Below are 58126 nucleotides of genomic sequence, written 5' to 3'. Positions count from 1 at the left end.
TCAACTCTTCGCATGAGGTGGCCAGAGTATTGGAGTTTCAGCTTCAACATCAGTCCTTCCAAAGAACACCCAGGGCTGATCTCCTTTAGAATGGACTGGTTGGATCTCCTTGCAGTCCAAGGGACTCTCAAGAGTCTTCTCCAACACCACAGTTCAAAAGCATCAATTCTTCAGCCCTCAGCTTTCTTCACAGTCCAACTCTCACATCCATATATGACCACTGGAAAAACCATAGCCTTGAGTAGATGGACCTTTGTTGGCAAAGTAATGCCTCTGCTTTTTAATATGCCATCTAGGTTGGTCATAACTTTCCTTCCAAGGAGTAAGTGTCTTTTAATTTCATGGCTGCAGTCACCATCTGCAGTGATTTTGGAGCCCAAAAAAATAAAGTCTGACACTGTTTCCACTGTTTCCTCATCTATTTCCCATGAAGTGATGGGACTAGATGCCATGATCTTCGTTTTCTGAATGTTGAACTTTAAGCCAACTTTTTCACTCTCCATTTTCACTTTCATCAACAGGCTTTTTAGTTCCTCTTCACTTTCTGCCATAAGGGTGGTGTCATCTGCACATCTGTCCATAAAACCCCCTAATGTCGAAGCAGATGATGTTTTCTGTCCATAAAGAGTCAGAAGATAAGGCTTGTGCCTGGTAAGAGGAGAGTTGATATTAAGAATCCTGTTCAGAGCTGGGTGTTCAAAAGTTTGTACACAGAGGGAAAGGGGCCAGAAAAACTCTCCCCATGGCCCCAGTGACAGGGCAGGGAGGCTTGTCTGTTCCCAAGTTCTGGGTGAGACGGGGATAAAGTCTGCAGTAAGAAACAGACCTTGGGGAAAGTTGACCAGCAGATAAACAGAGCTGTAGAGACAAAGAGTAAGTGGGAAGGTTGATCCCTGGAAATCAGCCGGATGCAGAAAAGGAGAAGGATCCATGCAGATGTAACAGGAGATTGTGAGGCATGGAAGCTACAGAGCAAAGGTTCTGAGTTTCAGTGTGAGGATAAAGAAAATGCATAGCAGGGATATTCAAAGAGACGGTAGCTGAGAACTTTCAAGACATAATCAAAGGCTTAAATTCTCATAAGTCCCAAGAGGGATATATAAGAGTAAACTTTGGTGACTTCCCTGGTGGTCTAGTGGTTAAGAATCTGCCTTCCAGTGCAGGGGACACAGGTTTGACCTCTGGTCAGGGAAGATTCCACATTCCACGGGGCAACAGCCTGTGGGCCACAAATACCGAAGCCACGTGCTGCAACGACCGAAGCCCACGAGCCTGGAGCCTGTGCTCCACGGGAAAAGTCATGAGGAGTCCGAGCGCCACAGCTGGAAAGAAGCCCCCTGCTCTCCACGACTAGAGAAAGCCCTTGGAGCAATGAAGGCCCAGTTAGTAAAAGATATATGTATATATTAAAAAAAAATTAAAGTCAACATATTCAAACTATTGAAAGAATTGTCAGCCAACAGTTTTGTACCCAGATAAACTACCCTTTGAGAGTGAGAGAGAAAGAAATGATTTTTGACAATAAAGCTTGAAGATTTACCATTCTTAGAGCCACAATGAAAGAATTATTTAAGGATAATTTTAGGAAGAAAAAACTGAGTTCAGAAGGAAGACGTGGCATACAAGAAAAAATTGTAAATAAATTGACAAACATGCAGTAAATCTAAGTAATTGTTGAGAGCTAAAAAATTACAGTGACTGTGAAGGATTACCCTCAAAAAGATGAAATTGAAATACTAGAGAATAAGTAAAATGGAATCCTCGCAGAAATAGTTGGGAGAAAAAAATCCCAGTCTCATTTTCTTGTTCAAGAAGCTGGAGGGATCAATGAATTCTAGATTTTGAAGTCAAGTACTGTGTGAAATATTTAAGGTAGCCACAAGAAGGATAGGGGGCTTCCCAGGTGGTGCTAGTGGTAAAAAACCTGCCTGCCAATGCAGGAGATGCGAGAGATGCAGGTATGATCTCTGGGTCAGGAAGATGCCCTGGAGGAGGGCATGGCAACCCACTCCAGTATTCTTGCCTGGAGAATCTCATGGACAGAGGAGCCTGGCCGGCTAAGTCCATGGGGTTGCAAAGAGTCAGACACGACTGAGGCGACTTAGCATGCACAGAAGGATGGAACGATAGGGAGTTTTTCTTTCAGCTACTTGGTGGATTAAGAAAGTGGAAGCCAAGATGTTGGATCAATGACAACGAAAATACGTTTAAATGTTTTGCCGAACACCACGGAATGTACTCAGCTGGAGTTGGCCCAAGGTTTGATGACCTCTGGCCAAGGCCCTGGCCCACCCAAGTGGGGTGGGGGTGCACAAAGCTGGGCCCTCTGTAGGGGCTACATGCTCTGTGTCAGGCTACAAAGGCAGACATCCACCTGTCTCAAAGTTGAAGAAACCTGTCTGTCTGCCCCAGCTTTGGATGGAAAAAAAAAAGAAACCTCAAACTCTCTTGTGCAAAGGGAGTCAGACAGAAAGTCTCAGGGCCCGCCTGGAATATATGGACGATGGTGGAAACTGGGACAAACACACACGAGGATGACACGGCACCCCGTCCTGCAGGCACCCACAGGCCTGCGGAGAGGCGCACTCAGGCCAGCACTGCTGGGCTGGTGTGCTAGACAACGGGGTCTAACAGCCGGGGAGGGTGTCAGCCACGCCTTGCTGTCTGTGAGCTGACACTTTATCATCCCCCGGAGGGCCTGTCAGCCATCTCTGAGCAAAGGAAGACACCTGTGGGTGCCGGGGACCCTCACACGGCTTCACAGCACACACTCATCTCTCTCCCATGAACCCGCTTCTGGGGCTGGGCCCTTGCAGACACGACTGGCCTGAACCTGCCAGCTCTACCTCACCCCTCCTTCCTGCAGAAGCCGCAATCACGGCTCTTCCTCACAGTTCACTCCCTGCCCGTGACTGGCTGGGTACCTCCTGTGTGCCCTCTGGGCCATGCCTTCCTCACCCCCAGGGAGCTGGGGGCATAGGTGTGAACTGCTAGGTATAAAACGAGTAAGTTATGAGGCTGCCTGGTGGTGCAGTAGTGAAGACTTCCTTCAGATAGGCCCTCCCAGTGCAGGGAGCCCAGGCTGAGTCCCTGGTCAGAGATCTAGATCCTACATGCTGCAATGAAAAGCTCACATGCCACAGCTAAGACCCAGCACAGCCAAAAATACATATTTTTAATAGAAATATAATAAAATGAATAAGTTATAGGGATGTTATATACAGCACAGAGAATTAGGTTACATTGTAATAACTTTATATGGAGTGTAATCTATAAACTTATTGAATCACTATGTCATACACCAAAATCACTGCAGATGGTGACTGCAGCCATGAAATTAAAAGATGCTTACTCCTTGGAAGGAAAGTTATGACCAACCTAGACAGCATGTTCAAAAGCAGAGACGTTACTTTGCCAAGAAAGGTCCGTCTAGTCAAGGCTATGGTTTTTCCAGTGGTCATGTATGGATGTGAGAGTTGGACTGTGAAGAAGGCTGAGCGCTGAAGAATTGATGCTTTTGAACTGTGGTGTTGGAGAAGACTCTTGAGAGTCCCTTGGACTGCAAGGAGATCCAACCAGTCCATCCTAAAGGAAATCAACCCTGAATATTCATTGGAAGGACTGATGCTGAAACTGAAGCCTCTAATACTTTGGCCATCTGATGCGAAGAGCTGACTCATTGGAAAAGACACTAATGCTGGGAAAGATTGAAGACAGGAGGAGAAAGGGACGACAGAGGATGAGATGGTTGGAGGGCATCACCGACTCAATGGACACGAGTTTGAGCAAGCTCCGGGAGATGGTGAAGCCTGGAGCGCTGTCACACGTGAGGGTGCGAAGAGTCAGACTGGGTGACTGAGTGACTGAACAACAGCAACAAAAGTGGGGGAGACAATAAAAGAAAAAAAGACGAACTTGTAACGTTACGTATGAGTTGGGAATAGTCAGTAGGACCTTCCTTACAGAAGACTGGCAGGGATAATGTGGAAGAATAATAAAATCAGAAGACCTAAGGGCCTGAAGCCATTTGACACAAGTTGAAGCATGGGAAATTGCGGGGCACCCGGGTGTTCACCCTTAGGTTGCTCCCCAAGTGCCAGGAAGGAGATCCAGCTTGATAACCACCAGGCTTTGTGTCACTGCCCGCGTGGGAGCCGGACCCCAAGGGGACCGGGAGCCCGGAGGCATGCATCACGCAGCACTGCCTGCTGGCATCGACCCCGAGCCCGGAGGCATGCATCACGCAGCAGCGCCTGCTGGCGTCCTCCCGGGGCTCCGTCCGCCTGGGACTGAAAGCAGTGGATGAGAAGTGACTGCGGGGATAGGACACTCCTGCAGCTGACGAGCAGGAGGGCGAGAAGCGCCGTGCCCGAGCACTGACGGGGCTGCAGTTTTATAATCAAAGGAGGAGTGGGGAGGGGAGAAGACCGGCTTTGTCTTTTTTGAGTAGACGTCACGCTTCCATTATCAGCTCTGCCTCCAGGTTGAGCTGGGGAGTTTCCTGTCCCTACGTGGTCAAGCTAGGTCCACAGATTACCGCTTTTCGTGGGTGCAGAGAGCACGTCCGAGGGCTCATTAACCTACTGAGCTCCCGGGCAGGATGCGGGCCTCATGCACCTTGTTGAGGGCCTGTCCCGGGCTCTGCTGGATGGTTTTGTCGCTAAGCCAGCCTGCTTGGTTCCGTGGTTAGGCAACCCTGCTTTCTCAGTTATCATTAACTTACAGGGGTCTCTCAAGTTTCCTATGTACACTTCCCCAGTGGAAGTAACTATGTAATCACCCATGTTGCCCCTTCATTCTGTCCCTGTCATAACCAGGTTTTACAGCTCACTTCTCAGTCCAGGAGCCCCGGCAAGAGGAACAGACACTCCACGAGCGGAAGGGGAGGCGCTGGAAAGGTTGTCTCGGGGGTGAGCGTGAGGAAGTGATTTAAGAGACGTAAAAACCAAACTCAATGTGGGAACCTCAGTTGGATGCAATAACAAATCAGCTATAAGTGACAACCTGGTGACAATTAGTGAAAGTTGGTGAAAGTTTTAGCATCGCTGTAGACTGATGTCTACTGTCCCCCCAGATTCCTATCTTTAAAACTGAACCCCCAATGTGACGCTATTAGGAAGTGGGGCCTTGGGGCGGTGATTAGGTCATGAGGCTGGAGCCCCCGGGAATGGGATTAGTGCCCTCACAAAGAAACCCCAGGGAGCTCCCTGGCCCCTCCCACCAGGAAGGAGGAAGACAGTGAGAAGGTCCAGCCACGCAGCACGAAGTAGCCAGAACCAGACACCAAATGGGCCGGTGTCTTGATGCTGGGCTTTCAGCCCCCAGACCTGTATAAGCCCCTCAGTCTGTTACAGCAGCTAGGATGGATGAAGACAAGAATGAACCACTAAACTGATAAAGTTAAGGAATCGTTGATTTCGTTAGGAGTCATCCTGTAGGAAATTTGTTTATTTGGAAAGGCACACTGAAGTATTCGGAAGTGAAATGTTCCCCATGTCCTCTGTTCATTTATTTTATTTATTTTTATTGAAGTATAGTTGATTTATAACACAATATTATATAAGTTGTGGGCTTCCCTGATGGCTCAGCTGGTAAAGAATCTGCCTGCAACGCGGGAGACCTGGGTTTGATCCCTGGGTTGGGAAGATACCCTGGAGAAGGGAAAGGCTCCCCACTCCAGCATTCTGGCCTGGAGAATTCCGTGGACTGTACAGTCCATGAGGTCGCAAAGAGTCAGACTCAACTGAGTGACTTTCACTTCATTATATAAGTTGCAGGTGAACAACAGAGTGATTCACAACATTTAGTGGTTATACTCCATTTGTTGTTTTTATAAAAATTTGGCCATAGTCCCTGTGTTGTATAATTCCTCTTTAATTTAAAATTCCTTTCTGGGGGCTTCCTTGGTGGCTCAGTGGTAAAGAAACTGCCTGCCAATGCAGGAGACATGGGTTTGATCCATGGGAGGATCCCACATGCCATGGAGCAACTCACCCGTGTGCCACAACTCCTGAGACTGTGCTCCAGAGCCTGGAGCTGCAACTGCCGAAGCCGCGCACCTTAGAGCCCCTGGTCCAGAAGAAGACAGGCCACCGTGAGGAGGAGCCATGCGCTGCAATGCGAGGGGCCCACTTGCAGCAGCTGGAGAAAGACCCTGCACAGCCTCAAGTAAAAAATAAAACAAATAAGTAAATAAAACGAAGACTCCTTCTTGAAGCAGAAGTGGTGCGTGTCGGCAGTTGTGGAGCCTAAGCTGCATGTAACGGCTGCTCGTCACGCTCTCCCATCCAGTCAGCGTGTCTGAGACTTTCTGCAGAGAACAAGTCTAATGGAGCAGCAGAGTAAGAGAAGATGCTGCTACACTCATAAAACTGATGACTTGGAAAATACAGCAAGCCCTTCAAACCTATGAGAAAAAAATCAGCAAATCTTCACTAAAAACAGCAAAAATACAAACAGGGCTTCACAGAGGAGGAGACCCCGTGACGGGCAAGCACGCTCCGTCGTCAGGGGCCTGCAAGCTGCAGCCACGCTTGACGCTGCTCTGTGTCTCCAGATGCAAAACCCATGGAGCACACTGGGAAACTCTTCTGAAAATGCCCAGCACCGTCTTGGAAAGTGAAGATGTTAATGAAGGAAAACGGGCTAGTAGACTCAGGTGTCCAGTGACTCTACCCAGGAGCAGAGGCCACCTCGGCTGTGGTCTGGAGAGGAGGGCAGACCCCCAGGCTGAACTGACAGGGTGTCTAGAAGAAAGCACAGGGGTCTGGGGGTAGCCAGTGGCATCTTCCCCTTTTACCTCTCAGCACACTCACGCCGGCCCCAGGACTCTGCCTGGGAACCAATACCCTGTCCATGGTCACCCAAAGGTCAGCACCCTGGACAGGGCCCCTGCAGCCCTGTCCTGCTGGGGTCTCGCAGGCAGGGCCTGGGCACACACCCAGACCTCATCCAAAGAGGACTTTGAATGAAGGAATGGGAAAGGGTCCTGTCCTCAGAGAGTCCCAGGCAGATGGGAGAAGGGGTGGGGCTAGGGAGGCAGAGGCCTGCGCTGGGAACCCGGGCTGAGCAAACTATAGCCAGCCTGACTTTCAGACAGCCCAGGGAGCGGCCAGCCTGCATTCTCCAGGATGGAGGTCCCAGCTGCCTCCATTTCCCAGACTCCCTTGCAGCTACATGCAGCCATGTGACTAAGTTCTGAATCATGAGACGTGAGTGGAAGTGCCCTGTGAGATTTTCAGGACGTCTTCCCGGATGTCTGCCCTTATATCCTGCTCTGCTAGGAACAGGAGGCAGTGACTGAGCTCCAGCAGTCATTATGTGGCCATGAGGCTGCCAGGTAAGCCTAGGGATTGGGAACTGAGAGTTGGAGGGGCCTGGTTCCCAATGGCTGCAGAGCCAATACCATCCCTAGGCTGCCAGTATTATGGGGAAATAAACAATGTTGCTCAAGACCTGGTTCTTTGAGTCTCGATGCACGCGTGCATACTAAGTCACTTCAGTCATGCCCAAATCTGTGCAACGCATGGGCTGTAGCCTGCCAGACTCCTCTGTCCATGGCATTCTCCAGGCAAGAATACTGGCGTGAGCTGCCATTCCTTTCTCCAGGAGATCTTCCCGACCCAGGGATCAAACCCACGTCTCTTAAGTCTCCGGCATTAGCAGGCGAAACACTAGCACCACAAGGTCTGCACCAAACCTAGCTCGGATGCACAGGCCTGTGACTTGGGGGTAGGGGTTGGGGAGGGATCTTCTCTGGCTGTGAAAGTTCTCAGCCCCACCCTCCAGCTGGCTCACCCGGCTCCAGATGTCTGTCAAGGGCGCAGAGGGAGGTACGGAGGATGAAGAGGAAGTGGCCAGAAGGGGAAGCAGCAGGCTGCAGAGAGGAGGCAGGTGGGAGGTGATCGCGGTAACGGCCTGCAAGCTGACGGCCTGCGTCTGTGGCGAAGCCAAGATGAACGCCAAGGCGGGACCCTTGGAGGTAAGAGCCAGCGAGGTCAGATGGGAGGGCCGGACCGACGGCCCTGAGAAGGGGGCTTTAGTCCACCTCTCCCCTGCTGCCAGCAGCCCTGGGCCCAGAGGGTCACGAAGCTCCAGTGCGGCCTGCGGGTCATCATCCATCCCTCCAGTGGTGTGTGCAGCCAGGACCACAGGGCCTGGGCTCTCCCAGCGAGCTCAGCCTGGGGTGGGCAGCTGCACCCCAGGCCCTGCAGGGTGGCAAGTCCCACCCTTTCAGCTGGGATCTGCCCAGCACAGGGCGGGGGTAGCACGGAGCTGCCCCCCGGTGGTCTCCCAGCCCAACACAGCCTTGAGATGCCAGTGCTGGTGGGTCACCCTCTCCCAACAGCCAGTCCCACCCCTGGACACATGGGGTCCTCAGGGTCGAGCTGCCCAGAGCCCCCTGGACGGCAGGCCTCCCCAGGCCCTTGTAGTTCACAAGGGGGTAGGTGGCCTGGCAGTCATCTCCGCTGGGTGGCCCCTGGGTGGGGCTGCGGGGGCAGGGCACTCCCACCTTCTTGTGAGCCTGGCCCGGGAACCCGCACAGGGCTGCACCCTGATCGCCTCTCCTGAGCATCAGTGAAGGGTCTGGGAAGCCCCCCTGGGGCAGGGAGGGGAGTGGCAGACCCCCGAGCTCCCTTCTTCAGGGTGTAGGGGCTCCTGGTGGGGAGGGGTGCCAGGCCTCGGGCTCTGAGCCCCTTCTCTAATTCCAGGGCCCCCCGCCCCCAGGCCCAGCTCCCATGGCTGCCCCTCCCCCATGGAGGCTGGCTGGGGGCCCTGCAGGAGGACATCCCCAGAACCCGGGGCCTGTGCGACAGCCTGGCTCCCTGGGCCCCAGTGCCCAGCTGAGCTGTGCTCACAGGCGGGCAGCGTGACCCCAGCCCCAGGCCCCAGGTGGCACTGGCCACTCGCCATCAAGGCCAGGAGGGAGGGCTGCACCTGCCCCTCACAGAAGCCTCAGAAGTTGGTTGGTGGTGGGCGCCGGGGAGTGGGGTTGGGGGGACCACATCTCTGTGCATGGACCCCGCCCCGCACTCGAGGGAGGGCAGCCTCAGCTCAGAGCTGGGGAGCATCCCGCTTGGGGTGGCATTTGAGACTGCTCTGGGGAGGGGGACAACTCCAACTGGATCCAGGCTGCCTGGCTTCCAGCTCCTTGTGAGAGGGACCACTCTGAGGGGATAAGACCTCCGTCCCCAGCTGGCTGCAGAGTTCTGGGGCAGAGAGAGACCCCCGCCAGCATCAAGGGGTCCTGACTCAGCCCCCAGCCCCCAGCCCCCAGAAGAACAACCCTCTCTCTGTGCCAGGCCCCCAGCCAGGACCAGGGTCACTGCCCGGCTCCCAGGAGGGGCCAGCACAGGGCCAGGATGGGGGGCCCAGCCCAGGAAGCGAAGCAGCTATTTATGAACCAGCATCGAGAGGACCCAGCCTGAAAGCAGAAATGGCGGCAGACTTGCTGCGGTTGAAACGAGGAACTGAGATTCAGACGCCCACACCGCACTGGGGGGCGCCGAGAGGGAAACCAGCAGGCCATACATGCCCTGGGCACACACAGGACGCACGGGCACACAGACACGCACGGGCACACAGACACGCACACGCACACACAGACACACACACGGATGCACATGCACACAGGATGCACACGCACACGCACACACGCGCCAGTGCTGGGTGATGGACTCAATCCCTTCAGGCCAGGCCAGGGTGAGGGTCACCTGGGCCAGGAACAGGGTCTGCAGGGTCCCCACGAGGTGGCCTCCCCGCTGCCCAGCTGCCCGGGAGTGTGGGGTCACCACGCCCAGGCCCAGAGCTGCGGGTGATGCCGGTCACCCCGCCCAGGGGCTGAGACCTCTGCTGAGCACACGGGTGGCCCCGGCGTGGCCCAGCTCCACACTGCCCTGCGGCCCGCGGAAGAGGGCAGTCAGCACTGCGAGAGTGGGGGCCCGCAGGAGGGGCTGAGCTGCCACACAGGACCCCCGGGACAGAGCGGCAGGGGCAGAAGGAGCCACGAGGGGCCAGGACTCCCCGCCCAGGGGCTGCTGGCACCTGTCTGGAGGACCTGGGAACACGTCCAGCCCCCAGGCCGTGGCCTCAGGCCTGCCCTGGCCAGCCCCTCCTGGCGGCAGGGGTGGTCTGTCTCAGGAGAGTGCGGCCCCCGGGACCCGGGTGGTGTCTTCCTCCAGCTGCAGGTGCGGGGGACGCTCGTGCTGCTGTGCCTGGGCGCCGTGACCCTCACCTGCCTCCTGGGGCTGAGGTCCTCCCCTTCCACCTGGAGCCAGGGCTGCCCTGAGGAAGGGCCCGCCAGGCCTGGGGGCCTTGGCTCCCGTGTGGACTGGGATCCTCGAGGACGGGAGGCCCGGCGGCGGCATCAGCAAAAGGACTCCTGCCGGTGAGCAAGCCGTGGGCTCCGCGGGGCAGCGGCGGGCGGGCAAGCCCGGGAGGCTCTGCCCCAGACGCCCCTGCCTTCCCAGCCTGGGTCTCCCCAGAGGGACAAGCACTGTCCTTCTTCCCCTCCTCTGGGAAGAGGCAGGTTCCGGGAGGGTGGGCTGGAGGCAGGGGGTCGTCAGGGCGGGATGAGGAGTGCTCTTGGCAGGACACACAGGCTGTCACCCGGGACTGGGTGGCCGTCGCATCCCTCCCGCCTGGGGTAGGGCCACAGGCCCCACCCCTCCCGGCCGTCCCAGGGTCCTGGAACCTCAGAACCACACAGCACACCCCCTGACCGAGCCCTTCTGGGTCAGTGTTGGTGACTCCAAGGGCCTCCACACCCACAGGAGCCCAGACCCAACAGCTCTGAGGGGAGCACGCTGGGCTTGGGTGGGGGTGGGGACTGGCACCAACCCCTGACTCGGGCAGGCCCCCCCGGGCACTCCTGGTGTCAGGCCTGCCCTGCCCCATCCGGCCTGGGCTCTGCCTCCCGCTTGCTGACTGGGATGGAGCAGGTGATGCGAGGCTGGCCGGCTGCTCTTATGCTCACACCCGGCACCCCCTGTGCAGGCTCGTCCTCGTGGAGAGCATCCCCCAGGACCTGCGATCTGTAGCAGGCAGCCCGGCCGCCCAGCCCCTGGCCCAGGCCTGGATGCAGCTGCTGGACGCCGCCCGAGAGAGCGTCCACGTGGCCTCCTTCTACTGGTCCCTCACGGGGCCCGACATCGGGGTCAACGACTCGTCTTCCCAGCTGGTGTGTGGCCCTCGCCCCTGACTCGGAGCCCGCGGGCTGTGCCAGGGCCAGGCACACAGCAAGGCCAGCAGGCTGCCCGTCTGTCTGACCGAGCTGTGGGCAGTTGGGGCCGCCTCGGGGGAGATCTGGGCCCCTCCTTGTGGGATAGGGTGGTCTCTCTCTCACCCTGGCCTGCTCTAACAGGGCGAGGCCCTCCTGCAAAAGCTGCAGCAGCTGCTGGACAGAAACGTGTCCCTGGCCGTGGCCACCAGCACCCCAACTCCGGCCAAGAACTCCACTGACCTGCAGGTCCTGGAAAGCCGAGGTGGGAGCCTGCCATCCTGGGCCCGGGGGCCAGCGAGAGCTCTGGGGCTGCCTGGGGAGGGGCTGGGAGCCTGGGGGAACCCCGGGCCGACCAACGCCTCCTTCTCCCACCTGTAAAGTGGGGGTGAGGACACCGTCCATGAGGAGGAAGGAACTGGGCTCAGCACGACGCGGGCTCACCCACCGCTCTGCCCCCTTGTCAGGCGCCCAGGTGAGACACGTGCCCATGGGAAAGCTCACTGGCGGCGTTTTGCACTCCAAGTTCTGGGTGGTGGATGGGCGGCACATCTACGTGGGCAGTGCCAACATGGACTGGAGGTCCCTGACACAGGTGAGTCCCCGAGCCCCAGGAGGGGAGGCCCCCTGGAGCTCGTCCGCCCTGGCACCCCTGACGTCCCCGTGTGGGCAGTCATCCCGGGGGATGGAGGCAGGTCTGTAACGCCCCTGTGGTAGAAACACCCGGAGGCTGGTTGCTGCTGCTAAGTCGCTTCAGTCCTGTCCGACTCTGTGCGACCCCATAGACGGAAGCCCACCAGGCTCCCCCGTCCCTGGGATTCTCCAGGCAAGAACACTGGAGTGGGTTGCCATTTCCTTCTCCAATGCATGAAAGTGAAAAGTGAAAGTGAAGTCGCTCAGTTGTATCCGACCCTCAGAGACCCCATGGATTGCAGCCCACCAGGCTCCTCCATCCATGGGGTTTTCCAGGCAAGAGTACTGGAGGGTTACAGGACTCTAAAGGCACTGCTGTAGAAGGTCGCTTACCCGCCTGGAAACACGGTCAGGTCACCTTGTCCAAGGGGCCACGCAGACAAAGCAGGAACCCTTTCAGGAGAAGCAGCGCTTTAGCCGTCAGCCATCAGCAGCGGTTGTCGATTAGCAGTGAAGAACGAGCTGTCTCTCTTTGGGCGCTGATGCTTTCTATTGTTTTCTGGCAATGAACACGTATTGGCCTTGGATCATAATGTGTAAGAAGAGCAAGGACCCACTGGGCTCCCTACCTGTAGCTCCCCTGTACACGTGGATTCCATGATGCTGCTGCAGACTGGCTGCCCAGTGGGGGTGTGCGCCTGCCGGGCAGCCTTGGCCCGGCTGGGGGGGTCCACCCAGCCCCACACAGGGCCCCCCGCCCCTGCAGCACTGCCGGATGCCCACAGGTGAAGGAGCTCGGTGCCGTCATCTACAACTGCAGCCGCCTGGCCCAGGACCTGGAGAAGACCTTCCAGACCTACTGGGTGCTGGGGACACCCAGGGCTGTCCTCCCCAAGCCCTGGCCTCAGAACTTCTCCTCTCACATCAACCGCTTCCAGCCGCTCCGGGATCACTTTGACGGGGTGCCCACCACTGTCTACTTCTCGGTAAGAGTGGACAGGCCCTGAGGCCCTTCTGAGCCCCTGCTCTCTGCCCGGCCACACCCACCAGAAGTCTCGCCCACCCGGGCCTGCCCTGCAGACCACGGCACCTGCGAGGTCCGCGGCTGTGGTCCCCAGGGTGACCCCGGCAGAGGACCCTGCCGTCATCATCCACAGGAGACAGGCGGCCTGGGTGGTGGGGGACGCTCTGTGGCCCTGGGAACCTCCACGCACATCGCTGGGTGGGGTCTGACTCAGGGAGCAGGAAGGGTAGCGGGGGCGGGTAGGACCAGAGCACCAGTGATGGTGTCCCTCCACTGCAGAGGGGAGGGAACTGGGGGGCAGGCGGCCACAGCTACCAGCCAGGAACCTCCCTGGGGTACGGGCAGCTACCCCAGTGCTCGGTTGCAGTGGAGACCTGGCCTCAGAGGAGGGACACGTGTCCCGATGTGGGAGTCCGGCTGAGCCCCCCAGGGAGCTTCCTCGAGGGTCAGGCCAGCCCAGGGCCCCACCCCTGCGGGCTGCGCCTCCTGCCTTATTCCCAGTTCCCGGGGCTGGAGGGTGGGTGTGTGGTGGGGTCTCGGGCCAGTAACCAAGCGGCTCAGAACCAGGCCCCTTAGGGACCTGCCTCCACCCGGCCCCACAGGCGTCGCCGCCTGCTCTCTGCCCCCACGGCCGCACCCGCGACCTGGATGCGCTGCTAGCGGTCATGGGGGCTGCCCGGGAGTTCCTCTACGCCTCGGTGATGGAGTACTTTCCCACCACACGCTTCAGACACCCCGCCAGGTGGGCCGGCTGGGGGCTGTCCTGTCTTCTCGCCTGTAGGGACCCTGTCGGGGCAGGCTGGCAGGGCTCCGCCGGCCCGAGGACCCTGACCTGCCATGCCCCTCCCCCAGCTACTGGCCAGTGCTGGACACGGCGCTGCGGGTGGCGGCCTTCAGCAGGGGGGTGCGCGTGCGCCTGCTGGTCAGCTGCTGGCTCAACACGGACCCCAGGATGTTCCCCTTCCTGCGGTCCCTGCAGGCACTCAGCAACCCAGCGGCCAACGTGTCCATGGACGTGGTAAGAATGCGTCCCTGGGCCGGGCTGGGCAGCGGCCTGTCTGCCCCCCGACACACCCTCTCTGTTCTCCCAAGAAAGTCTTCATCGTGCCCGTGGGGAACCACTCCAACATCCCCTTCAGCAGGGTGAACCACAGCAAGTTCATGGTCACGGAGAAGGCGGCCTACATAGGTGAGTCGGGCGGCAGCCTGCGTCCTCCAGGGCTCCACGCGAGGCCACCCCAGTCTGCACGAAGCTCGTGTCCCCCAGGCAGGGGGCCTGCGTGCAGGAGGGCTCAGGGCTCTCCATGGAGGCAGCCAGCCCTATGGTCAGCTGGCCCCACAGGGCAGGTGGGGAATCCCCGCACAGAGCTCACTGAGCCCTGAGTTTGTGGGCGGGCAGGGGTGGGACCCCTCCAGTGGCCACAGGGCCCACCGGGCTGGGTGGGGCAGCAGAGGGACCCGTGCGGCCCCATCCCCAGCCTCCTGTGCCCGCTGCCCGCAGGCACGTCCAACTGGTCAGAAGATTACTTCAGCAGCACCTCAGGTGTGGGCCTGGTGGTCAGCCAGAGGGCCTCTGGCGCCCAGCTGGGGGTGAGCACCGTGCAGGAGCAGCTGCGGCAGCTCTTCGAGCGAGACTGGAGCTCCCGCTACGCCGTGGGCCTGGATGGACAGGCCCAGGGCCAGGACTGTGTTTGGCAGGGCTGAGGTTCGGCCCTTCCTGGCAGCGGGGTCCTGGCAGCGGGGTGGGGCCTCCTTGCCTCACCTGGCCCCCAGCCTGGACTCCAAGCAGCTTCACTCGCACAAGCCCTGGTCAGGGGCGGGACTGTCCACCTCAGGGCGGACACAAACCACTTGCTCTCCAAATCTAGCCCTTTGAACCCCCGCCTGCTCCAGGGAGCTGTCCGGGATGCCCCTCCCTGACTCCCACGGAGCCGCCATTCCTGTCCACAAGTGGGGCCTCTAGAAAACGCGTGTGCCTCTGTGTCTCTGTGTGCGTCGGCTGCGGGGCCGCGCCCGCTTCTGCTCAGCCTCGATATACCTGCGAGGGGCCTGTGTCTATGAGGCCACACCGAGGCGAGGCCAGGCACCTACTGGGGGAGCCCCTGACTCATTGGTGTCCAGTCCTGGGCCCACAGGAACCCAGGGACAGATCAGGGGATGGGTTCAGCAAAGAGAGGGGTTCAGAGGCCTGTCTCAGCCCAGTTCACCATCTCCTGGTTTCTGACCTTGGCTTCAGAGCCCACCTGCCCAGGCAGAGGGCCCCAGACTGCCTGAGGCTAGAGCTGTGGGCTGGTTCAATGTCCAAGAGACCCTGGCAGCTGAGGGAGCCATCGAGTGGACACCAGGTCCACCCTGAGCCACCACCCCTGGGCCCTGAGTCCTCACGATCTCAGAGAGAGCCAGCGGGGCAGCTGTCAGACAGCTAGGACGTGAGCATCCTTGCCTGCCAGGATGGTCCCCAAACCCCGCCAGACCCATGGGGGTCAGGAGAGGATGCCACGGCTCCATGCGGGCCTCCCAGGCATCCAGCGGGTCCAGGAGCTGGTCTGTGCGTGAGCTGCTGCCCCTGGTGCCCACCCCCCACCGCCCCACCCCAGCTGTGCCCCAGGAGCAGCAGAATCCCAGACCGCTCTGCTCCCCCGGCCGCTTGGCCACAGTCCAGGCCGTGATGGGGAGATGGTGAGGGCCCATAGCCAGGGCAAGGCCTGCCCCACATGTGGTAGGTCTGGTGGCCAGCCGCAGAGGCCTGCTCCAAAGCAGAATCCCTCCGCCCCCCGGGAGACCCAGCGTGATGAGGCTCGAGAGGCCTGGGGGCTCCTTCTGGGGTGTGGGGGACAGAGCCTGCCCCTGAGGACCCTGGACCCAGGCCCTTGTGTGGACGGGTCCGCTGCCTGGATGGGGGGCACCAGCCACCTCACTTGGGACAGGTGGGGTGAACAGGCAGTTAGTGGCACGGGTGGCTCACAGCTCTAGCCGGGGGCCAACCCCCGCTGCAGGACGCAGGAAGGTGCTGTGAGCTGTCCGTCAGCCAAGCCCGAGGCAGGGCCCCAAGAGCAGCCTCCAGCTGGCGAGGAACGGGGCCCCGGGCCACCCAGCCAGCAAGGAACTGACTGCCACCGGCAGCTCCGTGAGTTTGGGAGGAGGCTCCTTCCCAGGTTTTATCTGGGGATGAGACAGGGGCCTCGTGGGATGTGGCTGAGGGCTCCCCAGAGCCTCCAGCACCACGGCCCCAGTAAGTCAGACGTGACTCTGTGTGCAGAGAGGCGTGGAGCCCACGAGCCAGGCTGCCCCCCACTATGGTGTTCCCGGGGGGCTGGACTCCCCGTTTTCTCTCCCGGGGCCAAGAGAGGCTCCTGTAACCTCCTGGACTGAAGGACCGAGTCCCCACTGAGCACCCCCCTCCAGCTTCCAGAGGGCCCCACATCCCTGACTGGGGGCCCCTTCCCCGCCGGCCCCCACGGGAGATGCGACTTCCCTCGGGAGAGAGGGCGGGGGAGGGGAGTGGGCTGCCCTCTGGGCCCAGAGGCCCCCAGCGTCCCTGCCCCGCCCTCAGTGCTGAGAGCAGCTACCCCTCTCCGAGCAGAAGGAGGTGGCTCCAGGAACCTTCCCCGGGCAGCAGGGAGGGGGCCAGGCTCCAGGTCCCCCCATGGAGCGCGGCACCCCCACAGGCCCAGAAAGGGCGCCTGAAGGCCACGGGGAGGAGTTGTGACTCTGAAGGGCTGTAGGATGCTCCCTGACCTTGTTCTGAGTCTGCTCCCATGGGCGGCTGGCAGGGACGGCCACCGTGGTGCAGGGAGCCCTGAGCCAGGCCGCTGTGGCCGCCGAGGACCCAGCGAAGCCTCCAGGCTGGGGCCTTCTGCCCCCTGGGCCGCCCCTGTGCTGCCCACGGCCCTCGCCTGGGGCGGCCTCCCAGCTCAGGGCAGCCTGTCCCTGGCCTCGCAGTGGAGCCCTGGGCCCACACCTTCCTCCTCTGTCTCTCACGGCTGCAGGCGGGAAGAAGGGCCCGAGCAGACAGACAGGTGGGGGAGCCGCCCTGACTGTGCTGGCAGAGCAACCTAGCAGCCCTCAGGGGTGTGTGGGGAGCGGAGGTGGGCTTCACCCAGAACAAAGCACCTCGCAGCCGAAACGGGAGGGGGCAGCGCTTTATTTATAGCCCGTTCGGTGTCCAGTGAGCAGCCAAGTGGGTCCCATCTTCAAGCACACTGAGGGGCTGGGGGCCACGCATGCCGGAGAGGGCACTGGCGGGCAAGTGGGCACCCACGGACGTCTGGTGGGAGCTCGTGGACGGATGCCTAGGCCACCTCGGTGGTCTGCTGCCCCAAGCCCAGCGCGGGCAGCATCACTCAAAGCATCCCAGGCTCGCCGTGGCGAGACGGCCCGTGAAGAGCGGGCTGGTTCTAAGCGGGCAGGGAGAGGGTCTCTTGGACTGTGGCAGACTCTGCCAGAAACAGGGAAACAGCCTTCACCAGGAAGCAGCAACCGTGTCTTCGAGGGGCTTGTAGGCAGGTGTCTCGAGTAACATGTGTCTAATAAGGCCCCTCAGGAGCCTGGGACCCTCCTGAAGCTTTGGGAGGCAGCTTCGGGAGGGCCGGGGGCAGGGGCCCCTCTGCTCGCAGCCAGCTCCGCTTCATCCTCCACTCTGGGGGTCACGGCGGAGACTCGCGTCCACATGCGGGGCGCGGGGCACAGCCTCCCCTTCCATCCTCACTGGGCAGCGGGCCCAGGCGCAGGCTCGACCAGGGCCCCCGGGTCCGGCTCCAGCAGGATGAGCTCCGTCCTGGCCCTGGATGTGACCATGGCCCCAGCGCCCGGCACCGTCTCCTCCCTGTCCTCGGGGGAGAAGCTCTCGCGGGCATCAAAGAAGGTGGCGGCTTCTTCCTGGAGCTTTTGCTCTGCCGGAGCCGCCTCTTCCTCCGAGGTCTTGCTTTTCTTGGTGGGGGAGGAGGAGAACCCTAATTTGGGAAATCGGAACCAGCCGGCCTTCTCGGGTTTCTTGGGAGGCTCTGCCTCAGGCGGGGTCTGGGCGGGGGCTGGTCCGTGGGCTTCATCTTTGGAGTCGGCACCTGTCTCTTCAGAGGAAGAAGAGAAACCGATGCTGGGAAGCCAAAACCGGAACAGACCGGAAGACCTCTTACCTTCTGGCTTCTCTTTTGGAGCCTGGTCTCCTTCGGCCAGGCCCGCGGCTGCCTCCTCGCTGTCCTCTTCTGGGGGAAATTCGAGGATCTCTGCGGGCTCCTCGTCAGAGCAGCTCTCCGTACCCGGGTGGCCAGAGTACAGGTTGGTGGTGAGTGCTGGCCCTCTGGATATGCTGACGCCGGACGAGATCACTTCAAATGGTTCTCCGGTGTCTGGCTGCAGGTCTCCAGAAACAGGGTCTGTTCCAGGGGCAGTGTCTTCAGAAGCCTCCTGCAAGCCCCCTATCAGTCGGGAGTCTTGGACCCTCCCCTGCGTGGGGGGCTCAGGGATCTTCACTTTCAGCAATGAAAATCCGTAGGAAGCCGTTTGGATCTCGGACGCAGGGATCTCTGATTCCCGCACAATCTGGGTGGAAACGGCCTCGGGTCCCGAGGGGTCGGCTGGCTCTGCCATCACCCCGCCATGTATGCCGACCCTGGTGCCCTCTCCCCGAGCGCCGTGAATGTGCACTCGGACCCTGGAAGCTTCCGGGGAGAGGTCAAAGGCCACAGGCTGCTCCCCGGGGGTCCCAGGGCCGGCCTTCAGGATGCTGGCACCCCAAGCTCCCACGCTCTCTGTGCGCAAGGCGTCATCCAGGCTGCTCCCTGTGCACTGCACCTCCCGCACGGCGGGGATGAAGACGTCTGCCTCCGATCCGGGGTCAGGGAAGGCGAACCTCGGCATGCTCAGCCTCGGCAGTTTGACAGTTACCACGGAGCCCTCCCAGGGCTGACCCACGCTGACCACAGAAACCTGGGATGGCCCGTCGGTGCTGGACACCTTCAGTTTAACGGGGCCTTCAGGTTGGGAGGACCATCTCTCCGTCCTCCCCTCTCCCCTGGCGAGGTCCAGGCCTGCAGGCCCAGCAGGAGGAGCTTCGGTTTCCAAAAGTGCCCCGCTGGGCATCCGAAGTGGAAGGGAGCCTTCGCCCGGGCGGACCCTGACCTCGGAAGTGGACAGGCCCGCAGGGGGTGCCCCTGGAGGAGGCAGGTGCGGTGTTGAGCCTCTGCCATCTAGGTTTATCTTCAGCACGCCCGCATGGGACGTGCTCTTCTCAGCTGGCTCCAGGGGCTCAGGCGCCTCCACCTCTGACCCCAGAGGCCCCTGAGCCTTGATGAGAGCTGGCCCTTCTTCCCCCAATGCATGGGCAGCAGGCGTGGGACTCAGTGCCCCAGGCATCCCCTTCTCCCTGGCGGGGCGCTGGATGATGGGCAAGTGGAGGGCGGGCATCCTGAACCAGCCCCCCGGCGCGGCTGTGCTCCTCTCCGTCGGGGCGTCCACAGCTGAAGCTCTGCACGACGGCTGGAGGGGGTCTTCTGGTGACTGGGCCGTCCCCTCACCATGAGGCAGGCCGGCTGAGACATCCCCAGACCCGTGCCCTTGGCTGCGATCTGCCAAGGGCAGGCCGCGAGCAGAGTCCAGCCCCTGAGCATCGCTGGGGAGGCACAGGGCAGGGGGGCGCTCGGCAGCCTGAACATCCACCGCAGAATCTGCTGCTTCTGGGCTAGAAAACCCAAACTTTGGTCGATGAAACTTAGGAAAAGTCACCCGACCATAAGATGCAAGAAATAGGGGGTCCACAGGGCCGGCAGGACTACCAGGTGGGCGTGGAAAGCTCTCGTCAGGCGGCAAAGTGGCAGGACTTTCTCTATCATCCTGGGAACACGAGGGGATTTCTGGAGGGAAATGTGGGGCGTCGGGAACAGGCATCTGGTACTTGATGAGAGTGACTGCCTCCGGAGGGACCGCAGAGGACTCAGCGTGAGAACTGCTGACATCAAGGCTGCCTGAGGAAGTACCAGGCCACCCCACGCGGGGACACGGCAGGGACAGTTTATGGCTAGAAACATCCGGCAAGGCGGGATCCACATCAGACACACTAGAGGGCAAAGAAAGCTGAGGATCACCTTCAACAAGGGTAGAACTTCTCAAAGATTTCCCTGGTGAAGAAAACAATGCTGGAAACTTAAAATGCGGTTTCCTGACATGGATTTTAACATCATCTTCAGTTCTAAACGTGCGGCCTCTGGCGGCCGCCTCCTTGTCCCCCAGGGACAGGTCGCCCTCCAGCTTGGCGCCCGGGGCCTGGGTGTCCACCTCCACGCTGGGCAGCGACACCTCCACATCGGGGGCGGCCACCTCGGCCTTGGTGCCCTTCAGGTCCAGCTTGGGCCCCTTGATGTCCACCTGCGGGGCCTTGCTGTCCACCTTGGACAGCTTGACGCTGGGCATCTGCACCTTGGGCAGGTGGGCCTTGATCCCGACTCCCGCCGCCCCTTCCTTGAGCTCGGCTTCGGGCAGGTGGCCCTCCGGCAGCTTGACGCCCACCTCGGCGGCCTTGACCTCCAGCTCGGCCGCGGGCAGCTCCACGCGGACCTCACTGGGCTTGACGTCGGCCTGCACCGAGGGCAGGGTCGCCTCGGCCTGGGCCTTGGGCAGGGACACGTCCACGGCGGCCTCGACGGCCTTGCTGGGCGCCGACACGCCGAAGGACGGCATCTTGAACTTGGGCATTTTGAACTTGCTGTCTCTGGCGGCCACCTCCTTGTCCCCCAGGGACAGGTCGCCCTCCAGCTTGGCGCCCGGGGCCTGGGTGTCCACCTCCACGCTGGGCAGCGACACCTCCACGTCGGGGGCGGCCACCTCGGCCTTGGCGCCCTTCAGGTCCAGCTTGGGCCCCTTGATGTCCACCTGCGGGGCCTTGATGTCCACCTTGGGCAGCTTGACGCTGGGCATCTGCACCTTGGGCAGGTGGGCCTTGATCCCGACTCCCGCCGCCCCTTCCTTGAGCTCGGCTTCGGGCAGGTGGCCCTCCGGCAGCTTGACGCCCACCTCGGCGGCCTTGACCTCCAGCTCGGCCGCGGGCAGCTCCACGCGGACCTCACTGGGCTTGACGTCGGCCTGCACCGAGGGCAGGGTCGCCTCGGCCTGGGCCTTGGGCAGGGACAAGTCCACGGCGGCCTCGACGGCCTTGCTGGGCGCCGACACGCCGAAGGACGGCATCTTGAACTTGGGCATCTTGAACTTGCTGTCTCTGGCGGCCACCTCCTTGTCCCCCAGGGACAGGTCGCCCTCCAGCTTGGCGCCCGGGGCCTGGGTGTCCACCTCCACGCTGGGCAGCGACACCTCCACGTCGGGGGCGGCCACCTCGGCCTTGGCGCCCTTCAGGTCCAGCTTGGGCCCCTTGATGTCCACCTGCGGGGCCTTGATGTCCACCTTGGGCAGCTTGACACTGGGCATCTGCACCTTGGGCAGGTGGGCCTTGATCCCGACTCCCGCCGCCCCTTCCTTGAGCTCGGCTTCGGGCAGGTGGCCCTCCGGCAGCTTGACGCCCACCTCGGCGGCCTTGACCTCCAGCTCGGCCGCGGGCAGCTCCACGCGGACCTCACTGGGCTTGACGTCGGCCTGCACCGAGGGCAGGGTCGCCTCGGCCTGGGCCTTGGGCAGGGACACGTCCACGGCGGCCTCGACGGCCTTGCTGGGCGCCGACACGCCGAAGGACGGCATCTTGAACTTGGGCATTTTGAACTTGCTGTCTCTGGCGGCCACCTCCTTGTCCCCCAGGGACAGGTCGCCCTCCAGCTTGGCGCCCGGGGCCTGGGTGTCCACCTCCACGCTGGGCAGCGACACCTCCACGTCGGGGGCGGCCACCTCGGCCTTGGCGCCCTTCAGGTCCAGCTTGGGCCCCTTGATGTCCACCTGCGGGGCCTTGATGTCCACCTTGGGCAGCTTGACGCTGGGCATCTGCACCTTGGGCAGGTGGGCCTTGATCCCGACTCCCGCCGCCCCTTCCTTGAGCTCGGCTTCGGGCAGGTGGCCCTCCGGCAGCTTGACGCCCACCTCGGCGGCCTTGACCTCCAGCTCGGCCGCGGGCAGCTCCACGCGGACCTCACTGGGCTTGACGTCGGCCTGCACCGAGGGCAGGGTCGCCTCGGCCTGGGCCTTGGGCAGGGACACGTCCACGGCGGCCTCGACGGCCTTGCTGGGCGCCGACACGCCGAAGGACGGCATCTTGAACTTGGGCATCTTGAACTTGCTGTCTCTGGCGGCCACCTCCTTGTCCCCCAGGGACAGGTCGCCCTCCAGCTTGGCGCCCGGGGCCTGGGTGTCCACCTCCACGCTGGGCAGCGACACCTCCACGTCGGGGGCGGCCACCTCGGCCTTGGCGCCCTTCAGGTCCAGCTTGGGCCCCTTGATGTCCACCTGCGGGGCCTTGATGTCCACCTTGGGCAGCTTGACACTGGGCATCTGCACCTTGGGCAGGTGGGCCTTGATCCCGACTCCCGCCGCCCCTTCCTTGAGCTCGGCTTCGGGCAGGTGGCCCTCCGGCAGCTTGACGCCCACCTCGGCGGCCTTGACCTCCAGCTCGGCCGCGGGCAGCTCCACGCGGACCTCACTGGGCTTGACGTCGGCCTGCACCGAGGGCAGGGTCGCCTCGGCCTGGGCCTTGGGCAGGGACACGTCCACGGCGGCCTCGACGGCCTTGCTGGGCGCCGACACGCCGAAGGACGGCATCTTGAACTTGGGCATTTTGAACTTGCTGTCTCTGGCGGCCACCTCCTTGTCCCCCAGGGACAGGTCGCCCTCCAGCTTGGCGCCCGGGGCCTGGGTGTCCACCTCCACGCTGGGCAGCGACACCTCCACGTCGGGGGCGGCCACCTCGGCCTTGGCGCCCTTCAGGTCCAGCTTGGGCCCCTTGATGTCCACCTGCGGGGCCTTGATGTCCACCTTGGGCAGCTTGACGCTGGGCATCTGCACCTTGGGCAGGTGGGCCTTGATCCCGACTCCCGCCGCCCCTTCCTTGAGCTCGGCTTCGGGCAGGTGGCCCTCCGGCAGCTTGACGCCCACCTCGGCGGCCTTGACCTCCAGCTCGGCCGCGGGCAGCTCCACGCGGACCTCACTGGGCTTGACGTCGGCCTGCACCGAGGGCAGGGTCGCCTCGGCCTGGGCCTTGGGCAGGGACACGTCCACGGCGGCCTCGACGGCCTTGCTGGGCGCCGACACGCCGAAGGACGGCATCTTGAACTTGGGCATCTTGAACTTGCTGTCTCTGGCGGCCACCTCCTTGTCCCCCAGGGACAGGTCGCCCTCCAGCTTGGCGCCCGGGGCCTGGGTGTCCACCTCCACGCTGGGCAGCGACACCTCCACGTCGGGGGCGGCCACCTCGGCCTTGGCGCCCTTCAGGTCCAGCTTGGGCCCCTTGATGTCCACCTGCGGGGCCTTGATGTCCACCTTGGGCAGCTTGACGCTGGGCATCTGCACCTTGGGCAGGTGGGCCTTGATCCCGACTCCCGCCGCCCCTTCCTTGAGCTCGGCTTCGGGCAGGTGGCCCTCCGGCAGCTTGACGCCCACCTCGGCGGCCTTGACCTCCAGCTCGGCCGCGGGCAGCTCCACGCGGACCTCACTGGGCTTGACGTCGGCCTGCACCGAGGGCAGGGTCGCCTCGGCCTGGGCCTTGGGCAGGGACACGTCCATGGCGGCCTCGACGGCCTTGCTGGGCGCCGACACGCCGAAGGACGGCATCTTGAACTTGGGCATCTTGAACTTGCTGTCTCTGGCGGCCACCTCCTTGTCCCCCAGGGACAGGTCGCCCTCCAGCTTGGCGCCCGGGGCCTGGGTGTCCACCTCCACGCTGGGCAGCGACACCTCCACGTCGGGGGCGGCCACCTCGGCCTTGGCGCCCTTCAGGTCCAGCTTGGGCCCCTTGATGTCCACCTGCGGGGCCTTGATGTCCACCTTGGGCAGCTTGACGCTGGGCATCTGCACCTTGGGCAGGTGGGCCTTGATCCCGACTCCCGCCGCCCCTTCCTTGAGCTCGGCTTCGGGCAGGTGGCCCTCCGGCAGCTTGACGCCCACCTCGGCGGCCTTGACCTCCAGCTCGGCCGCGGGCAGCTCCACGCGGACCTCACTGGGCTTGACGTCGGCCTGCACCGAGGGCAGGGTCGCCTCGGCCTGGGCCTTGGGCAGGGACACGTCCACGGCGGCCTCGACGGCCTTGCTGGGCGCCGACACGCCGAAGGACGGCATCTTGAACTTGGGCATCTTGAACTTGCTGTCTCTGGCGGCCACCTCCTTGTCCCCCAGGGACAGGTCGCCCTCCAGCTTGGCGCCCGGGGCCTGGGTGTCCACCTCCACGCTGGGCAGCGACACCTCCACGTCGGGGGCGGCCACCTCAGCCTTGGCGCCCTTCAGGTCCAGCTTGGGCCCCTTGATGTCCACCTGCGGGGCCTTGATGTCCACCTTGGGCAGCTTGACGCTGGGCATCTGCACCTTGGGCAGGTGGGCCTTGATCCCGACTCCCGCCGCCCCTTCCTTGAGCTCGGCTTCGGGCAGGTGGCCCTCCGGCAGCTTGACGCCCACCTCGGCGGCCTTGACCTCCAGCTCGGCCGCGGGCAGCTCCACGCGGACCTCACTGGGCTTGACGTCGGCCTGCACCGAGGGCAGGGTCGCCTCGGCCTGGGCCTTGGGCAGGGACACGTCCACGGCGGCCTCGACGGCCTTGCTGGGCGCCGACACGCCGAAGGACGGCATCTTGAACTTGGGCATCTTGAACTTGCTGTCTCTGGCGGCCACCTCCTTGTCCCCCAGGGACAGGTCGCCCTCCAGCTTGGCGCCCGGGGCCTGGGTGTCCACCTCCACGCTGGGCAGCGACACCTCCACGTCGGGGGCGGCCACCTCGGCCTTGGCGCCCTTCAGGTCCAGCTTGGGCCCCTTGATGTCCACCTGCGGGGCCTTGATGTCCACCTTGGGCAGCTTGACGCTGGGCATCTGCACCTTGGGCAGGTGGGCCTTGATCCCGACTCCCGCCGCCCCTTCCTTGAGCTCGGCTTCGGGCAGGTGGCCCTCCGGCAGCTTGACGCCCACCTCGGCGGCCTTGACCTCCAGCTCGGCCGCGGGCAGCTCCACGCGGACCTCACTGGGCTTGACGTCGGCCTGCACCGAGGGCAGGGTCGCCTCGGCCTGGGCCTTGGGCAGGGACACGTCCACGGCGGCCTCGACGGCCTTGCTGGGCGCCGACACGCCGAAGGACGGCATCTTGAACTTGGGCATCTTGAACTTGCTGTCTCTGGCGGCCACCTCCTTGTCCCCCAGGGACAGGTCGCCCTCCAGCTTGGCGCCCGGGGCCTGGGTGTCCACCTCCACGCTGGGCAGCGACACCTCCACGTCGGGGGCGGCCACCTCGGCCTTGGCGCCCTTCAGGTCCAGCTTGGGCCCCTTGATGTCCACCTGCGGGGCCTTGATGTCCACCTTGGGCAGCTTGACGCTGGGCATCTGCACCTTGGGCAGGTGGGCCTTGATCCCGACTCCCGCCGCCCCTTCCTTGAGCTCGGCTTCGGGCAGGTGGCCCTCCGGCAGCTTGACGCCCACCTCGGCGGCCTTGACCTCCAGCTCGGCCGCGGGCAGCTCCACGCGGACCTCACTGGGCTTGACGTCGGCCTGCACCGAGGGCAGGGTCGCCTCGGCCTGGGCCTTGGGCAGGGACACGTCCACGGCGGCCTCGACGGCCTTGCTGGGCGCCGACACGCCGAAGGACGGCATCTTGAACTTGGGCATCTTGAACTTGCTGTCTCTGGCGGCCACCTCCTTGTCCCCCAGGGACAGGTCGCCCTCCAGCTTGGCGCCCGGGGCCTGGGTGTCCACCTCCACGCTGGGCAGCGACACCTCCACGTCGGGGGCGGCCACCTCGGCCTTGGCGCCCTTCAGGTCCAGCTTGGGCCCCTTGATGTCCACCTGCGGGGCCTTGATGTCCACCTTGGGCAGCTTGACGCTGGGCATCTGCACCTTGGGCAGGTGGGCCTTGATCCCGACTCCCGCCGCCCCTTCCTTGAGCTCGGCTTCGGGCAGGTGGCCCTCCGGCAGCTTGACGCCCACCTCGGCGGCCTTGACCTCCAGCTCGGCCGCGGGCAGCTCCACGCGGACCTCACTGGGCTTGACGTCGGCCTGCACCGAGGGCAGGGTCGCCTCGGCCTGGGCCTTGGGCAGGGACACGTCCACGGCGGCCTCGACGGCCTTGCTGGGCGCCGACACGCCGAAGGACGGCATCTTGAACTTGGGCATCTTGAACTTGCTGTCTCTGGCGGCCACCTCCTTGTCCCCCAGGGACAGGTCGCCCTCCAGCTTGGCGCCCGGGGCCTGGGTGTCCACCTCCACGCTGGGCAGCGACACCTCCACGTCGGGGGCGGCCACCTCGGCCTTGGCGCCCTTCAGGTCCAGCTTGGGCCCCTTGATGTCCACCTGCGGGGCCTTGATGTCCACCTTGGGCAGCTTGACGCTGGGCATCTGCACCTTGGGCAGGTGGGCCTTGATCCCGACTCCCGCCGCCCCTTCCTTGAGCTCGGCTTCGGGCAGGTGGCCCTCCGGCAGCTTGACGCCCACCTCGGCGGCCTTGACCTCCAGCTCGGCCGCGGGCAGCTCCACGCGGACCTCACTGGGCTTGACGTCGGCCTGCACCGAGGGCAGGGTCGCCTCGGCCTGGGCCTTGGGCAGGGACACGTCCACGGCGGCCTCGACGGCCTTGCTGGGCGCCGACACGCCGAAGGACGGCATCTTGAACTTGGGCATCTTGAACTTGCTGTCTCTGGCGGCCACCTCCTTGTCCCCCAGGGACAGGTCGCCCTCCAGCTTGGCGCCCGGGGCCTGGGTGTCCACCTCCACGCTGGGCAGCGACACCTCCACGTCGGGGGCGGCCACCTCGGCCTTGGCGCCCTTCAGGTCCAGCTTGGGCCCCTTGATGTCCACCTGCGGGGCCTTGATGTCCACCTTGGGCAGCTTGACGCTGGGCATCTGCACCTTGGGCAGGTGGGCCTTGATCCCGACTCCCGCCGCCCCTTCCTTGAGCTCGGCTTCGGGCAGGTGGCCCTCCGGCAGCTTGACGCCCACCTCGGCGGCCTTGACCTCCAGCTCGGCCGCGGGCAGCTCCACGCGGACCTCACTGGGCTTGACGTCGGCCTGCACCGAGGGCAGGGTCGCCTCGGCCTGGGCCTTGGGCAGGGACACGTCCACGGCGGCCTCGACGGCCTTGCTGGGCGCCGACACGCCGAAGGACGGCATCTTGAACTTGAACCTGCTGTCTCTGCCGTGACCGTCTTTACCCTTTTCCTCGACGTCTATAGTCCCTCCTGTGACGCTGGTTTGTTTTTGTTTATCTGTTTCCTGAATTTGTGTCGTTTTTTCTCCTTTTCCCTCCTTGGCTGGTGACCACCCGAATGACGGCAGCTTGCACTTCAGGATTCTTGTCCTTCCTTCCATCTCCTCCGTTTCTTGTTCCCCTTCCTTGCTGTCATCTCCCTGCTTCTGCACCGCGTCCTCCTCTCCTCCTCCCTCTCGTTTTGTCCTCTGTGTTTCTTGTGGTCTTGTCATCGTCTGTGACTCTGTGTCCCCTTCGTCGTCACCCGTGGCCCTGGAGTCGTCGGTAGAGACCCGTGTCCACCAGCTTCCCCAGCGCACCGGGGCTGTGCCCTCTGCCTCCTCCGGTACTCCTTCTCTGGCCACCTTGAACTTGGGTGTCTTTAAGCTGGTTATGCGGATGCGGAATTCTGGCTGGCCGTTCTGGTAGGTGCCCTGGTCTGCGGAGCCCTTCAGAGACAGCCTGGCAGTGCCCAGCTGTGGCCCCTGAGTGTCCTCCGCGGCTCCCTCCCTGGTCTCGCCTGGGGCTGTCCCCGCCTCTGTTTGTTCCTCCGCAAGAGTCTCCTGCGGGCCCCTGGCCTGTTTTTTCTTCCTTCGCAGTCTGGGTGCGGGGCCCACCCCGTCGCCTGTGGGTCCCTGGCCAGGCAGTGCAGGCTCCTTGGGCCCCTCAGCCTCCTCAGCCACCCCGATGGCCTCTTGTTCGGCCTCCGAGGGCCCTGCCTCCTCCAGCAGCTCAGCTGGGCCTGCTCCGCCCTGGTCGCCCCTGCCCGTCGGGCCCTTCCCTGAGCCCACCCTGAACCTCAGGCTGGGGAACCGTCTCCTCCGCTGGCTGCCCGGCTCCTCCTCCTGGGCCTGCTCCTCCGCAGGGAGCCGGGCCTCTGTGTCTGTGCTTGTGGGCGACAGGTCGGGCCCCTGCCCCCGCTCGTAGGCCTCCGAGGAGCTGTGCGACCTCCGGGGCCCTCGTTTGCCCTTCAGTGCTTGGAACTTGGGCCAGGAAAGCCGCTCCCGCTGGGCTCGCCGTCCCCTGCCCTCCCTGGGTGTGGGGAGGAGCCTCTGCTGGTCTCCGTCACCCTGCAGCGTCTTCGTGGGGGTCTCCGTGCACCCGTCAGCGACATCCTGGTCCTGGAACAAGGAGAGCGAACCTGTTGGCCCCAAACAGGGAGGCGGAGGCCCTGGGCTCCGGGGACTGGAAGGGGTGGGGAGGAGCCAGCAGGGGCCAAGCCCTGAGGGCCAGGGCGCTCACCTGCTCCTCGCCGACCTTCGGGCCAGGCTCGGCCACTCCGGCAGGAAGCTTCCGTCTGATTTTGAACTGAACCTTGTAGGGCTCTGAGTACTGAAGGATTTTGAGAGCATCTTCATATTTAATGTTGTCGAAGAATATCGTTGCGCTGAGTAGTTGATCCCCTGGACAAAGACAGAGTGGCCTGGCGCTTTAGTGCCCCCGCCCTCCGGGGCCTCACAGGAGGGGCCCACGGGGGTGTGAGTGGAAGGCTGCCCGCCCCTCCCGTTTACTAAACCCCCAGTGGATAGGAGCCCCTCATTTTCAGGCAGAGAGCTTAGCACAGAGTGGCCCCAGCCTTGACATGGCTGAGAGGTCTCCAGGGGCCACCCTGCGTCCACTGGGGCCCCTCCCCCAATGGGACCATGGGGACACCCCCAGGGGTCACCCTGCATCCACTGGGGCCTGTCCCCTGATGGGACCGTGGGGACACTCCCAGGGGCCACCCTGCGTCCACTGGGGCCCGTCCCCCGATGGGACCGTGGGGACACCCCCAGGGGTCACCCTGCGTCCACTGGGGTCCGTCCCCCAATGGGACCATGGGGCACTCCCAGGGGCCACCCTGCGTCCAGTGGGGCCCCTCCCCCAATGGGACCATGGGGACACCCCCAGGGGTCACCCTGTGTCCACTGGGGCCTGTCCCCCGATGGGACCGTGGGGACACTCCCAGGGACCACCCTGCATCCACTGGGGCCAGTTCCCGTCTCCTGATGGGACCGTGGGGACACTCTCCGGGGTCACCCTGCGTCCAATGGGGCCCATCCCCCTCCCCCAATGCGACCAAAGGGACACTCCCAGGGGCCACCCTGTGTCCACTGGGGCCCATCCCCCTCCCCCGATGGGACCGTGGGGAACTGGGGACGGGCCCGTGGCACCTTCTCTCAGGCTGAAGAGCTTGGCAGCTGACGAGTCCTTCAGCACTTGCTTGACAAAGATGCCCTGGTCCCCACCGCCCGTGACACTGTAGCCGCTGGCTCCAGCCTCCACGTCCGTCTTCAGTGTCACTTCTGTCCCATCCTGCGTGGACTGAAAGCACAGCAGGGCCTTGGTGAGCATGGGCCTCTCCCCACCACGGGGGTAGGTGCTGGGGGCTGCCTCCTCTGAAGCCCGGGGACCCCAGAGCCCTCTGCGGCCCCAGAGCACACCTGGGCCACTGTGTCCGGCTCTGGGGGAGGCCGGCGGCTGCCACCTCTGCTGACAGCAGCCTCCCCTGGTCCGTGTCCCTGCTTGCCAGGGCTCAGGAGCACCCTGCCCCACCGTCCAGGCCAGCAGGGCTTGCTGAGCAGAGGAAGAGTCTTCGCCCGCACGTGGCCAAGGCTTCCTGCAGGGGCTCCCCGTTCATCATCACCTCATTGCCAGTGCTGATCACTTACAAGGTGATACTCAGCTGGCGCTCAGACCAAGGAGGGCCGTTTGTTGTTGCTGTTTAATCGCTCAGTCGTGTTCGACTCTGCGACTCCATGGACTGCAGCATGCCAGGCCTCCCTGTCCTTCACCATCTCCCAGAGCTTGCTCACACCCATGTCCATCGAGTCGGTGATGCCAGCCAGCCAGATCATCCTCTGTCATCCCTTTCTTCTCCTGCCTTTTATCGCTTCCAGCATCAGGTCTTTTCTAATGAGTCAATTCTTCGCATCAGCTGGCCAAATTATTAGAGTTTCAGCTTCAGCATCAGTCCTTCCAGTGAATATTCAGGACTGATTTCCTTTAGGATGGACTGGTTTGATCTCCTCGAAGTCCAAGGGACTCTCAAGAGTCTTCTCCAACACCACAGTTCAAAGGCATCAATTCTTCAGTGGTCAGCCTTTTTCACTGACCAGCTCACACACCCACACACGACTATTGGAAAAACCATAGCTTTGACTAGACAGACTTTGTCGGCAAAGTAATGTCTCTGCTTTTTAATATGCTGTCTAGGTTGGTCATAGCTTTTCTTCCAAGGAGCAAGCGTCTTTTAATTTCACAGCTGCAGTCACCATCTGCAGTGATTTTAGAGCCCCCCAAAATAAAATTTCTCAGTTTCCATTATTTCCCCATCTATTTGTCATGAAGTGATGGGACTGGATGTCATGATCTTTGTTTTTAGAACGTTGGGTTTTAAGCTAGCTTTTTCACTCTCCTCTTTCACTTTCATCAAGAGGCTCTTCAGTTCTTCTTCGCTTTCTGCCATTAGGGCGGCATCATTTTCATATCTGAGGTTATCGATATTTCTCCCTATAATCTAGATTCCAACTTGTGCTTCATCCAGCCCGGCATTTCGCATGATGTACTCTGCATATAAGTTAAATAAGCAGGGCGACAATATACAGCCTTGATGTACTCCTTTCCCAATTTGAAACCAGTTCATAATTCCATGTCCAGTTCTAACTGTTGCTTCTTGACCTGCATACAGGTTTCTCAGGAGGCACATAAGATGGTCTGGTATTCCCATCTCTTTAAAAATTTTCCACAGTTTGTTGTGATCCACATGGTCAAAGGTTTTGGCATAGTCAATAAAGCAGAAGGAGATAGTTTTCTGGAACTCTCTTGCTTTTTCGATGATCCAGCGGATGTTGACAATTTGAACTCTGGTTCCTCTGCCTTTTCTAAATCCAGCTTGAAGATCTGGAATTTCTCAGTTCACATATTGTTGAAGCTTGGCTTGGAGAACTTTGAGCATTACTTTGCTAGCGTGTGAGATGAGCGCAATTGTGCGGTAGTTTGAGCATTCTTTGGCATTGCCCTTGTTTGGGACTGGAATGAAAACTGACCTTTTCCACTCCTGTGGCCAGTGCCGAGTTTTCCGAATTTGCTGGCATACTGAGTGCAGCATCATCTTTCAGGATTTGAAATAACTCAACTGGAATACCATCACCTCCACTAGTTTGCTCATAGTGATGCTTCCTAAGGTCCACTTGACTTCACACTCCAGGATGTCTGGCTCTAGGTGAGTGATCACACCACAGTCATTATCTGGGTCTTTAAGATCTTTTTTGTACAGTTCTTCTGTGTATTCTTGCCACCTCTTCTTAATATCCTCTGCTTCTGTTAGGTCCATACCGTTTTTGTCCTTCATTGTGCCTATCTTGGCATGAAATGTTCCCTTGGTATCTCTAATTTTCTTGAAGAGATCTCTAGTCTTTCCCATTCTATTGCTTTCATCTATTTTTTTGCATTGTTCGCTTAAAAAGGCTTTCTTATCTCTCCTTTCTATTCTTAGAACTCTGCATTCAGATGGGTATATCTTTCCTTTTCTCCTTTGCGTTTAGCTTCTCTTCTTTTCTCAGCTATCTGTAAGACCTCCTCAGACAACCATTTTGCCTTTTTGAGTTTCTTTTTTGGGGATGGTTTTGATCACCACCTCCTGTACAATGCCTGGGAGAATGCCAAGAACGGCATGACGGGCCTGAGCTCAGACATGACGGATCCTCGGGGTCTGGGAGAGCCCTGGAGTTGCTGGCCTTGGGGAAGACACTGTCAGTGACAGAACAGGCTGCCAGGCAGTGGTTTGCCTGGCTCCCCAGGAGCCCAGAGAACCCAGCTCCTCCTGTGGTCTTGGATGTAACAGGCAGTGGCCAGATCCACTGCACAGGTGGGAACACTGAGGTCTGGGCACCTGGGTCCACCTGGTCAGTGGTCTGGACCTTTCCTTCTGAGTCTTGGGAGGCCTGGACCAGCGTTCCGGAGCCCCGCCCCCTGGCCTGATGAAGGAGGTGGCACACCCTTCCCCAAAGCACTAGGGCACCCTGCCAGCTTTCCTGCTTCTCGACATCTCACTCTGGCCCTGGATTCCTTGGCTGGGGCCCCTGTCAGGTGCTGGCCCGTGCCCACCCCAACGTCCACTCGCCACATGCCCACCTCCAGGCGGCTCATCCTGGAAAGTGTCCTCGAGTCCCCTGAGTCCCGCTTCCACCAGGACCTCCGCCTCCTTGGCGCGTCTTCCTGCAGCAGCAACAAACAGCAAGTGACCGACCTGCCCCAGCCCAGGGGACAGGAGGCACTCGGGGGGCCCAGATGCCCGAACCTGCCCAGAACCTGCAGGGTGCAGCCGTGTGCAAGCGGAGCCAGGCTCCTCTGGGGGAAGGCAGCTCTGGGCCTTGACGCTTCCCAGGGGGCCAAGCCCCCACGTCCACAGGTAGAGGGGACAGAGACGAAGCAGCGCCAGAGCGAGTCCTTTTAGGGAGCCCACCATTGCTGGCTTAACGCAGTCACCTCCAGAGGTGGCTGCAAAGACCCTCTCTGTGTCTCCTCGCCAGAGAGCCGTGTGTGCACATGTCCTGTGCCCCATCGCACACGGGGGCGTGAGATCTCTTCCCCACCTGCACACATGTGTGCCATCTCTACCGTGTCTTGGCTGGCTGAAGGGAGGGCCCCAGGGCAAGCGCAGAGGAGATGGCTGAGCAGACACAGCTGTCCACGTGGGGCGATCCAGAGGCGGTGTGGCCGCCTGTGCCTCTCCCAGCGGCGCCCTCCCTCGGCCTGTGTGGGTCCGTCTAGGGGGCTTACCGGGAGTCTGAAGCCGTCGCCCTCAGTCACGTACTCGTAGACAGGCGAGGAGCCCTGTGGCCGGGGACGGATGAGCTCGGGCCCCGGCTCTGCAGTCACCTGGCAGGAGGAGAGAAGCTCAGGCTACCCTCAGCCACTCGGCTCTGCTCAATTCCAGGAAGGGACCAGGGGTGGGGGGTGGGGGGTGGGGGGAGTGGGCAGGAGCGCGCACACACCCTCCCGGACCTCACTTACCGAGCGCTCCTCCTCGGATTCTGCATCTGGCTCTCCAGGCTGCAGCTGCCGACCGGACACTGCAAAGGGAGGGCTGAGTCAGTGGAGCCTTGCCGGCGGGTGGAGCGGACGGTGGAGCTGGGGGCAGGGGCCCAGGAGAGGCTGTGGACACACAGGTGGGGTAGCCCTGGACACTGGGTCTGGGAGCACAAGCAACGGTCAGGGGAGGACCCACAGTCACTGAGCTGGGGAGGCATCGAGACCGGGTCTGAAAGCAGTGAGCCGGGACGGAGGTGCACGGATCGAGTAGGTAAACTTCGCAGATTTGGTCAAAGCAAGTTACTAAACAAACACACAAACAAAACAGTAATTACAGTCCTGACAAGGAATCAGAATCCAGAGTTACTATAATATGGAAAGTATGACGTCCAGTATCCAACACAAAAGTACATGCCGTGCAGGGAAACGAGAAAGCATGACCTTTAGTGAGGAAGAAAAACGGCTCATGGAGCCTGTCTTTGAATGTCCACAGAAGTTGCATTTGGCACAGACTCCAGAGCAAGAGTCATGCATTTGTTCAAAAAAGTAAAGCAGGACATGTTTGCAGAATTAACGAAAAATATGATGACCATGGCTTGATGAAGAAAGTCATAAAGAAACAGAATTTTTTTTTTTAATTGGAAATTCTGGAGTTGAAAGTTTACTGGAGAGACTCCATAGCAGAGCTGAGATGACAGAGGAAGTGAAAACCTGGTAGATCAGGGGGGTCCCCTGGTGGCCCAGTGACCAGGACTCAGCACTCCCACTGCTAGGGCCCAGGTTCAATCCCTGGTCAGGGAACTAAGATCCTGCAAGCTCTGTGGTGCAGTCAGAAAAAACCACCACAACAAAAACACTTGTATATTAATAGACATTAGTCAGTTTAACCGCTCTAACGGCAGAAAGCGAAGAAGAACTAAAGAAGCTCGTGATATGGGTGAAAGCGGAGAGTCAAACTGGCTTAAAACTCAACGTTAAAAAGACTAAGGTCATGGCATCTGGTACCATGGCCTGGCGAATAAAAGGGAAAAAAGTGTAAGCAGTGACAAATTTTATTTTCTTGGGCTTCAAAATCACTGGAGACGGTGACCACATCCATGAAATAAAAGATGCTTGCTCCTTGAAAGAAGAACTATGACAACCCTAAATAGTGTATTGAAAAGCAGAGACATCACTTTGCTGACAAAGGTCCGTACAGTCAAAGTTATGGTTTTTCCAGTAGTCATTTACAGATGTGAGAGTTGGACCATAAAGAAGGCTGAGTACAAGGGATTGATGCTTTCGAATTGTGATGCAGGAGAAGGCTGTTAAGAGTCCCTTGGACAGCAAAGAGATCAAACCAGACCACCCTAAAGAAAATCAACCCTGAATATTCATTGGAAGGATTAATGCCAAGGCTGAAGCTCCAATACTTTGGCCACCTGATGCGAAGAGCCAACTCATTGGAAAAGACCCTGGTGCTGCGAAAGACTGAAGACAAAAAGGATAAGGGGACGACAGAGGATAAGATGGTTAGATAGTATCAATGATTCAGTGGACATGATTTTGAACAAACTGAGAAATAGTGGAGGACGGATTATGGCCTGTGCACTAAATCTGTCCTGTTGCTTGTTTTGAAGGTGAAGTTCTGTTGGGTTACAGTTTGCTCATCCATTTACATGTTGTTCACAACCACTGCTGTGCTGCAGCCACGGAGCTGCAAGGAGGATCACATGGCCTGCAAAGCTGGTGCAGCCATGGAGCTGCGAGGAGGATCACATGGCCTGCAAAGCTGGGGCAGCCACGGAGCTGCGAGGAGGATCACATGGCCTGCAAAGCTGGGGCGCTGCTGCCCGTGGGGTCACAAGGTGCTGGACATAGCAACTGAGCAACAAAAACCAGTGTGAATAACAAGGGGGAAAGGATTGAAGGAAAATGAACAGAGCCTCGGAGACCCATGGGATGACATTAAGAATGCCAATTATGTGTAGCTGAAGTCTCAGAAGGAAAAAGAGAGAGGCAGAAAAAAATTTTTGAGAGAATAATGGCTGAAAACAATCTACAGATCTCAGAAGCTCAACAAAGCCGAGCAGGATAAACACAAAGGGACCCAGACCTAGAGAATCACATCAGAACGTTCACAAGAAAGAGACAATTTTGAAAGCAACAAGGAAACGTGGCCCGTCATATTTAATGGTGGCACAGTGCAATTACTATCCAAGACCATGGAAGCCGGGAAAAAGTGGAACAATAGGCTCAAATCGCTGAGAGAGAAATGTTGTCAAACACGAATTGCACATCTAGTAAAGTATCCTTCAAACATAAAGGCAAAACAAAGACATCTGCAAAAGAACAAAGACAAAGAGAATTCACTGCCAGTCTTCCTAGAAGAAATGCTAAAGGAACCGGTATTAGGTACTAGCCCGTTTCTACAGAAAGAAACGAAGAATGCAGAAAAGGGTCACTATGTGGGCAAATATAAAAGATGCAGCAAACACATCTTTCCAATGAGATATCTATAAATATGCCTCATTCCATCTTTCAACTGCTTTAAAAGATATGACCGTATAAAGCAGGGGTTTGCAGACTTCTCTCGTGACAGGTCAGACAGCACGCATTTCAGGCTTTGCAGGCCGTGTGGTCTTCCTCGAAGCTCCACAGTTGTCGCTCAGCAGCGGTTGCAGACAATATGCAAATGAACGAGCACGACTGTGACCCAACAAAACTCCACCTTCAAAACAAGCAGCGTGACGGATTCGGTGCACGGGCCATAATCTGGCAACATCCCATAAAAGGTGGTAATCATACAGTCATATTGTTGGGATTATAATACATATAGATGTAATATATGCAGCAATAACAGCAAAAAAGAAGGGGAAGGATATATGTTGGATCAGTTTCTATATTTTAGCAGAATTAAGTAACTGCTAGGGACTACCAGTGGGAGTAGGCTCGGGCTACAAACAGGCTCCTGAGAACTGGGGGTGCTGGGAATGTTCTAGAACCGGACAGGGTGCTGGCTGCACAGCTCTGTAGAGTTACTGAAACGACTGAGTCGTGCATTTACAGGGGGTGAGGTTCATGGTGTGCAGATCACACCTGAGCAGACCTGTAAAAGGAAAAGGCAAGCAACTGCATAAACAGTAAAACAGAGAATCCAACGTCTCTAGGAGTAAGGCACACGACAACTACACCGTGAAGGGAGGGGCTGGGGGACGGACGCTCCTTCTGTAAAGCTCTCACATCACACACGAGCGAGTGTCACGTGACCGGAAGACACACTGTGATAATAAGAAATACGTGGTGTACACCACGAAGCAGCCGTCAAGATGAAAAAGATGTGTAGCTAACAGGCCAACAGCAGAAATAAAATATAATACTAAAAATGTATGTTTGTAAAATATACATTAATATAAATGACAAAATAATAAAATATGCATATATGTACATATACAATGCATATGAGCGTATTATTGTATATATACATACAGAATAATTTGTATATACAAGAATGTATATAATTTGCATATATACAAGTTATATGTATAATTATATGTGTAATGTATGTAATTTACATTAATTACATTAATATAAGTATACACGTATGTGTATAATTACATTAATATTTGTCTAATATATAATTATATACATTTAATGTATAAATACATATCAACTTATAAATATGAACTTTATACTTATATACGCAATATATGTTATTAAGCAATTATATACGTGTGTGTGTGACGCCAAGTTGCTTCAGTCCTGTCTGACTCTGTGAAACCCTATGGACTGCAGCCTACCGGGCTCCTCTGTCCATGAGATTCTCCAGGCAAGAATGCTACAGTGGGTTGCTGTGCCCTCCTCCGGGGGATCTTCCTGACACAGGGATGAAACCCACGTCTCCTGGGTCTAGCCTGCACTGGCAGGGGGGCTCTTTACCACTAGTGCCACCTGGGAAGCTATGTATACATACTTCAGTAACTCCAAAACATGGTAAGGGATGAGGGGAAGAGGAGCAAAGGATGGACTGAATAAAATTAGGAAGCAACTAGCAAGATGGTAGGATTTAAGCCGCCCGTATTGACAATATATTAAATATAAAAGGACTCAAAATTCCAATCAAAAAGGTAGAGATTGTCAGATGAAATTTAAAAACCAACCCTGATTACATGCTATCTAGGCAAAATGGACTATAAATAAAAAGAAGTGAAGTGAAAGTCGCTCAGTCATGCCTGACCCTTTGCCACCCCATGGACTATACAGTCCGTGGAATTCTCCAGGCCAGAATACTGGAGTGGGTAGCCTTTCCCTTCTCCAGGAGATCTTCCAAACCCAGGGATTCAACCCAGGTTTCCCGCATTGCAGGCTAATTCTTTACCAGCTGGGCCATGAGGGAAGCCAGCTATACTGGAGTGGGTAGCCTATCCCTTCTCCAGCGGATCTTTCCGACCAGGAATCAACCCAGGGTCTCCCGCATCGCAGGTGGATTCTTTACCAGCTGAGCCACCAGGGAAGCCCTTAAATGGAGAAGACAAGACAACATGGGGTGTGCAGCACGCAGGCTCAGTCACGCAGTTGTTTCTGGCTCTTTGAGACCCCGTGGACTGTAGCCCGCCAGGCGTCTCTATCCATGGGAATCCTCCAGCCAAGAACACTGGAGTGAGTTACCATTTCCTTCTCCAGGGGATCTTCCAAACCCAGGGATCGAACACGTGTCTCCTGCATTGGCAGGCAGGCTCTTTACCACTAGGGCCACAAGGCAAGAAAAGAAACATATCTCATCATTTCAAAATAATAATCATCTTAAAAACTAATCATTTCATAATAATAATAAAGGGCACAATTCATCAAAAAAAATCTACGTCTGTATACACCTAATAACAGGGGCAAAAAACACTGAAAACTGGAAAAACTGAAAGGAGAAATAAACAAATTCACATTGAAGACAGAGACTCTAACACTCCGCTCAGTGCCCGATAACCTTCCGAAACAAAATAGGGAAGAAGAGAACTGGCCCCCCCGTCACCCCACAGGCCACACTGACCCCTGGAGATCACGCCACCTGCCGGGAGCAGGGCACGCATTCCTCTTCACTGAGATGGACCAAGCGCCGGCCCGTTTAAATATCTCAATAAATTAAAAATAATTTAAACCATTTACAGTCAGCTAGGTATTTACTCTGACCCCCAACAGAACCAAGTCAGTAGGATATAAACACAAATATCAAAGGAAAAGAATAGAAAGTCTACAATAGTCCCATGCTTTGTAAGATCAATTGATTTTTGACAAAGCAGCCAAAATATTCCAATAGAAAATTAATAGTCTTTTCAACAGCAGTGCTGGGACAAGTGGATATGCATTTGCGGGGGGGGAATACCTGGACGCTTACTTCGTAGCATGTGGAAAAATTAAGTCAAAATGAATCACAGAGCTAAATGTAAAACTTACAACTGCCAGGCACTAGGGATGGATTCCTCTGGGAGGGGGCAGACCAGCTGGGGAGAGGCCTCAGGAGGGGGTTGCGGTGTACACCAGCGCGTCCCCCTTGGGAGAAGGCATTTAGCTACCGACACACCGATGACTTGTACCTTTTCCCCAAAAATGTTTCAATTCTACATAACATTGAAATGAGGAAATTATAAACTGTATGCCAATAAACTTGGAAATGCTACTGGCGGTAGCAGCAGCAGCAACCTTGAAAATGCAGAGGAATTGGACATACTCCTAGAGACACCGGGGCCAGCATCGCTCAGGAGAAACCGGCCATGCAAACAGTCCTGTGATGATTCAGCGATCAAAACCCCTCCTTAAAACCGGTCTACCAGCGCCTGCAGGCCCAGCACTCCCTGAATTGTACTCAAGATTCCAGGAGAAGCGCTCTGGATCTTACAGACTCCAGCTGGGCTCAGAGAACCCTCCCTGGGTGAGCACGCACTGCTGGCGAGGAGGCGACACCTGCCAACCGCGGAGTTCCCACCAACCCCCGCCAGCAGGGCTTGGAGCAGGCGGGGACCCCTGTCCCACGGGTTGGTCCCCTGCGCGTCCCTGTCCCCATGGAGCCCGCGGGGGACGCCCAGGCCTGGGGGGAGTGCAGCTCTGGCGTTTTCTCTCTGGCCAACTTGCCCGTGTCACCCGAGCAAGCCCGTCCCACTCTGAGCCTTGACTTCCCCGGATGTTAGAGAGCTACTATGCCCACGGAGAACCAGAGGGATGCAGAGGTCGGGGCGCGGCGGGGAGGTGGGAGCCGGTCCCGGCGGATTCCAGGCCGCCCGCGGGAAGAGGAGACCCAGGTCTGCTCCCCGCCGAGCCCGCTGCCCTGCGGAAGCCAAGGGCGAGGGCAGCGGACCCCGCACCGTCCAGCCGCAGTCTCCCTTCCCGTCTGGCCCATCCCCAAAGTGGGCGCGCTGGGTCTGCTCCGGGACCGGATGCGGCGGGGGAAGGCCAAGGGTGGCCGCGCCCCGGCCCGGGGTCCCTGGCCTGGCCCGTTCTGGGTGGCCTCCCGCTCCCTGTGCCCCGCGCTCCGGGCTAGGGCGCCGGCAGAGGGGCGGGGAGCTGCGCGGACCCGCCCAGGAAGGCAGCCAGGCCGCCCCCAGCCCGCAACCTTCTCTGAGTCACAGCAAAACAAGGCCGGGACCGCCCTCCGCGCCGGGCTGGCAGGCGTGTCCCTGGGGGCGCGGGCGGCGGCCCGCCCAGAGCCGGATGGCGGCTACGGCTACGGGAGGCGGGGGACCCCAGGCGGTGTGCAGCCGGGCCTTGGGCTGGGCGCTGCGGTGCACGGCCCCAAAGTCAGGTGGGGATCCCCCAGGCCCCGAGAAGCTGTACCCCCGGACCTGCTCCCGGGGAGGCTGGAGGCTGAAGGGAAAGGCCGGAGCGGGGCGGGGGAAGAACCTGAGGGTCCGGGAACCTGGGGGCAGGGAGGCTCAGCCTGCCCAGCTTGGGCTGGACCCGCGCTGCTCCTGCTGTTGAGGTCCCAGCTGGCCTAGTCCCGCCCCCACAGTAACCCCGCCCCCATCCGCCCCCCCGCCCCCACAATAACCCCGCCCCCTCCCCCCTCCCCCCCTCCCCCCTCCCCCCGCCCTCACAATAACCCCCACCCCCATCCGTCCCCCCGCCCCGACCCCGGGTGCAAGAGCCCTGTACCTGAGGTAGGAACCAAAAGTGGGGGCTCAGGGAGGCTCAGGGAGGCAAGCACAGGCCAAGCCCAAGGTCAGGCGGGTGGGAAGGTGCAGGGCTGTAAGTTCTGGGTCCCTGTGCACCCCTTAAGGCAGAACCCCAGGCTGGCTGGAGCCCAACCCAGAGACGCACAAACAGGAAGGAGGAAATCCTGCCTGCCCCAGGGCCAAGTGGCCAGCAGCCCTGCCAGCCTCGGACCTGCCCCCACGGAGGGGAGAGGAGGCCTCCTTGTAGCCCCGAGCTCTGTCCTGCCAGTCCCTGTGTCCTGTGGCCCCCCGCACCCTGAGTGCACGCGAGGAGTCCCGGCAGCCGGCCTGACCCGGCGGAGAGCCCAGACCCAGCACTCGCCTGGAATAAAGACTGATAACATAAGGTCACCAAAGCCCACTTTGCAGAGGAGGATGTGGAGGTGACTCGCTGAGCCAGGCCCAGCCGGTCTGGCTGCTGGCACCTGCTGCCTCGCCCAATGCCTGTCCCCTCCTCCCCAGGGCTCAGGCCCGGCCGTGGCCCCAGCACCCGGGTTGGGCTACATACACACCCTAACTAGTCCACGGCCTCAAACGCTACCTGCTGGGGCACTTGGGGGGTAGGGGGTGGGCAACACATCATCAGAAAAGCTTCACTTCCAAGAATGGTAATCCTCTGGGGTGGGGCCTCCAGGAAGCATCTGTGGAGCGGGCAGAGCCAAGGAGCAGCCCGATGCTGGCTGGGGGACAGCTGCAGAAAGGGGGCGTTCACCTGGATGACTTCCCCACACTCACCTTGTCCTTGGGGCCCCGGACTGACCTGGGGACTCTCCCACCAGCCCCAGCCAGGGAGCAGTTCTTAGGGGGCCCAGCGTAGGACCACTCATGGGCGCAGCAGGTTTCATAAACAGAACCCTGACTGACCGCCCCGGGAGCCCAGCTCCAGCCTCCAGGTGGGCCAGGTGTGGGGCGAGTTTACTCGGACAGCGGTAGGGCCGGGGACTGTCAGTGCAAGGGGAAGGAGGGCGGCAGCAGCAGGGCCTTTGATAGTGGGCTGAGTGTCCACCCCTGGGGTGCGTGTGTGTGTGTTCACAAGCCTGAGGGCGTGTGTTCATGGGGTCTTCATGCCCATGTGGGGTGTGTGTGTGGACAACGTGCATAGCCCCAGGGGAGCCCCTGGCTGGCCCAGGCTCCCTCCACAGGGGACGCTGCCCTCAGGCTGGGAGCCCAGTGCCCACAGGGGTGCCTGGGACCCCCCACCTCACCCCACCCTGGAATGTCAGGAGGAAAGGGCTGAGCGCAGCTGACTTGTCATGAGACCGCCAGACTTTCTGAAGCAAAGCCCACAGGCAGTTGAGGGCCCGCCCTGCCTCCCCGGAATTTCTCAAGAGAGGTCTGCTGCCCGGGATGGCAGCCTGGGCTTCGGCTCTGCTTGCAGGAAGCCCTCGGTCCCCCCGGCCCACAGCCACCTCCACTGCAGCCCCGGCTGCCACCAGCTTCCAGGTCACCCTCTCCAGCCTGGCTGTCTGCCTGGCCCACCAGCACCGGTGCCCTCCCTGGACCTTTGGAGCTGGGCTCCAGACCAGCCCTCTCTCCCGACCTCTGTCCTTCTCATATGCAGCTTCCTCTGCCATCTCACTGTCATCTCACTGGTCAGCTTGGCCACCTTGTCATCATCTCTGGCCACTGCCCAGTCCCTGGTTCCTGGAACATTGTCACCAACACTGGCATGCAGTAGGTGCATAATAAATGCTAGAGCCGGGAGTAGGTGGGTAGAGGAAGGGACGGCGAGTCCCGCCCAGCCTGAGGGTGCAGCGGGGTCTCAAGGGCTAGGAGGGGCAGCAGGTGAGCTCAGCGCATCTCCTTCTGCACCTGGACGCTCGGAGGCCTGAAGGCGGCTCCTGGACCAGCAGCTGCATGGGCCTGGCAGCAGAAAGCAGTGTCTGGACCCTCCCACCCAGCCCAGCAGGCCCAGCAGGCCAAGTCTGACTGTATCCAGGCTGAAAGGCCAGCACCCAGGTGCCCAGTGCCATGTGACCCTGGGATGCTGCCGCAGGCCCCCACGGCCTGCCCGGCACCTGCAGATAAGTCTGGCTGAAGCCCCCTCCCCTTCCCCAGGCCCTCAGCGCACCAAAGCATCACCTGAAGGACCCACCCTCAGCCACACAGCCCAGCTGGGGGTCTGCCTTTTCTGGGACTGAAACGGCCATGCTGACCATGGTGACCCTTGGCCACCAGGACCTGACCAGCCTGCCCCTCCAGCATCAGCTGGGCTGGAGGAAGGCAGACTCAAGGAGATGGCGATGGAGATGCCCAGCCCAGCTCTGCCACCCTCCTCCCAGAGTCACCCCCTCCACCCTGCAGGGGTGCCTGGGCCCCCCAGGGCTGAGTTCAGAAGGGGGCAGGGGGCAGGGGGCAGAGGGTGGGTACCAAAGACCGCTCAGCCGCTTACCGAGGCAGACGTCCTCCCAACTTGCCCCGAAGTGAAGATCCAGACTCCCAGCTCCCTGGGTCTGTCCTCCAGGCTCCTCCCCTCCACACCGCGCCCTCAGGCCCCGCCCTCATGCCCCCTTCCCAGCCAGCCCAGAGTCAGCCAAGACCTCTCCCCGCCCAGAGGGACTGGGCAGGCCCCCTCACAGGCCCCCACAGCTGGGCCAGGCCCCTCCCGCTCAGTTTCAGGAGCAGGGGGGCCCGCGCCCTCCCCCAGAGTGCCCCCCCAGTCAGAGCAGCTGACTGGGGGAGGAAACACCAGCTCGCTCAGGGATGCAGTGAGTCATTGCCACCGCCCTGCCCTGGCCTGGCCCGGCCCAGTCCATTCCTGCTGTGTGGAAAGACTCGCTGTCACACAGGACCATCCAGGCAGGCTGGGCACCGGCCTGGGCCAGAGGCTGGGGGGCTGGCAGGCCGGGGTGCCGGGGAGAGACGGAGGCCCTTCCGGGACAGATTAGGATGGCTCCCTCTGGGAGGGCAGCGCCTCACGGCCCCTCAGGCTCTGCTGAGACCCCCGCCTAGGGCACAGCCAGCCTCTTCCACGGCCAGGGCCACAAAGGCCAGAGCAGGGCAGACGGAGCCCGTCCGTGGCCTGGGCCAGTGACCTTGGGGACGGTGGCCCTGGCCACTGCCCCCCGGCCAAGCCCCTCGAGGGCAGCCTGACCCCGGCCACCCTCTAGCCCCTTCAGCCAAAACCCGGCACCCAAAGTTCCAGGGCACCTGATGAGCTAGCTGGGCGTGGGGGTCCCTGGAACCAGCGATCGTTCCCAGCCTCCCGCAGTCGTTGGACATAAGAGGCTGAGCAGCACCTGCGGAAGCCCCCTGCTCCCCGGAGCCCGCCTGCCCGGCCTGCCAGCTCCTGTCGCCTCACCTTCCGCCCCCCAGGACTCCCTGCCCCCGGGGACCCCTGAGGGGGCGGGAGGACGGGGGCTCTGGCTGCCAGGCCCTGCCCTGAGCCGGGGCAGGCCCAGCAGGCCCCGGCAGGCCCGCAGACTGTACTATCTGCTGGGTCCCAGGGCCGCCCCGCCCTGCGCCCCACAGTCCCGGGGGCGGGGCCCACTGGCTGCGGGCACCTGCACCCCACAAGCAGGCTGGAGCAGGCCGGCACCGCTGAGGGGCCCAGTGGGGGTGCAAGGGCAGTGAGGGGTCAGGCCCAGCCCTAGGAAGGGTCAGCCTGCACCCGCGCCCCCACCAGACACACCCACCAGTGTCAGTGGCCACAGGGCTGGGGCGGCCTCGGGGAACCGAGGGCAGCAGTCACCGGAAGAAGCCACTGGAGGGCTAGGCTGCCCCAGAACAGGGGAGCCGAGAGCAGCCTTAAGAGCGGGGGATGGCAGGGACGGCCCCGGCCGCTCAGAAGGCTCCAGCCAGCTTGAGGAGGCTGGCACTGCCCGGGACAAGGGTGAGAGGCCGCAAGGGAGGCTGGCATGTAGGCCGCTCCTGGCCACCCCCCACCCACCCCGCAAAAACCTCACGGTCGTAAACGACTCTGGCTGTGCGAAAAGCAGCTCGGCCTGCTGGCCCGCGAGCACGCCTCGTCCGCCGGCCCACACGGTTCTCACCTGTGGACTCTTTCTTTCCTGCCTGGCGCCCCACCAGGCTGCCGCCTCCGGGCGGGCTGACTCAGCTGGAAGGAGGGCCGGGTGCTGGCGCAGAGCAGCGCACCCCGCTGCCTCCCCGCCAGAGCCGGGGTGCCCCGCGCCAGTCAAGCTGCCCCCACCACCTGCCCTGCCCTGGACCTTCGCAAAGGTGTGGCCAGCCTCCCCACCCGAGGAGCCTGAGCCCCAGTGCGGTGCTGTCTGCAGGCTGGACCTCCTCCAGCCTCACTCCCCACCCCATGACAGGCCCTCCCCAGACTCCAGCGTGGACACTTGCTGCTTGCTCAGCCCCAGCCCCCTGCTGGCGCAGACCCTGGTCTGTCCCCTAGAGGCCAGCACCAACCGCCCCTGGGAGGTGGGCGCTGGCTGGAGTGCTGGGAGAGAAGGGAGGGAGCCAGCTGAAGGGGCAAGGCCCTGGGTCAGCACCGCTGTGACCCAGTTGGGGCGAGGGTCCGGGGGCTGCCCTGCACCCCACCTCTGGGCTGGCATCCGTTCTGAGGGGTGTGCCTGGCCCCCCCAGCAGACAAGCACGCTGAGTGAGGACCTGCCATTGCCCCAGCACTCAGGGACCCCGCCTGCCGGTCCCCTGGCTCCAGGTGGCCAGGCAGGTGCAGGGCCAGCAGGAGGGCCTGTGGGCATCTCCAGGCCGGCATGCAGGCTGCCAGGCATGTGCCCGCCGACCCCTGCCACCCAGACTCCTAGGTTTTCCTCGGAGGCCCCGTGGGAAGGGGTGGGGCAGGCCCGGGGTCAGCTGAGAGCTAGTCAGCTGGTAAGGAGGCTGGGGTCGAGCGTGCCCTTCCGGGTGGTGTGTCACAGAGAAGCCCGCAGGTGCGCCTGCCTCCCAGGAGCAAGGACTGCCCTGGGGGGAGCCGCCCCATGGGGTCCTGCAGCCAAGCGCCCAGTGGGAGGCCATCTCCTTCCCACCTGAGCTGGGCCCGGCAAGGTTGGTGGCTCCTGGGGACAAGGGCATCAGCCAGGGTCAAGGGCGGTGTGGAGGAGGCCACCCGGAGCCAGTGCAGGCGGCCCACCATCAGCATGGGGTGGGAGGCCACTCGGCTAGAGCCGCAAACACAGAAGTCTTGCCCTGGCCCAGCGGGGCTCGACCTGCAGGGCCGCCCACCCGCACTGAGAACGGAGGGTGGGGCTGAGCCGCCGTGAAGGGGCCCAGACGCAGACACGCGCTGCAGGCGTCCGGGCCCTGGCCCTCCCCGCTCTGCACCCTGGCCGTCCTCTCGGCGGTGGGCACCCACATCCGGTGCTGTGTCCAGGCAGGAGCCCAACTGGGATCCTTCCCAGGGCTCCTGGTGGTTCACCAGCTAAGGCGGTGGAGAGCCAGCCTCTGCCGGCGGCAGCGGGGGGCCTGCCCTGGGCGTGATGTACCGGCCAAGTCCCTCCCACAGGGCTCTCGGGGGAGGGGGCCCAGCGCGGCCCCTCACCGTCCTGTGTACACACGGGGGCCCCTCCAGCCCCCCAGGCAAGCAGTGGGCTCGGGCGTGCCACTGCCCACCCCGCCCCGGGCCCTCAGGCCTCCTGGGCCCAGCTCCATCTTTCCATTTTAGAAAGTGCTTCTGACTATTAAATATTTACCCCAGTGAGGTGGACCTTCAGCTCCGGCAGCCTGTGCCCCAAAAAAGAACCACCAGGGAAGCCTGGAGGGAGGGGAGCCTGGCGATGCCCCTGAGGCCCTGGAGTGACCGGCCGGCCAAGAGTGGGGAGGGGCTCGGGGAGGGCGGCTGGCTCCGCGAGGGCGTCCTGTGCACAGCCTCTCCTCTGCCTCAGCTCCCCCGTCGCCCCTCCTGCACCCTGCTGGGCCTCATCCCTTCCCATGGGACCGGCCCTGAAACACTCTGGGGCTCCCAGCGGCCCTGGGAACACAGCCCTTCCTCCTAACAGCCTTAATCCCTGCCCCACCCCAGACCCACCCCGTTACGCTGCTCGCTGCTCCCCATCAGCATGCTCTCCAGGCTCTCCCCATCAGGCGGCCCTTCTGGAAGCCCTCCCTGACTTCCCTGTGGGCTGAGGGTGCACTGGTTGCAGAACTCCTGCCTGTCTCATCTTTGCTCAGTAAACGCCCCTGCTTCCCAACCTGTGCACACCTGAGGCCCAGGGCCCCTGGGACCCACAGATGGACGGACGGACGGACAGACAGGAAACCCCTCTTCACAGCAGTCCTAAGAATAGGGTCTGCTTCCTCCTGCCCTCTGCAGTGCAGGAGACCCAGGTTCCATCCCTGGGTCGGGAAGATCCCCTGGAGGAGGAAACGGCAACCCACTCCAGTAGGCTTGCCTGGAGAATCTCATGGATAGAGGAGGCTGGGGGGCCACAGTCCACGAAGTTGCAAAAGCCGGACAAGATTTAGTGACTAAATCACCACCTCCTGCTACCGTCCAGGCAGAGGACCAAGCCAGGGAAATCTGGGCTTTTCACCCCTAAAGTGGGCGGTGGGGGCCCCAGATGGCCCAGGCCCCACTCCCCTGTCTGGGGTTCTCCTCCCTGGCACCTCCACTTCCCCATCCCCAGGCAAACCAGCCCCAGGCTGGACCTGAAACAGAGCCCATCTGCAAAGGCAGTCACAGAGGATACAGACAGTCAAGTCTGAAGGAGAACAATCCAGGGGGCTTCCTGGAAGAGGCAGCTCCTGGCTGGGCCGGAATAGAAGCATTTAGCCAGAGGGAAGAAGGGCATCACGACATTCCTGCCACAGGCCCAGCCACGGTGAGCCCCAGGTGGAGCGGGTGCATAGTGGGAGGCAGGTGGTTTGGGGGCACTGGACCCTCCATGCCTGGGCTCTGCCCCACTTCCTAAGGGACCTTGGGGCAGGAGCCAGGCTGTCCAGCTTGTCTCCCCACAAGAAGTGGGGGTGTCGTCAGGGACACACACACATGCCATCACGAGGGGTGGCTTTCAGAATCTCATTAAAGTGCCAGGAGGGTCCAGACCCCCACCCAGGATGACCGCCCTGTCTCCTTCTCGGTGCCTGCCCTTGTGTGCCCCTGCCTGGGAGCGCAGGGCAGCGCCAGAGCCTGGGGCACGGCTGCTCTGGACCCTTAGAGGCCACAGAGGCTCCCCGTTGGCTCCAGGCTCTGCCTCGCTGCTCTGAGACTCTGTGGCCCTGTCTCCACCAGTACAGAGAACCAGGCAAAGCTGCCCATTTGGACCGCTCATGGGGGCAGCCCTGGGCCTTCCTGGCCACACCTCTCTGCCCCGCCTGGGCCTGAGCAGCCGTGGTCACTCCCATTCACAGATCTGAGACCCAGCCTGGAGCCCAGAGCCCAGGGCTGTGCAGGGGCCATCAGAGGGGACGCCTGACACCGCATGGCACTCCCAAAGGCCCTGGGGTTGCCGTGGCCCCTGTCAGGGAGGGACCACCCAGACCCCTCATGGTGTCACCAGCATCTGGGGCTCTCTGGCCCTGTGGGGGCTTCTGGGGGGTTGGGGGAGGGGCCACAAACAAGCCAGGGGTTGAAGGGCAGAGGCCCAGACTGGGAGCTGGGGCTTCCCAGGTGGCTCATTGGTAAAGAGTCCACCCGACAACGCAGGAGCTGTAGGAGACCTAGGTTCGATCCCTGGGTCAGGAAGATTCCCTGGAGGAGGAAATGGCAATCCACTCCAGTATTCTGGCCTGGAGAATCCCATGGACAGAGGAGCCTGGTGGGCTACAGTCCACGGGGTGGTAAAGAGTGGGACACGACTGAGCGACTGAGCATGCATGCATGTCAGTGGTCTAGCTGCCCAGGACCCAGCTCTGCCTCAGGAAGGAACCAGCTGTCCCTGGAAGAGGAAGGCGGGGAGGTGGGGGGAGCACCCCGGGTGACGTGGTTGGTGCCTGCAGAAGGGAGGAGCAGGGGGAGTCCCCAGGAAGACAGTAGTAGGGTAGGGGCGTGTGAGTGAGTGACAGTCGCTCAGCCATGTCCAACGCTTTGCGACCCCATGGACTGTAGCCCGCCAGGCTCCCCTGTCCATGGACTTCGCCAGGCAAGGATACTGGAGTGGGTGAGTGCTACTCAGACTGGCCATGCCCACAGTAAAGCTGGGCGGATCCCTGCGCTGGTGTGTTCCCAACACAGCCACCAGAGGGCAGCCTCTGCATGCAGGTTAGACCTGACACAGCTCCCATCCCCTGGCTGGGGCACAGGCTCTGAGACAGGCCTTCAGAGAACCTGGAGCAGATGGTCCAGGAGGGAAGCTTTGGGCTGGGCAGAAAGACAAGGGACCGGGAGGGTCTGCCCGCCGCTGGCCTGCTAGGAGGGAACTGCAGCAGGACGATGCCTGCACTGAAGCCCTAAGCATGCATGTTCTCTGGCCTCCTCCGAAGGATGGAGAGGGTCGAGAATCCGCATGTTGGACACGACCTGCAGGGCCTCTGACCCAGCAAGTCTTGTTCCCTGAGAGGGGTTGGTTTTTCTGGCTGGACACAAGGAGGAACTTCCCCAGAGGCCAAAGAGGCACAGGTCAAAGTGAGAATGGGGGCCTCAGCTGGGAAGGGGCTCTCAGCACAGGCCTCTGTGAGACAGGAGGGTGGATGAGATGGCCGGAGACCCTGCAGCTTAGGTGTCTTGAGCGAGGAGGAGGCCAGGGTGGGAGGCAGAGCAATCGTCCCATGACCTTTGGGCCCTTCTGTCCCTGTGATGCAGCGGAGTCCCAGAGGTGTGGGCCAGGCCCACTGCAGTCAGGAGGAGGGGGCTGGGGGCCCGTCATCCTCCCTCTGGCCGTCCAGGGAGAACTGGGGTGGGATTCTCACCTGGGCAAGGGAAGCCCACACAGGAGGTGAGCTGGGCTTCAGTGCCAGCCAGACAATGGACATTAGGAGGGACCACGGCGGCTCCTGTTGCAGCTGGAGGGGTACCCCACCCTCGCCGCGCTGGCACTGCCATCATCATAACCATCGAGCCGGCTTCCCCAGGGAGTGGGTTTCGCCTGTGCCGATGCAGTGCGGCCCCAGCCCCCCTTGCCGCGGTTGGCCAGGTGTCCTGGGTGTGGCCAGGCTGCAGCATGACTGACCCTGAGCTGGAAGGACTGTCCCTGCCCCACCCCACCCTGCCCTCCATGCTGCTGAGACACCCAGGCCCTGAAACTAGGCCCAGTGCAGGGACAGACAGATGACAGACAGACTGAGCACCCGGTTCTCCCTCTGTGGCCAGAGGCACAGACAGAGGCCCCTTCCCTTGCGCAGACTGGGGGACCCTGTGCCTGAGCTCTGATCTCACTCAGGCCCCTCACCAAGTCCCAGACCTCAGCCACCACCTAGGACCCAGCACACCAGAGCCACACGGTGGACCCAGCCCAGCCTGGCCCCACAGTTCTGGACCGAAGCCAGGAACCTTAACTCCTGGTCAACCTAGGCTGGTCGCCCCCAAACCCCCAAATCACAGGGCAGTCCTGGAGGCCGTTCCCCACCGTCTGGTGACTCATGGTAGTCTCACTCCACGCACACGTGCAGCCCTCCCCAGGCGGCTGCCTCCAGGGACAGCACGAAGTCCCAGAGGGCTGCAGTAGGGGCACAGTGGCAGAGAGGGAGGTGCAGACAGGACAGTGAGGTTCCGAGAGGCGAGGAACGACAGAAGAGTAGGGAAGAGTCGGCGACCCGGGGAACAAAGTGAGCAGCAGGGACAGAGAGGGGAGGCCGACGGACAGGGACAGGTAAGAGGGGAAGCGCGGGAGCAGAAAGCAGAGGTCCGAGCAGCCCCCGAGGCGCAGAGACGCGTTCGAGACCGCGGGCGGGTCCCAGACGCGCCCCCACCCCGACCGGCGCCTCAGCCCGCCCGCACTGCGCGCCCCAGGACCCGCCCGGCGCGCGCCCAGCGGGGAACCCACCCGCCCCGAGGGGAGAGGGCTGCAGGCGGGAAGGAGGCGCACCGCTGCCGGGGGCTCCGGGCCAGGTGGGCAGCATCACGTGGAAGCAGTCGCACATCTTGGCGGCCGGGCGGTGCGGGCCCGCGGCGGCCCGTCGCGTCCAGTCGCAGGTCCCGGCTCCGGCGCGCGGGCGGCCCAGGGGCCGGGCGAGGGCCGCACTCTGCCTCCGCAGCCCTGCGCTGCAGCTGGCGGCCGGCAGCAGACTGCGGGCTGTGTAGGCTCCCCAAGCCCCGCCACCGCCCGGACCCCGCCCCGGCCCGCCCAGCCCGCCCAGCCCGCGCGGAGCGGCTGCGGAGCAAGCGCGGGTGGGGCCGCCGTCCTCATTCAGCCCATTGGCTGCGGCCCTCAAGGCCCCGCCCCCTGGCGGCCACGCCCCGCCCCCGTCCAGCGGGGAACCAGTCCGAGCCAGGCCCCGCCCCCCTAAGGTCCCGCCCCGCCCCGCCCCACAGTCCAGCCTTGCGGGTTTCCCACCTCCAGGCAGACACCCCGCGCCAGCCACGCTACGGCCTAGCCCCGCCCTTAGCCTGGCCCCGCCCCGAGCCCTCAAAGGACCTTTCAGATGTTGACTTTGGGCCTCTGCCAGCGAGGGGTCCCGGGACGCTGCGCCAGACTCCTGGACTTGACCTGCTCGCCTCAGTCTTGTCTCCCAGTCTGGGGACTGACATTGCAGTCACACACTGGGGAGCGGGGCATCCTGGACGAGGGCCTAGGAGTAGTGGGGGTCCAGGGAGGCCATGGCCTGCGACCTGACCCCGCTGGCCCTGCACTGGGGGCTCCCGATCTGGAGGTGTGCGCTGCCAGAGGCAGCATGCTGCAACGGTGGAAGCGGGCGGGGAGCGGGCCTGGAAGGCTCTGCGTGGACAGCCTAAGCTCGGACTTCAGGAGCAGGGCAGAGGGTTCTGGACAGAAGCGACCCTGAAGTGTGTGTTTCTGTGGAAGTAGGGATTAGCTGAGGCTCAGCCTTGTGCAGACTGAGGAAAGGCCCCTTGGGGCATGCGGGTCTCCTGGGGTGGGGGTGGGGAGCCTGGGCCTGAGCAGACCCAGGAGAGCACTGGCCACCTTCCCAGGGGCTGCCCTGGCCTGGGGCCAGCGGGGCTGGGACAGGTGAGACACACAGCAACTTTTCCTGGGGCAGAAAGAGGCCGAAACAGGAGACCCAGCCGCACAAACATGCAGACTTGATGCAGACACACAAACACACAGACGCACACATGCCACACACACAGACCCTCGTAGGTGAGACAACACGTACTCACAGCAGCACCCAGACACAGGTCCACTGGGATCTGTCCTCATGCACTCCAAGACAGGCACCACCCGCCCACCCCACCCCGCACACATACAGATGCTTGAGAGTGCGCTCAAAGGCATGCACGCACTCGGGACCCCCTGCCCAGATGAGCACAACAGGAACAGACACACACAGGGGCATGCACACACAGACCGCACGATGCACTCCTGGGCTCACTCGGGGGGCACACAGCCCACGAGGCCCAGGTGAGATGCCTCATGGGATGACTCATGCCTGGTGTTCCCGTTAGCCAGGCTGCAGCCGGGCAGCCTTCCAGCGGTGGGTCAGATGGACGAGCTCATCATTGCCGGGAACAGGCCTTGGCAGCTTCCAGCCTCTCGAGCCTGTGGCACGATGGGGCACTGCCGTGTCCTTCAGGTGGGGACACTGAGGCTTGGGCCTCACCCCTCCTGCCCTGATGTCTTCTCTTGGGCCAGCAGCAGTCCCCAGGGGCCAGAGACCCTGCCCTGCTGTGTCCAGATGGGAATCAGTCACTCGTGGGCACAGGGAGAGAGCTGTCTGTGTTCCTGGGTGTGCTTGGCACCTGCTTGGGCCTGCTGGGGGGCTCAGCCTGCCTATCCTCTGTGTGTTTGACTCTGGCCTCGGGGGCCTGGGAACAAGCAGCCATCTGCAATCAGCGCGAGCTCTCTGTCCCCCTGCCCCTCGGATAAGTCATGATCCTGGGACCCTGTCCAGCTGCAGTGGCCTCACCCCGTGTGACACATCCTGGTGGTCCAGCATGCTGCACACAGAGCTGTGGGAGGGGGAGGTTGGAGCCTTGGGTAGGGTGCCAGGGGGTTCCCCACGTCAGCAGAGGCCAGGAGGGGATCTCATGTGGCCACTGAAGGAGAGCGGAGGTGGGCACCGCTGGCCCCTGCCAGGACAGCCCCTGTGCAATTGGGTGCCCCCTGGGAATCCTGAATATTCATTGGAAGGACTGATGCTGAAGCTGAAACTCCAATACTTTGGCCACCTGATGTGAAGAACTGACTCATTGGAAAAGCCCCTGATGCTGGGAAAGAGTGAAGGCAGAAGGGGATGACAGAGGATGAGGTGGTTGGATGGCATCACCGATTTGATGGACACGAGTTTGAGCAAGCTCTGGGAGTTGGTGATGGACAGGTAAGCCTGGTGTGCTGCAGCCCATGGGGTCGCAAAGAGTCGGACACAACTGAGCGACTGAACTGACTGGGAATCCTGGCTGGCCAGGGCCTGGGGGAAGCTGGAGCAGGGACCCTCCCTGGGACCACTTCTGCCCTTGGCCTTGGTGAGGGCTGAGCCAGCTTATATTGTCCTGCTGGTGCCTGGCTGGCGCTGCAGCCAGGGAGGTGGCTGAGCACTGGCTCAGGCCCCGGATTCAGGATGAGGGTAGGCAGGGCCCCCAGCCTGAGGGGCTGCCCCAGCTCTGCCGCCTGCTCTGAGGCAGAGGGCTGGCATCACCTGCTGCACTCATCCCCATGTACCACCACGGTCCCTGCACACCCATTTCATTTCTGGAAGGGTTTGGCCCCTTGGGCAGTGGACCCCACAGGTGGCAGCCTGCAGCTGCATAGAGGGAGATGGCCCCCAAGTCGGCCCCGGGGCAGGGAGGCTGAGCCCTGCCTCCCCACATCCATCCCTCCTCCCACCTGTGGAGGCCTTGGATGCCCCAGCCTCGCCCCTGGGCTACAGAGCCGGACAGGTGGGGTCTACGAGGCCTATGCGAGCCCCACTCCCGCCCTCCCTACAGCCCGGCCACAGCTTGGCCAGGCCCCTGCCGTGGAGCCCTGGCAGCCAGGAGCTCCAGCCGTCAGGCTCCACTCCAGCCCCGTCCTGCGGTGCCCCTCTGGGCACAGACGCCCCGCCAGGGAAGGCCACAGCAGCTAGGCATGGCTCAGGAATAGCTGCCCCTGCACCAGCCCCCAGAGCATGGAGATACGGGCTGACCCACAGCCGTGCTGGCACTCAAAGGGCCCCATACCACTTCTGAGGGTCACCCTACGGGGGCCAGCAGTGGCTGTCATGCGGCACTCACAGGCTCACCTCCTCCCTAGGACCACCACACTGGAGAGCTGGGGCCACACCCCAGCCTTGGGCCACCGGTCAGGGGTCTCAGACTGGGTCTCAAGGCACTGGGGCTGGTGAGACAGTGCATGTGGGGGCCAAGGGTGAGGAGCCAGGGCTAGAGCCCCCTAGGTCCCAGGCCCTCAGCAGAGCCCGCAGCCTGCCCCACCCGCCTGGCTGGCTGCTTTCATGCCTCTCCAGGCAGGCAGGCATTGATGTCCAGAGCATCAATGATTGATGCCTCCTTGCAGCCGCTGCAGCAGCATAATCAAAAATAGCTTGGCTGGTGTCCCTGCCCTAGCCCAACTGGAGGGGCATAACTGCATGGTGTGAGCCCTGGGACTTCCTCCGCTGCCATCTGCCCTCCCACCCAGTCCTCGCACAGAGGAGGCTGGGGAGGGCTCCAGGCCTCTCACTGCAGGCTGAGTGCCTGCTCCAGGCCTGGGGAGGGGTGTCCTCCTCGACTCACCCCAAGGACTCAGGGTGCTTCCTGAAGCAAGAGACCCTTCCCCATGGCTCATCAGGTGATGCTCAGAGATGCTAGGATCCTCTGGGGCTCCAGGCAGAGTAGAGGCCCTTCTTCCTGAGGCTGGGTCAGGGGAGGCTTGGCTGGGCAATGGGAGAAGAGAAGCTCCCCCCACCCTAGTCTGCACCATTCAACAGGGCTGGGGCTCAGGGACAGACCCAGGAGCCCATGTGGGCTTTCTCCTGCACGCTGCACCCGGCCTCCACAGCACCGTGGGGCGTCCTGGCTTGCGTCCCCATTACTCCCACTTTCGTGGGGACCTGGCCCCTCTGACCAGTTTCCTCCATATGAAGCCATTTAAACTTCAACAGCTGCCTGCCCTGCCCTGTCTGCTCACCTGGAGGGCTGGCCCTCAGCTCCTGTCCCAGGTCGTGCCCAGAGCCCCAGATGCTGGCCTGAGGAGTCGGGGGCCACCTGTCAGCTACTTGGGCTTCCCCCACCCATTCCTGCATCCAGCGCCAGGCACCAATGTCAAGGTCACGCCTGCTGCCTCTCTGAGTTTTGGCTCCCCCAACACAGCACCTCCTGAGCAGGGTAGCCAGGGGTCAGCCAGGTGTATTAGCTTCCTATGGCTGCTGTAACAAATACACACACATGCAGTTTAGTTCAGTTCAGGTCAGTTGCTCAGTCATGTCCGACTCTTTGCGACCCCATGAACCGCAGCACACCAGGCCTCCCTGTCCATCACCAATTCCTGGAGTTCACCCAAACCCATGTCCATCGAGTCAGTGATGCCATCCAGCCATCTCATCCTCTGTTGTCCCCTTCTCCTCCTGCCCTCCCAGCATCAGGGTCTTTTCAAATGAGTCAGCTCTTCGCCAAAGAGCTGGCCAAAGTACTGGAGTTTCAGCTTCAACATCAGTCCTTCCAATGAACACCCAGGACTGCTCTCCTTTAGGATGGACTGGTTGGATCTCCTTGCAGTCCAAGGAACTCTCAAGAGTCTTCTCCAACACCACAGTTCAAAAGCATCAATTCTAGTGGCTTACACCAACTCTCATTTATTGCTTACAGTTCCAAGTGTCAGCAGACTTGTATTCCTTCTAGAGGTCTGTTCTGGGGCAGATCCATGTCCTGGCTTTTTTCAGCTCCAAAGGCCATCTGCATTCCTTGGTTCATAGCCCTGCATCACTCTGATCTTTGCTTCCATCTTGCCACCTTCTCTTTCAGACTCTGACCCTCCTCCCTCCCTCTTGTAAGGACCCTTGTCCATTACAACGCTGTAACCTAGGACCATCTCCCCAACACAAGAGGTCTAACATAATCATGTCTGTAAAATTCCTTCTGGGGCTTCCCTGGTGACTCAGTGGTCAGGAACCTACCTGCCAATGCAGGAGACTTGGGTTCAATCCCTGGGTCGGGAAGATCCACTGGAGAAGGAAATGGCAACCCACCCCAGTGTTCTTGCCTGGGGAAATCCCATAGGCAGAGGAGCCTGGCGGGCAACAGTCCACGGGGTTGCAAAGAGTCAGACACGACTTAGCAACTAAAGAACAAAAGTTCCTTCTGCTTTGTAAGGGGTCATATTCACAGGTTCTGGGGATCAGGAGGGGCTCCTCCTGGAGGCATTATTCACCTACCACACCACATAATGTAGGACAACCTACCCTTGGCTCTGTGTCATGCCTGGGTCATCCCCTTCTGTCCCCTGAGGGTCACAGGGTCATCCTCACTCTTCACATGGGGAATTGCTGAGGGTCAGAAGAGCTGGTTCCACTCCAACAAAACTTCCTACTCGGGCTTTTGTGCCTGAGCATCAGCTTCCTTACCTGATGGGGGGACACTTCTCCTACCCCTTTCCAGCTCCTGGACTGTGCAGATGGCATGGACAGTGGATGAGGGGGTCCAAGCAGTGGGTGGACTACAGGGGACAGTTAGCCCTGGGTGCTGTCGGGGCAGGAGAGGGCTGGTGTCTGGTCACCTTCCTGCAGGTCACCCCGGTGACTGCCCAGCACTGGGCAGTCTGCCTGCATCACTCCAATACTGCATCTCTGGCCACCGTGCCCCACAGGAGGCAGGGGAGGGGCAGATAGTCAAGGTCCAGGGTTCAGAAAATGATCTCGTCTAGTCACTTTTAAAATTGAAATTTTCTGTAGCTTGGCTGAGGACCAGGGAGAGAACGAGTGATTGATGCAAAGTGGTCAGGGCCCAGGCAGACCCCTAGGTCACAGGGTGGGGAAATCCGAGCATGGAAGTAGACCGGGAGACCCGGCGTGGGTCAGGGCCCAGGCAGGTCCCTAGGTCACAGGGTAGGGAAATCCGAGCATGGAAGTAGACCAGGAGACCCGGCGTGGGTCAGGGCCCAGGCAGGTCCCTAGGTCACAGGGTGGGGAAATCCGAGCATGGAAGTAGACCGGGAGACCCGGCGTGGGTCAGGGCCCAGGCAGGTCCCTAGGTCACAGGGTGCAGAAATCCGAGCATGGAAGTAGACCGGGAGACCCGGCGTGGATCAGGGCTTCCGCGGGGGCATGATGGTCGAGTCTGCGGAAGGCTGACTTCATGAGACTGGGTAAGATGGAGAAAGGCCCAGAATGACTGGGAGGGGAGTTGGCAGGAGGGTGAGGCTGGCCGTCAATGCCCACCTTGCTCTTGGGCCGGCGGCTGCAGGAGGGTCTGATGGCCCATGGCCCAGGCTGGCCCTGCTCTGCCTTGGGGCCGGCTGGTGACCACGCTGAGAATCAGGGCACTCCATGGGACCCTGGGGTTCGGATTGGGCATCACACAGCTAGACACGCCCGTTGCGGCGGGGCCGCAGAGCGAGGGGCAGCAGCGGGCAGCCTGCTTGGGAGGACTGCTGGTGAGGGCAGCGGGAGCCTGCTCCTCCCGGCCGCGCAGGGCGCGCTGCAAGGGGGCGGTTGAGCGAGGGGCGCATCTAACAAAAGGAGAGCCCCTTCACGCGGCGGCCTAGGGGCGCAAGGTGACAGCGCCCACCCAGGCCGGGCCCGCTCCACCGCCCAAGAGGCTCGGCCGACACAGGGGGCTGAGCCTGGAGTTGCCACGCCCCTCGCGGCGCCGGCGCGCTGACGTCAGGGCGGCAGACGCCGGAAGTGGGACTGGCGCGCGTCGTTGCCGGGCAACGGGCCGGCGCCGGCCTAGGGACACCCGGCATTCCTGCTGCGCCGGCTGGAGGAGACGGCTAGGCAGCCGAGGTGGGTGCAGGCCGGGGCCGATAGCCGCCGGGGCCCCAGCGCGCCCTGAGTCCGACCCTCAGGAGCCCTAGGCCAGGCCCTATCGGGGTCCTCAGCGGCCGCCTCGGATCTCCGCCCCCCTCTCCCCCGGCCCCGGAGAGGAAACTACCCGAGCCCCCGGCCCAACTCTCGGGGCTTCCTCGGCACTGCCCTCCCGCGGGCGCCCCGACTCTCCCCTCCTCTGCCGGACTGGGCCTCGGAGACCCTTGCCCACGGCGACCGAGGCAGGACCCCGCAGTTCGCCCACCCTGCAAGGCTGTGCTGACCCCCAGGACCTGTCTGGTCTCTAGAACACGCCCCTGTGCTGGACAGGTCGCCCAGGCGCGCGGAGGAAGAAAGCGGGCAGCGGCTCCGGTCACTTCTCCTGGGTGACCAGGCAGTCTGTGTCCCTTCCACACCGACAGTGGACTCACACCAGGCCATCTGTACTCCTGAAGAAGCCGTGGGCAGCTGCTGGGCCGTGGGCGAGCAGGTGACCCCCTCCGGCGCTGTCCACTCGGGGCTGCTCCCGCGCAGCAGTATGGATGTCTCCTGAGCGTCTTCCCATCGCGTCTGTGCGGGCCCGGGGCACCAACATGCAAGACCAGCGGGAGCTGGGGGGCGCAGCTGGCCAGGGGCTCCCTCTCTGCGCCTTTCTGAGTGACCTCCCAGAGCAAGGAGGCGGGGTTTCCCTCCGCCAGGTTTCTAAAGACAGCGGTGCCCCTGGGAGGCAGAGTGGTGACGCTGTGGAGTGGGCGAGGCTCCGCTGCGCCCTTCCCCCGCCGGCCGGGGAAGCCAGGACCTCTGGGGGCAGCTGCGAGGGCTTGTCTACCAGCACCGCCAGGGGT

General features: G+C 61.4%; 3 protein-coding genes across 20 annotated transcripts in view; 2 read left to right on the top strand and 1 right to left on the bottom strand.

The window, feature by feature from the left end:
- Positions 1 to 7858: 7858 nt before the first annotated feature.
- PLD4 (phospholipase D family member 4) lies at positions 7859 to 14842 on the top strand. 13 transcript variants are annotated; one of them, XM_086365038.1, is made up of 10 exons: positions 7859 to 7981; positions 10188 to 10387; positions 10996 to 11179; positions 11363 to 11483; positions 11686 to 11813; positions 12637 to 12837; positions 13478 to 13617; positions 13728 to 13893; positions 13968 to 14064; positions 14377 to 14842. In XM_086365038.1, the coding sequence occupies exons 1-10, from the start codon at positions 7955 to 7957 to the stop codon at positions 14577 to 14579; spliced, it is 1467 nt and encodes a 488-aa protein (XP_086221164.1). In that variant the 5' UTR covers positions 7859 to 7954; the 3' UTR covers positions 14580 to 14842. The 13 variants fall into 13 exon arrangements, with proteins under 13 accessions (XP_086221164.1, XP_086221167.1, XP_086221171.1 ...); XM_086365041.1 differs by having other exon boundaries at positions 11602 to 11693; XM_086365045.1 differs by having other exon boundaries at positions 10182 to 10387; positions 13972 to 14064.
- Positions 14843 to 17002: 2160 nt separating this feature from the next.
- On the bottom strand, positions 17003 to 50450 carry AHNAK2 (AHNAK nucleoprotein 2). Of its 6 annotated transcripts, none has more exons than XM_086365031.1 (7): positions 50255 to 50450; positions 33175 to 33233; positions 32941 to 33039; positions 32293 to 32376; positions 29331 to 29481; positions 28420 to 28580; positions 17003 to 28298 (listed from the first exon to the last, which is right to left on the bottom strand). In XM_086365031.1, exons 1-7 carry the CDS (start codon positions 50307 to 50309, stop codon positions 17580 to 17582), a joined length of 11328 nt encoding a protein of 3775 aa, XP_086221157.1. In that variant the 5' UTR covers positions 50310 to 50450; the 3' UTR covers positions 17003 to 17579. The 6 variants fall into 6 exon arrangements, with proteins under 6 accessions (XP_086221157.1, XP_086221151.1, XP_086221155.1 ...); XM_086365025.1 differs by lacking the exon at positions 50255 to 50450 and adding an exon at positions 42763 to 43080; XM_086365029.1 differs by lacking the exon at positions 50255 to 50450 and adding an exon at positions 42763 to 42790 and having other exon boundaries at positions 33175 to 33495.
- A 6732-nt stretch (positions 50451 to 57182) lies between these two features.
- The window catches only part of CLBA1 (clathrin binding box of aftiphilin containing 1), a 5879-nt gene continuing 4935 nt past the window's right edge, over positions 57183 to 58126 (top strand). Inside the window, exons 1-2 of the mRNA XM_086365020.1 lie at positions 57183 to 57260; positions 57612 to 58126. The exon at positions 57612 to 58126 is cut by the window's right edge and continues 213 nt beyond it. Coding sequence (XP_086221146.1) covers positions 57824 to 58126 — 303 coding nt within the window. The 5' untranslated portion in view covers positions 57183 to 57260; positions 57612 to 57823. The remainder of the gene's footprint in view (positions 57261 to 57611) is intronic.

Source organism: Bos grunniens, chromosome 21 (genome assembly GCF_055505025.1).
Source record: "Bos grunniens cultivar Pamir isolate PY7600 chromosome 21, Bosgru_T2T1.0, whole genome shotgun sequence".
Taxonomy (NCBI): Eukaryota; Metazoa; Chordata; class Mammalia; order Artiodactyla; family Bovidae; genus Bos; species Bos grunniens.
The sequence above is the reverse complement of the archived record's forward strand: the minus strand, read 5'-3'. Positions and strand labels throughout refer to the sequence as shown.

Coding starts and splice junctions, on each gene's coding strand:
- PLD4 (XM_086365032.1), top strand. CDS start 7,955: ATGAACGCCAAGGCGGGACCCTTGGAG. Junction 13,894..13,967: donor CCAACGTGTCCATGGACGTG/GTAAGAATGCGT, acceptor TGTTCTCCCAAG/AAAGTCTTCATCGTGCCCGT. Junction 14,065..14,376: donor GGAGAAGGCGGCCTACATAG/GTGAGTCGGGCG, acceptor CGCTGCCCGCAG/GCACGTCCAACTGGTCAGAA.
- AHNAK2 (XM_086365031.1), bottom strand. CDS start 50,309: ATGTGCGACTGCTTCCACGTGATGCTGCCCACCTGGCCCGGAGCCCCC. Junction 32,377..32,940: donor GCGACGGCTTCAGACTCCCG/GTAAGCCCCCTA, acceptor TTGCTGCTGCAG/GAAGACGCGCCAAGGAGGCG. Junction 28,581..29,330: donor GCTCTTCAGCCTGAGAGAAG/GTGCCACGGGCC, acceptor GTCTTTGTCCAG/GGGATCAACTACTCAGCGCA.